Genomic DNA, 70,824 nt, shown 5'->3' with positions numbered 1-70,824 from the left:
CAGCACTGTACACCTGCATGAATATGACTGGACCATAGACTATAAAAAATAATGGACATAGCTACAATGACGTCACCCATTGGTTTTTGGACTCCCATTTTGAAGCCTTGAGTTTGTATTTTGACTGTCGCCAACTTGGATTTTTGGAGCCAGAACCATATTTGGACGAGAGGGTGGAGCTGACCCTAACACTAGCTGCTAGCTTGGTTAGCATGGTGCATTTATAGTCTATGGTTAACTATGATAATGCTAATGCTAATGCTATTTTTGCTAGCAAAAAACTGGCTTAAAACCATTAAAACAATATGTACTTAACAGAAAAAATTGAACATCTGACTCCTTAGAGGGTCTTTTAGTACAACCAAACACTGAACAAGATTTTTTTAGGTGACCAAAATGTTACAATTAACTGTCATGAACTGAAAACTCACTGAAATAGCAACGGCTACAGCTACACCTATACTCTGAATCTGGGGTTACGCCATGGTTACGTTACCTAACATTGTCGCTGTGGTAGCAACTTCCCTGTGATGGCATTCACCTGTCAGTCAAAGAGGTCACGCCCTTAATTATGCATAACTTTAAGATTTAATAAAATATAAACAAGTGGATAAGTTGAGCCATCTTGGCATAAACTGACCAACTGACTTTTTAAGACCATTGAACAATCAAAAACGACTATATGTCGCCTTCTCCTCCGCCACCTAACTGCACTTCCCTCGATGGACTATGTCACCCAACATTAGCCTCAGCTCTCCATGTGGACCCAACCAGAGCACCGAGCCCCAGTTTGTTATTCATGTTAAAGTGGGAAGTAGCAGCGGGTCTGACGGGCAGCTGAGTGAAGTGGAGCCTGCGGAGGAAACACCGGGACTGTCAGGGTGATACAGTCCGTCGAGGAGCTGCTATGTTCGGCTGCACAGATAGGAAACACTTCGGCTGACAGGATGTACCACTCTGTGCAAAAAAAACAAACAAAACAAAACAAAAAACTTCTTCTTTTTGGTTTATAACAGCAGTTGGCAACCAGCGTATTAGGTGCATTACTGCCACCTTCTGCTCCAGAGTGTGGACCAGAGATTAAATCCTCCACATTAATCCTGTCTGTCTAATAAAGTCAAAGAAAACTCTACTGCTCCACTCACTTGGTAGGTTCATTAAAGTTTTAATGCTGAGCCCCTGAACTCCAGTCTTCCTAAGTTCTTCCTTCATATATATTGTATTTCTTAATCATACTTAGTACAATCTAAGCTTGCATGCATAATAGTCTCCTCAGCCAGCTGGAAAAAAATATGCGCATATATCGGTGTCGGCATCGGCAATCGGCCACAGTGAGTTGGAAATATCAGCATATCAGATATCGGCAAAAAATCCAACATCGTGCATCCCTACACATGACAAAACACGTGTACCGTTGTCTAGATACGGGGGGTGGGTCAACTTACCCACTGACTTACCCCACTTTCCCCTACTCAGACCCTCAGACCATCATCAACATGGACAAAACTGAGTCTTTTTTCTGTTATTTCTCTCTCTAGCTCATTTGGTGACACAAAGTTACTCAGCTAGCAGAAAGATGGCGAGCTCTTTCACACGTCTGATGTCTGGCCGCAACACGGCTGTGCTGCTGGCCAGCTTGGGTGCAGGAACGGTGGCGACTGGCTTCATGTTGAGTGAAAACAACTCTCTGGCAGCCGAGATGAAAAAGAAGCTTTATCCTCCCAGGTAAGACAGGACAACACCAACACTGCAGATATGAGGGACATATGCTGAGGCAAAATACACTGATCAGGTCATTTCAGGTCAAGAATCAGACAGAGTTGAGATGAGTGCAGAAAAGTTCACACAGTGTTTATTAGAAGTGCAGTGGACGGATGACCTTGATGACTCAGTAAATAGTCCGAGCTCTATATTTAATTGCCTTGACGACACAGAAACTGACTACGTGCTTCACATCACTTGCACATTGCAGAAGAATGACTCATTGCTTTGTGTTTCCACAACAGAAAGGTGACATCAACAGAGATACTCGGACTGTTTGTGAACTCATTTGGGTGTTTAAAAGTGTCCTAACAAATGGGTGCAGCTTCAATAAACACATTTTGAGGATCAGTGTGACCGTGTGGATTGTGTCAGCACGCTGCGAGTGAACATTAGAGAGTATGAAAGAGGTCACAGCAGCAACACTGGCGCTATCCTACAGTATCACTGACGCTCTCAGGTTTCAGCTGCGCCACCTTTGACTTACTCTCCCTCTCTCTCGCACACAAACTCTCTCACACACACTTCTCCTTCCAACCTGTCTCACCCACCTCTCTCTCTCTTTATATATATACAAAGACATGACTGATAATCACTGGGAATACTAGATTTTATTAAAGTGGCATTTTGAGAATGTCGTACTTTCTTATTCTGATATATTTCTTATTGAAATTGGAGGCTGGGCTGTAAAATGACCGATGGGATATCAGTTAGATATGAAAGGACAGTTTATTATTTGTGGGAATTTAGCATAATTAGCATAAGTCTCAAGCTATAGACTTAAGACTTAGGTTTTGGTCAGACTTAAAGTTGCTGTTATGAGTATTTTTATATTGAAGGGGACATTATTATGATGTTGGATGTCCATATTAAAAAAGGTCAAAGTTCCAAAACTTGAGGTGAACGTAGGCAAAATGCTCACCACAAGTCAAAAGCCAGGGCTTCAACCTGCTCTGAACGCTTTGTTTGCAAAGTTACCTCTACTTCTTCTTCCTGATGACGTCAGATTGTTTGCACATGCCCACAAACGGCCGTCCATTCTGTAGTCTTTGTTGCTAAGATCGTTGTTAAGGTTGTTACGTGGTGTTGTACACTCGAGCATTGGACTCATTGTCCATTTGGGATCTGATTCAGGCTCAAACGTGTACAGATGTATTTAAAAGTTTCCATTTCTAGTAAAGACGGAGAAAAAGAAGTGAAATCCTACTACTATAGTTTGTTTACGTAGCCTCCGGACCTGGAGTAAGTCTGTCAAGGGGCAATTTCCTGAAGTTGGCCAATCAGAACAGAGTGGGCTCATCAGGACGGGGGCCTTAAAGAGACAGGAGCTAAAACGGCCTGTTTCAGACAGAGGCTGAACTGAGGGGCTGCATAAAGGGCCAGTTTAAGATAAACAAGGAGTTTTTAACTGTAAATCATGCAAAGATATTCCAGTAGAGCCCCGGAATATAAATATAGACCTGGAAATGTGCGTGATACATCCCTTTTACTAATGGATCGAATGACTGTTTGATGTGATGATGTTTGTAAAGATAAACCCACAGGACATGTGATTTTAAGAATTTCTATCTAGGTAATTGAACTTTTTTGTGAAAAAAACATATCAGATACTAATTGTTTTCCAAAGCGAAATATTTTTATATGACTTAAAACATGCCTCGAATTTTAAGAGTAACTCCACACAAGATTTTGGAAAGTGGAAAAACACAGTAACTGCACTGACCTCTATTGTTTAAATACAGAAGTCTTCAACATCCTGTGGTCGGGTGTGGTCTGTTGTACTTGAGGGCACAGGATGTAAAAAAAGCATGTTGTTGCCACTACTTTTTCAGCTAAAACTCTCTCCACCCCTCCCTTTATGCAGCTCTGACTTCCCCGACCTGAGGAAACACAACAACTGCATGGCCTCGGCTCTGACCCCGGCCATTTATGCCAAACTGAGGGACAAGCTCACCCCCAACAACTGGACCCTGGACCAGTGCATCCAAACCGGAGTCGACAACCCCGGACACCCTTTCATCAAGACAGTGGGCTGTGTGGCTGGTGATGAGGAGAGCTACGAGGTAAGAGATGTCAAACGTCATAGTTTGTGTCTATATGTTTCAAAACTTCCATCTTCCTGTGTCCTAAATTAAATAAATGGTTTGCAATACTGTTCCCTCCAGGTGTTTGCTGACCTCTTTGACCCCGTCATCAAAGACAGGCACAATGGCTACGACCCCAAAACCATGAAACACCCCACTGACCTTGACGCCTCCAAGGTGTTTACACCATAACACCCCGTCACTCCATGACCCCTCCATATATCTGCTATATTCCTGCATATATAAAACAATATTTTCTCTACTTCTTACGCCATCTTCCCCCTCCTCCACCTCCAGATTACCAATGGCATGTTTGACGAGCATTACGTTCTGTCCTCCCGTGTCCGGACTGGCCGCAGTATCCGTGGGCTGAGCCTCCCCCCAGCCTGTTCTAGGGCTGAGCGTCGTGAGGTGGAACGGGTGGTTGTCACCGCCCTGGCCGGCCTGAAGGGAGACCTGGCTGGACGCTACTACAGCCTGGGAGATATGACAGAGAAGGAGCAGCAGCAGCTCATTGATGTGAGTTAATGACAACCTGGAAATACAATAAGCTTAGAAACTTAATCCAGGCGGCATTACATTTCCCTCACAACATTAAATATGCTATTGGAAATCAGTTGTTTACAAATGTAATTTCTAGGAGACAGGGTTGGAATTGTAGGATCCAGCATTTTTTGGAGTTTTAGCTACACTAGTGACTAAAGGTCAGGATATCTCAGCCTTTTGTCTCTTCTTTTTAAATCTGATTCTCCTCCAATTTAAAGGAACTGCAATATGAAACCACTATAGTGTCCCTCTAAGGACAAATTTAGGTAGCCAACTACTGTACACGCACATACCCCACATGTTATATATAAATTAGCCCCAATTATTTCCATAAGATAGATAATGTAAGTTCTCTTTTATTGACCTCTCTGCTCTGACTCATTCACATTGCGGCACATCAGGATCACTTCCTGTTTGACAAGCCTGTGTCTCCATTACTCACCTCGGCCTTCATGGCCCGAGACTGGCCTGATTCCAGGGGGATCTGGTAAGGCCAACACAGTCCAGTGAAATCCCATACCGCGGATAGGAAATACAAATATTTTTCCATATACTGGACCCACACCCTATCCTATTCTTGTGTCTTGAAATCCTCCCTAAACTGTCCCTCTATTGTTCTCCTATTCCACCATAGCAATATAGTGTCTTCACTAAATTATAGAAAAGTCCTTCTGCTCCTCTTTGACATCCTCCCACCTCTGTTTTCTTCTTCAACCTGTCTCTACCCCCCTTTACCCCTCCCCACCTGTAGGACCACTTCCTGTTTGACAAGCCTGTTTCTCCACTGTTGACATGTGCCTTTATGGCCAGAGACTGGCCAGACGCCAGAGGCATCTGGTAGGGTCTACTCAGCTCTCCTGCATGTCTGCTGTGTGACCATTTAGATTCGTAACTTCCACACCTGATCCATGTCATTCTATATTTCATCTTTAAAGGACCAGTGTGTAGGATTTAGTGGCATTTAGTGGTGAGGTTGCAGATTGCAACAAACTGAATAATACCCCCTCCTCCTCTCCTTCCAAGCATGTGGAAGAACCTACGGTGGCCGCAAAACTCGCAAAAAACGCGAAAAGCCCTCTCTAGAGCCAGTGTTTGTTTTGTCCGCTCTGGGCTACTTTAGAAACATGGCGGTACAATATGGCGGCCTCTGTGGAAGAGGACCCTCTCCCTATGTAGATATAAAGGACTCATTCTAAGGTAACAAGAACACAACAATTCTTATTTTCAGGTGATTATACACTAATGAAAACATACTTTTATTCAATTTCTGCCAATAGATCACCCTAAATCTTACACACTGGTCCTTTAAATATCTTTCTACATCCTGTGAAGCCCAACAGAAGCATTCAGTTATTACATGTGTGCTCTGCTTTTGACGTAAGTTGGTGGAAAAAATACTTTTAGAGAGATATATACATATATTTTTTCCTTTTTGTCCATGTGGCCTTTTGAGAATGCATGTGTCCCTCACAACACGGTCGCACAAATTAATTCTGCACAGACAAGCAGCATGAAAATCAAAAATCAGATCCTTCATGACCATGAGTCATCTCCAGTAATGAAAGCAATGTTTTGTTTTTTTTACCTTGAGAGCTCTTTATTTAGTTCCTTTAGCTTGCTCTCCTCAGGCACAACAATGAGAAGACCTTCCTGATCTGGGTGAATGAGGAGGACCACACCAGAGTCATCTCTATGGAGAAGGGAGGCAACATGAAGAGAGTGTTTGAGAGATTCTGCAGAGGACTCAAACAGGTACAGTGAAGTCATTCAAATTTGCACAAACACAACACAAAAACATATTAGTCTGATTATTTATGGAGCCAATTACAATGTTTGAGCCACACTAAGGATAGCAATGTCGATCTGTCAGTCACTCCACCACCGAAACATCTTGACAACTACTGGACAAATTGCCATGAAAAAATTGTGCAGACATTCTGGTCTCCCTGATGATGAATTGTAATAATTTTGGTGATTCCTTGACTTTTCACGTGGTGCCAAGATCAGGTCAAAATTTAAATTTTCTAACACTTTTCCATCAGTTTAAGTTGTACTTTGTGTTTAGTGCAACTTAGCAAATGTTAGCATGTTAGCATGTTAAACTACTGGCTCTGTAAATCATCAAACGAAGATGGTACATATGGTAAACATTACACCTGCTTAACATCTGCATGTTATCATTGTCATTGTGAGCATATTAGCAAGCTGACGTTAGCTTTTAGCTCAAAGCACTTCTGCATTTAAGTACAGCCTCACAGAGCTGCTAGCATGGTGCAGACACAATGAATCCTTTGATGGATGTCAAGTCAACGGATCCCATTCATTTTCTATAGAGAGCAGGAGATCCAGCTGTGATACGGTGATGTGATATATGATGGATACAGCACAAGTTAACAGACCAACCGTTGTATCTGAATTTGCATAATCATGACTAAACCTCAACTTTATGCAAATGAGGTCCATTCAGCGCAACACAGCCGGCTCACGAAACTCAGATCAATCTATTTCTCGCCTCAAATGTTTTCAGAAACATACTTTAGTGTACTGTTTAGCTGTAAAATGAGATCATTCATGACGCGGCTGCCATGTTGAAAACGGCAGAGCAAAAAACCAAACACCAGCCACCTCACAGTACATCACCTTTCTACTTTCAACTGTATGAAAAACGGTCTACCAAACCTTTATTTTCACTCTGTCCATGAAGCCAAATCTGTAAAGTAACCAGATAATATTTAATCAAAGAGGAAAGATCAATTAAAAACAGTATTCATGCTGTTTTTGGCATTTTCTTTTTGCTGAAATGTATGAAAATCAGCACTGGCATCTTGCTTCAAAGCCCTGCATGTGTCAACCCCCTTAACATAAATATACAGTATATAACATATATGTGACTCTGGTACTCTTGTCATGTCCCACAGGTGGAGCATCTGATCCAGGAGAGAGGCTGGGAATTCATGTGGAATGAGCGTCTGGGCTACGTCCTCACATGTCCCTCCAACCTGGGCACTGGCCTCAGGGCGGGTGTGCACGTACGCCTGCCAAAACTCAGCAAGGTAACACACACACGTTCAGATGGACACACACACACACACACACACACACACACACACACACACACACACACACACACACACACACACACACTCTGTTCCTATCATTAACAATATAACAGTTACAACTCAAGAGGAACACACACACAGATACAGCTGTAACCCAGGGTGGCAAAAACAATCTCACCACAAGGTCAGTCTGGTTGCTGTTCTGGAGCTGGAGTCTAGTATTAATCTATAGTTTTGTTTTGTTGTTTTTGTCCCGTGAAAAGACCAAAACCAACAATAAATTGATTCTACAAGTATTGTGTGTGTATTCGGTGTCTGATATATCTTAATCCCCTGTGCCGTAGACCTCCATTGTTGTCCAAAAACACGTCAATAAGCCACACCGCTGCATTGGGTGACATGTTCCTTCATCACCATGAACACACACACCGTCCTGCTGCCAGAAATACTCACTAGAGCACCAAATGTGGATTCATCCGCTGCTGCAAATAGTCCCCAACAAACGCACGCATCTCCTAACGTATGAGTAACGTTTGTTAAAAACCACAGTGACCAGCTGTTTTAGGAAAATATTGGGCCTTTTAAAAGAAAAAGTATATATTCATGCAGCTTTGATGGAGCAGAAAACCACAGACAGAACTTGTTGGTTTTGGTCTTTTCATGGGATTTGTTGACAATGACAAAATATTGATTAGCGCTAGCCTTAACCTTTCAACTCCAACTGTTGAGGAAGATTGTGTGGTATGATTGAAAGCTACAGCACAACTATTGAATGGACCTTACATTGATGTGTCCAAGGTGAAGAATGAGCACCATTTCCTCACACAATAACGTATAACTAAAGTCAAATCACCTTGAACTTTTAAAAACTTTCTCTTTTTGGAAATAAATGCCATTTAGTTGCATTTACTAAATGACTGAAATGATCTTGCAGGATTCACGTTTCCCCAAAATCCTCGACAACCTGAGGCTGCAGAAAAGAGGCACAGGAGGAGTGGACACAGCTGCTACTGGAGACACCTTTGACATTTCCAACAACGACCGTCTGGGCAAATCTGAGGTGAAGATCTAATCAATTTCACTGAAAAGGCCAAGAAACAGTGTTGTAGGTGCAAAAGTGAACTTAATGTTTTGTGTGTGTGTGTGTTTTCAGGTGGAGTTGGTCCAGCTGTTGGTCGACGGAGTCAACTACCTGATCGATTGTGAGAAGAAGCTGGAGAAGGGCTACGACATCAAAGTCCCAGCTCCCATCGCCCAGTTCAAGAAATGAAAGCTTCACTCGTCATCCCATCAGTGTTAGCAGGAGGGCGGCTCTCTGCTCGGTGCTTCCTTCCTAAACTGAAATGTTGTCTGTCCACTGCTACAGAGGAGGTTGTTTCTTTATGTCTAAGGATCGCAAATCTTTAGAGTAGTCTAAAAATATTGTACTTAGACATTATCTGCAGTTAGGGGGAGAATTCTACCTCAAGTTAAGGTCTTCACTGTAACCCTGACTTCAATAAAACCAACACTATTAAACATTGAACTGTGTTTTCTTTTCCTTTTTTGTCTCTAATTTATGTTATTTTGCTCCTTTTCACAAATTCCACTTTATTCTCATGACCCGACATTCTTTTGCTACTCTTGTGTTTGATGTTTACAGCCTACTGCTGTTTTAGATTTTTCATTAAATTGCATCATACTGTGGACCAAAGCGAACAAAGGCCAAAACTAATTTGAAAGATTTAGAAGGATACGTCTTACCAAGTAAAATATAAACACAGTTGCAGCATCATATGACTGATAATTAAATTAAAATGAAATGAAACATGCTATTGTCCAGACTGGCTGTCATAAGATCTGATTTAGATCATTTGCTTGACCAGAATTCATTCCTTTACCAGTTGTATATTATTATATGTTAACAAGAAGGTTTTTACAAGAAATGATGACTAACAAGACTAATATTGTACAGCCACGCTAGGGACCAAAGTTCTCAGGAATCATAATGTGGGAACCATGAAGGTTTAGTGCCGATCCATCAAGTAGATGTTTAGATATTTCACCGGATTTAAGAAAATATTTGGTCTTCTGGTTGGTGCTTGATAAAAAAATTCAGGAGATCAGCAAGTTTTTAAGATTCATCCTCTGAGCACAAGGGATGTTTGTACAAAATATTATGGCAAGTTGAGATATTTCAGTCTGGACCAAAACACAGACAGACCGACATCGTCATCTCCTGACTCACATCGCTTGCATGGCTAAAAATACACAATTAATAGACAAATGATAGGAAAACTACACAAAGAGTCATATTTAAGATGTTGGGCAACCATGAGCCTCCAGAAGATCTTCAGTGCTTCTTGTCTGTGGAAGTCTAGCGGAAAAATATTCCCTCATTTGTTGTTTTTATGATGGTGGTGGAGAGTGTTGTCTAACTGTAGATCTATAGTCTGTCACTGCAAGATAAAGTAGTTAGGGTGGCGGGTTGTGTTGACACCAAGTTCCATGAAGTACATAACGATGGCCGAAGAGCAAAACCTCCTATCTGAAAAATGCACTTGTTTTCTTGCAGAATGCTATTTGTTAAGGATAACCAATACATAATACACTGTTTTTGGACTATATTATTATATTATATGTTAACAATACCGACTAGGTATTAATGCCTCGCAAAGTGCAGATAGGAGCTTTTGCACCTGGTGCAAGTTGGAAGAGGTTCTACAAAACGATGCTCTAAATTAAGTTAATAATTAAAATTAATTAAAAATAAAATTAAGTTTGTTTTCAGGTAAAAAGATGTAGTAAATGTAATAGTTACTACATTGTAGTATACTAGGGTCAGAATTCCTTAAATTCAGTGTATTTGCTTCCTCGTCCACTGGAAGTGAATGTTCAGTGATTGTGTAACTCGTGCTGTAGCCTCTCCACACACCCAGGGACTCTGCGTTGTGTTTTTGTTTAGTTGTGTGACTTTTCTGTCACAGCTAAGGGCGGGATTATCTTGCAGACAGACTGAATATGAGCAGCCTTGCACGTTCTCATCATCCAAAGTGAAATCTGCCAATCAGAAAATTTTGCAGATAGGAGGTTTTGCGCTTTGGCCATCGATATTTATTAATTGCAAAAGCATCATTAGTGTTGTTATGTATAGTGTTATATACCAGGCTTGTAAAAATTTCCACACTGATCAACAGAAAAAGTCCCTAAATTTCCAAGTGCAAACAGGTCATTACAATGTGATCTAAATTAATTAAAATATTCCATAACATTCAATCTTGCAGGAAATCCTGGGTTGCAGGCCGAGCCTTCGCAGTCCACAGTCCTGTTGGCGTCCTTCCCCACTATTGCTATTGCTACTGTTATTGTTATTGTTATTCTGCCCCCCCTCCCCCTCTTTCTCTCTCTCTCTCAACCCAACCGGTCATGGCAGATGGCCGCCCACCAAGAGCCGGGTTCTGCTTGAGGTTTCTACCCGTTAAAGGGGAGTTTTTCTTTACCGCTGTCGCCAAGTGCTGCTCATTGTTGGGTCTCTGTAAATTAAAGAGTACAATCTAGACCTGCTCTATGTGAAAAGTGCCCTGAGATGACTTTTTGTTGTGATTTGGCGCTATATAAATAAAATTGAATTGAATTGAACTGAATTAAATACCTAATCTCGTCTTTACATCTGATAACTAGCTAGTAACCATAACTGTAAAATAAATGTAGTGGAGTAGAAAGTACAATATTTACCACTGAAACGTAGTGAAGTGGAAGTATAAATTAGCATAAATACTCAAGTAAAGTACAAGTAATTCAGTAAATGTACTTAGTTTTATTCCACCTTGTAACATCTTCTCATGAGTCCTCGTCACTGGTTGCATTTTGTCTACAAGCTTCACAATTTGTATGTGATTTTTTATATTTACTTCTCTGGATGTTTGATTTGGGAGTAATTTTATTGATAAAGATATAAGTATTAATTGCATAGATTTGAAATAAGACTGAAAACTTTATTGCTTCATCCTCTACATTTTCGTAGTTAAGTGATCATTTATTGGTGTATTTAGATATGTTTTTGACTTGTTTAATACCCATTTGGTGCTCCATAATTTAAAGTCCTCCTTCTAATAATGTGACACCTTTAATCTTCCGTATGTGTTCAGCTGGGTTGAGATCCGGTGACTGTGAAGGACATATGATTTACGTCATTTACGTCATTTTAATACACAAGGTTTTTCCCCTTTAGTCACGTTATGAAATTGATATTTTAAGACTCCGACGGGTATAAAAACAAACAGGCAGCAAAGAGGATAATAAACGCGATACACATTCGATTAAGCATCCTTCACAGATTTTTATTAATTAAGCAGCTCCTGTCCTCTGCCTTATACGTGTCTGCTGGTGAGCTATGATACCTCAGACTATGTTAGCATTGAGTTTACTGATAAGGAAAAGCTAATTAGAGCCGTTTAAATACTGTTCAGGGTCATATTGGCAATGTGTGCTTCGTTTACCACCTTCTGAGTGTGAAAATATTAATATTCTGATGAATAAATGAACAAGTATTGGTAAAAATCAAAGTGAGAGTAGAGGGGAGAGTACCTCCGCATGTTATCATATTTTATTACTTTTGCAGAACTGGACAACTCTGTGTGAACATCGTGTGCTTGAACGGGGGTCAGAAGAGATAAATGAACAAAGTGCCTTGTAGAACTGTGTCTGACATCCAGACATGCAGGAGTTCAATAAGAAAAAACACATCAGATTTCCCACTTGTGTGGCAAATAATAATAATAATAATAATAAAAATAATAATAATGCTCACTGACAGTATGCACTTTCCTGGGAGGCCAACAGAGGTGGAAGGATTTTAATTATAAGGGACTACTTGTTCCAACATGTCAAATACAAAAACATTTCAAAGGAAACATGACTGTTGTTGCATTTAATACATTTCTTTGTTTGCCAGTTTTTTTTTTACATCTGGATTCTGCATCAGTAACAAACTTAAAATTTTTCCTTGGACTGCAACAGGTGACTTCACAGAGTACAGTGTATCATAAGAGAAAAAAAAACAAACAAACAAAAAAAAAAGGAAAATTAAAAGGAGAGAGACAACCAGATATATACAACAGCATTAAATGCTGAGCATGTTTGTTAACTTTTGAAAACAAAGCTTTATAATCTGTAAACAGGTCTGCATAAGCGAATGATTAATCTGAGATAACATTCAACATTTAAGTAGGCAGAACAGCACTTCTTTTTTTTTTCTTTTTAAATATGTTTCCAGGATGCCACCTCTGACAATTTTCTTATTTTTTTCTAAAAAGAAATCAGTAGAAAGAAGTCATTAACAACCAAAAGGTGACACCTAGAGGCCAGAGCCTGCCTATTCACCAAAAAGTCCTGCTTTTTTTTTGGCAAAGTGAAACAGAAACAACAAGCCTCTATTAAGGAGTGGTAGGAGAGTGCTAAAACAATGCAGGTGCGTAAGAACGGGGCGTCTCTGTATAGTCGGGGGGGGGGATAAGAACAGAGATGTCGGGGAGGGGGGGTGGGGGGGGTAGGCTCGTCGAACAGGAAACAGAAAGGAGGCCAACAGCCGTGAGTGTCAGTTGTTGTGTTGTCAGTCCACAGGCCGCTTTTCACTGTGTTTCTTTGTGAACTCCTCGGCGTTCTTCATGAATTTCGCGCGGTCTTTGGTGTATTCCTCTGCCAGGTCTGCCCTCAGCGGATGCTCGGGCTGAGGGATGTTCACCAGAGCGATGAGACACTGAATCACTGCAGGGAAACAGGAAACGGTAATATAAGTCGTTGATGCACAGAAGTCTCTGTTATCGTATGTATAAACACATGTGGGAGTTTCTAACAATTAAAAAAAGACAACTTCAGCTCAGGAAACATGGCAGTGAGGAAACATTCTTTGCATTTTGTCAACCTTCATAGTTAAAATCCTTCAGATTACAGTCAAAATTGAATAATCCTGCAAAACCTGAGTGCATGATGAGAAACAGAAACTTTATGTTTTGATTTTATTAGTGTTTTTTGTACTGTGGAGCTCGACTTTATTCATTCTTTGCAATTGTGAAACGACACTAAACTTGTTTTGCACTTCTGGTAACAAGTGAGACTAGACTTCTGTTCGGCCTGTTCGGGATGCTTAGTTAACATATTTATTCATATTGTTGCAACAGTTGGTTTCACTTTTACTGTTAAATGAGAACTAACTTACGTTTACAGTAAATGTGATACTATTTTAGGCTGGAGGGTCAACTTCCCCAAATCCAATACAAGAGCACAACAGAGTCCCTAACATTACTATAAAGTCTTACAGCTTCCCGCACAATTGGAAAATGTTACAAAACAGAGGATGTGTTATTGTGAATGTGACTTTTTGAACATAACCTCTAACACCACAAAACTCAGGTTGGTCTTAGTGGTAATGCTGGGTCACGTTACTGATGTAAAGATTTGGCTCTTGCATGTTCTGGTTTTGGAGAGACTGAGTTATGATTATTAAGCTGCATGACTGCAGAATCTCTGTTCAGGTGAGCCTCAAATACATTTAGTAGATATTGCTGAACATTTGACAGCTATAAATGGCATCAAAATGGGGTTTTGATATAATCAGTTGCTTATTTCCACATCCAGCAGTTACGGAGCAACATTATCATTCATGTGGAGTTGTGTTTCTGTCCACCTGGTGAATGTAAATCCAATATTCACTCTCTTTTAGCTTCTGTTTTTGCTCTCTACCAACTCCTGAGGGAAATATCTGGCTCTTTAGCTGCTAAATGCTCCACTATGTTCACCAGCTAGTCTACAGCTACCTGTGTCTGTTTGCTGTTTGGTGCTGAGCAGGTAGTGTACAGTGGTTTTTTAGAGCTTTTTCTCTGAAAACGACGCTATGAGAGCGCTGAGAGTGAACTGAAACAGTAAAGTTGCAGTCGGACAGATAAACAATGAGCTGAAACTCACTATAGAGCTCCGTAAAGCCGAGAGGAGCTGCAGAATCACTGACCAACACAATACACACTGACAGCTCAGACTGTGGTGTTATGAAATATACAAGGCGAGATTAATGAGCTTCTTTTAAACTCTATAACGAAGCACAACTCGTCCTCACCTTGGCAAGTTCTCGTCGCTGGCTTCCAGTTCTCCACACTTATGATGGGCAGGCAGACCTGACCCTTCTCGTCGATGTTGGGATGGTAGATTTTTGTCTTGAAAGTGATCTTAGGTGGCTTGAAGGGATACTCCGCCGGGAAGATGATCTCAATCCTAAACGCTCCTTTGTCATATGGAGCACAATCCTTCATGGAAAGACAAACAGTAGAAGAAGAGGTTGTCTTGTCAATAAAGTTTTTTATGAACCTTTCATTATGTTTTATTTTAGCAGCAGTTGGTTCAGTACTTACAGGAACAATGAGCCCTTGCCAGTTCAAAATATTTGCTTCATCCACTTGAATGTTGCGGAAATGCTTCATTCCAGATTTGCGGATGTCATCGAGCTCCTGCCAAAAAACAAACAAACAAACAGTTGATTTAAAATGGATAAAATCAGAGACACTGTGACTCATAGAGAATAAACTTCTACATATAATAATAGTGATGCTTTAATCAACCAGCAGGGGGAATAAAATCTAGCATGTAATACGGCCCTGATGGAGCGACTCCATTCAGACAGTAAACAGTTACATCAGACTCATATCCGCTCCCCGCTGCTCAGTCACTGCTTACATACTTCACTGTCCTTCCATAGTTTTACCATCAATACTGCAATATAGTCCGGATATTATATGTTGGAATTAGTGGCTAATAATATAGCACAGTGTTGTCTTGTTTACATATTTCTACAATAGAGTTTTGTGTGCTTCAGAGTCTTGTATGATGTCTTTACTAACATTAATATTCTGTTATTATAACTGCTTGAAATATGCTTTAAAGTCCCTGAAAACACGGTGTAAAATCTTAAGTATTACTCAGTAAATTTTCATTGTTAAAAAAAGTGCAATAATCAAAGTTAAAGTTAGTTATAGTTGTTATTTATGGAGAGTTTATCAGGACTGTGTGGATGTGATTTGATCAGGTTTGATTGACGGTGGACTAAATATTGTTGAATCCTGATTGGTTTACAAATATACACAATACATGTGATCTAGTGTAGCTTAGACTGTGCTGCCTGCTACATGGATAAATGTAAATGTGATATAATCATCCTTTACTGTTTAAGAGCTGATTGATAAGCTGGTTTTTGGAGTCTTTATTTTCCATCGTCGACATTTTCCTCATTTTGGTGTATTAAATTTTACAAAATAGTAAAATATGACAGTCACAATTTCTCCACAGTTGTTTGAAAAATGGCTTAAATAATTATTAGTTGGCCTTTTTTTGGTCAATCAACAAATTTCCGATTTTTCTCAATCATTTGACCATAAAATATCAGCAAATACTGATAAAAGTATATTCAGTTCACTATCAGCTCTGTCACATTTGAGAATGTTTTGGCACTTTTTGTACAAAAGTGTTTTTGTCTGAAAATATAAAATAATATAAAATAATACTGTATATTTAGTAAAATATTAGTGTTAGTAGGATTACTTTAAATAATTTCTTTTCTATCCTGAAACAGACCAAATGTTTTTTGATGCAGATGTTTAGGAGAGTTTTTGAGGATTCTGGAAAACCTTCAGAACAGCTATGAGTTAGTTTTGCCTAAAAAAGCTAATAATAATAATAATAATAATAATAATAATAATAATAATAATAATAATAATAATAATAATCCCTTTTATCAAGCTGTAGTGATGTTTCCTGGTTACACTGGCCAATAGCTGAAGTCATTGTACTTAAGTTTCATAAACTGCAGAAGAGAAAGTTAGTAAGTTTTATTGTTTTCTGACAGCAGAGAGTAAAACTATTTTCACTTCCTGTCACTAACATTTACCTGCCTTGTAAAACTGGAATATCAGGAAGTCACTCAGTGAAACTTATCACTGATGTCATCAGTCACATGAGAAATTCCAGCAGTGAAAGAAGTATTCAGATCCTTTACTGCAGTAAAAATACCAATACATCAATGTAAAAATACTCCATTACAAGTAAAAAAAAAAATCCTACTACAGTAAAAGTACATAAGTATTATGAGCTTGATGTAGTTAAAGTATTGCAGTAAAAGTAGTGGTTTGGTCCCTCTGACTGATATATTATTATATATGACATCATTAGATTATTAATAGTGAAGCATCAGTGTTAGAGCAGCATGTTACTGTTGTAGCTGCTGGAGGTGGAGCTAGTTTACACTACTTTATATACAGTTAGCTAGTTTAGTCCAGTGGTTCCCAACCTAGGGGTCGGGCCCCTCCAAAGGGTCAGCAGATAAATCTGAGGGGTCGTGAGATGATTAATGGGAGAGGAAAGAAGAAAAAACAAAGTTCTGATACACAAATCTGTTTTCAGTTTCTGGACTTTTTCTCTAAAGTCCTAAACAGGTGTCACCTGTTTAGGATTGTATCTGAGGGCTGATGTTTTTCAGTACTTCTTTCTGATAAGCTAAAGGTTTGTAAGTATTAATTAATGGCTTTATTAGTGGTTAACTAATAATTTACCAATGCTGGAGTAAGAAGAAGAAGCAAAGTTCTGATACACAAACTCTAATCTTTGATTTTTGGTGAAATATTGGATCATTTGAACACTTATTGAAATGAAAGCATGTGAGAAGTTTAGAGGGAAAAATCACTATTTGGTGGAGCTGTTAACAACTCATAGACATGTGAAATGTGACCCCGACTACACACTGCTTTTTGTAAGACGTCAAAAGCCAAAAAGGTTGGAAACCACTGGTTTCATCTTTAACAATGTGTTGTATTTTAAAAGCTTGTTATATTATCCATTGTGTCAAATCTTCATCTGAAAAGCAACTAAAGCTGTTAAATAAATATAGTTCAATTCAATTCAAACTTTATTTTGGACTCATAAGAGGGTCCATAACATGTATGTGGTATAAAAAAGATAAAACCACAACAATTCATCACTCAATCTAAGAAACAGTGTTTTCTGAGCCTGGATGAATACTGAGAGCAGTTCTTCCTCAGGCTGGTTAAAACCTCTATGATTCTGTTCTCTGACTCATCCGAGCAACACATGAAATTGTACAGCAGATGTCTTAGAAGTGCTTCACATGTAGGAACACCGGAGAACACAGACGGCTGACTGACTGATGGCACCGTGCCATCTGGGAACCTGAAGCAGCAACCTCAAAGAGTCATTGTAAGCCTCCGCATGCTACTCTTCCTGTAGCAAACACCGAAGATCAACACAGAGATGTGCAGAACGCTCGAAATAACAAACGCTTTACATCGACAGACTAAACCAAGCTTTTAGTTCACAACACGGTCGATAAATATCTGCCATCATTCAAATCATCAGTGAGAAAACAGCCAAGGTATTTTTATTTCCTTGCATGTCATGAGAAGAATATCACACAGGTGAAACACAGGAAAAACTCATTTCCTATCCTCTCTACTTCTGACTATCAGGACATTATTATTTCTGGCATTAAATTTAATGTCATAATCTTTGCCGTGCTGCGAGCACACCTTCAGTAGCCCGCCGCTCTATGGACTAAATGTTACCAAGTCAACAGTATACACAAGATGACTGATAACAGAGTTTCCAACAAGAAACTACAAGTTACACCCATTCAATTGTTTCGATAGGTCATTCATACACAAAATTCCAACTTGGTGAATTATTTACATACAACAGGGCAGATACAGCATTGCCCCATTTAAGTATATAGCCTACTTTATTGAGACACCTCTAGCAAGCAATTTCAGAAATAATTATTCATGATTTATTCTGTTAAAGGCCTTGGGTGCATCAACAAAACTAGGGCTGAAAGACGTTTTTTAAAAAAATAAATCTAATTTTAATTATTTTAACTGATATTGCGATATGATTTGTGATATTAGAGGGAGTGAAAAACATATTAAACTGATTATGGTGTGATTTTTATTGGGATCTGTATCAAACAAAGATGTTTTCTTACATCTATACAATATGACGTGTAAGCAAGGACACATATTTTAACAAATATTGCGCCTCCTGCGATTTGAAAACTGCAGTTGCGAGATAAAATTTGATAAAAACACATAGTGGGATTTTGGCTTCCATATTTAGCAGCTATTTCCTAACATAAATCAGTGACGTGTTTTTTTCTTTTAAAGCCAAAACTGAATATCAGTGGTGAGAATAAACATTTCCAACTTGGGTTAACAGGATTCTTTCCGGAACTTTGGAGAGAATACCAGCTGGGGCAATGGGTCTATAATTAACTATGCTATTTAGTTTAACAGCCTCGTCCTTAATAACGGGCACTAACAGGACAGAGGTGATAGATTCAGGAAGGACACTGTGAACTATGACACCAGTAAAACACATGACAAACACAGGACAGAGTTCATGACTGGCATGGATAGAAAGTATAATATTTCATTCTGAAATGCAGTGGAGTGGAAGTATAAAGTAGCATAAACTCGAGTACAAGTACCTCAAAACTGTACTTAAGTACAGCACTTGAGTAAATATACTTAATTGCTCTCCAACTAGTGGGGGAAATTTCTGTCACAGATTGTTTGTTGAATACGACACACACGGAGAAAACAAAACCAAATCTTAAAAGTGAGTCATACAGAAACTGAAGGACTGAGCAGCCACACAATCACTTTCCCTTTTCAGCCCCCCGAGTGAAACGAGTTTACAACGCGATATTGAAGCACTTACCATGACTATTAGTGACTATATTTGGTCATATTTCACAATATGATGATTTACCGTGTGATATATCGCCCAGCTGAGGGCTGACGTCACGTCCCAACCCCAAAGTCTCCATGTTTTAGCCTTCAGACGGTGACAGCGCGTTAAAAACCAGCGGGCTGTAGTTTCCACCGAGAAAAGGTGTTTTTAAACGCTCTCCTCTCCCTCCCCCTCCCACTGCTCGGATTAAAACCTGTTGTAACGACTTTGTGTTGTCTCTTGACGGCTCTCTGTGAGTGCTGAATCACGTCTCAAAAACTAGCGGTTAACTCGTTACCTTCTCTACCGTTTGTCGGACGTCATTATCCTTTCATTTTGTCGGGACAGATGGACGCCAAACACTCGGCTTCACGGCGTTTTCTCTTGGACGATGTGTGTGTAGCCGAACGCATGCGGCCGACACGAGTAGTTTAAACCCTCTTAAAGTGAAATAAAGCCGGTAATTTGAACATTTTCTTACCTTGCCTAGTCTCCTGGTCGAAGTCATTGTGGTACCGATTTGGTCGTCTTCTTCTTCCTGTTTCTTTCCGTTCCTCGTCGACTTCTTTTGGGTGTGATGTGAGCTGGTTGACACGCGGCGTCATTCCGCGATACCGCCACCTGCCGGTCCGGAGGGCGCTGTTTATTTCCAGGGTTAACAAAGTTATATGGTACGTTTGGAGTCCCAAAAGGTGGTATTTTTTTATCTTGTGCGCACAACTTAATATCTTGTGGGAACACGTTATTATCTTGTGTGCACAACATACAAAAATACCACCTTTTGAGACTTTAGGGGTTCTGTAAAAAAACATAGCAAAAACGCCGCCATGTTTCTAACATACTTACTACCATACATCAACAAACTATTAAAAGCTATAAACGCAACTGACCCCCGTGGTCTTCAAAGCGTAGGCCTAACATGCCTTTACTGTACAGATATTAACTTGTTCACTCAAGATAATTATCTTGTACACACAAGATAATAACTTGTGTGCACAAGATAAAAAAACAACACCTTTTTGGACTTAAGGGGGTCCGTAATATGGAGCCCTAAAGCAGCGGTTCTCATCCAGGTTCCAGAGGTTCCCCAGAAAAATGGGGAATATTTTATTTATATTATTTAATTGGCTAGACGTTAGCCCAATGAGAGAATGTATAAGAATGAATATTCTGTTCATAGGTGTCACAGTCTTCACTGTTAATCTGCCAATCTACAGTATAGACAGTTATAAAATAACTAAATCTTATCATACGATGACTACTTCTTATCAAATATGGGTCCACGGCTGGATATGTGTCAATTTGGGGGTCCTTGACACCCATAAGGTTGCCCTAAAGTGTTCAGAAACAGAACCAGGTTTATTGCCAATTACGTTTGCACATACAAGGAATTTGTCTTGGTGTTGTGGTGCATAACAGTCAAAAATATACAGAAAAATTAAAGTCCCCCTTCACTCAAAAATGTGTTTTTCATCTTGTTCCTACAGTTGGATGTTTGAGCTTCTCTGTGTAGAATGATGTATGTGCAGAGTTTGTTTTCACATTCATCTGCAGAAAGTGGAAAGTTTCTCTAAGGAGGCCTACGAGATGGATTTATATCATCACAAACCGTCTGGAAGATAATCCTGGTCCAGTATGAAACTTACACAAGTGTGATGTGGAAACTTGAAGCCTTCAGTGCACAAACACTGAGAATGAACTTTACAGTGAAGGAGGAGACATCTTGTGTTCAGCTGTTAAACTTAAAATAATATTTGCATATTTATAGATTTCTTGATTTTTAATGAAGGAAGGAGTATATGTAATTTGCACAAGTGAGGTATTAATGCATTTGGTCTCTAACTTCCTGCATTTGCTGGATCTTTAACTTAAAGCCAGTCTTTCTCTCAGTCCATGTGAATACTTCTGTAATCTCCTGCTGTTTCTTTCTTTCATAAATAGATCTCAGCCACATCAAAATACACTTAAAATATACTTCTAATGTTCTCTAAGATTAGAAACTGTAGTAAAATTTACTGTGGAAATATTCAGCAAGTTATTTTTTATTTAATTTGTTATTTGATTCCAGCAGTTTTTTTTAATGTTTTTTTTGGATTGGATTTAAACAGCTGTTGTATTATGAAAATGCATAAAATTAAAGGCATAGCAATAGTAGAGGGCAAAGCTGGTGCAGAGGTAGACAGCACAGGACGGGACACTGCTGCCATCTAATGGTTATAAACTGTAACTACATAGTGATGTCAAATTATCTTATTAATGCTTTACACGGTTTTACTTCCTTTAGAAGATACAGTTGAATATCTTCCATTGAGGGGATATCACAAAACATTTTAAGCATCTTATGTTGACTTTTCTGCTATACAATCAGTGGAACATTAGCAGATTAATCTCAACTCTTTTAAGGGGTAAGTGGTAAAGGGTTTGGGGTTGGAAGTTGGGTGGTAGGTTAGATTTGAGGAGGGTGGCACAGGTAGTCAGAGCAAGGTGCTATTTCTCAAAAACCAACATCCACCTACTGCACTTCAACATATTGTGTTTGCAGCCACCATCATACAGCATCTTCTTTTTTATTTTTACTACTAGGCTGCAGTTTTTATGTCTAACAAATGGCAAATTAAAAAAGTGGAGAGGAAATCTCTGTCCATCCATCCATTATCTATACCCACTTATCCTTTGCATGGTCACATGCAGGGTCACATGCTCTGTCCATATCTTGTTAAAAAAGTTCCAACACTACCTCCAGAGACTCCTGACTCTGGTAACTTCCCACAACATCTATTAGAAGCTAAATCACTTAACATCTGTGCTCTGATTTGAGTAATAAAAAGTCGAACAGAAACAGACCCAAAACTCTAAAATCCTCTTATAAAAAGTAGTTCTAGACCTGTGACACTGAGCATGAAGCAGTACTGAACACTTCAGAAACTGACATTATCTTAGAAAAACTTACTGCTTGCTAGTTTGACACCTCTGGACATCAACCTGAGACCATAGATTAGCTTGATTTTGAAAATAGTGACGCAAAAGTCACAAGAAACATATTCTGATAGTGAATGTTACAACAACACAAGGATGCAATCTTAATTACTAGTGATTATACCCAGAAGTCACACAGTACATGTATGCCTATAAGTGAGACAACAGAGGACAAAGCAATTAATTTGTAACCTTAGAATAGTTGTGTTAGATGTTTCAAACGATGGGATGCTGCTATTTCAATGTTTGAAATACATAAGAAAATATGTAAAAATACAAATAAGAAGCACTTATGTCTGACATGTTGAATTACAGCAGCCCCAAGTTACAACTAGCCAATCTCAACTGTATCATCTTATTACAATTCAGACTTGTTGTCAATAATAGTTGGATTCAAATGCAGAAGTAAACACTGCAGATATGGTTATAGGCAGTTTACTTAGAAGGATGGGAAAGTTTACAGTTTGAAGAAGGGAAGGAGATCAGGTTACCAGGTAGAGGCAGGTTGTAGGTAAACAGGACATTTATTTTTTTATGAAGGTAACAAGAGACACAAGTAACACTGACAACACACAAAGGTATGTGTAGACTCTCAGTCAGTAATTGGTGATAAGAGGACTTTGTTGAATCTACTCGCTGACCCTAGTGCTGATAGTGACAGTTTCATACATTTTACATTACTAAGTAAGGGCTGCAAATTGTAACTTAAACATCTCAAGAATATTTAGGTCAATACGATATCAGAATTATTTTTTTTTTTTAAAGTCAGTGGGCTGATACACTGTAATGTGTGTTTTCATTAAAAATGAGCAGCTGCCTAAAAAAAGAAAGAAAAAGCTGTAACATTTTAGTATTTTTATATGCACTTCCAGGTATTTTATATTCACTGGCATTTTATCTGCTTTTCATGAGCTTATTTCTTTTATTTGCATCTTGCATCAGTCATTTTAACCACAATCTAGACTCTAGAGAGAAAGTCTGTATGATTTGAGAGGAATTTGCATGTTCAAAAAACAGTTGAGGACTAACGTAAAAAGTCTTTGTATTTCAGTCTAAGGTGTGAATTTATGGAACAGCTGTAATGAGGAACTGAAAACATGCAGAACACTTAGTAAGTTTAAAAAACAACAACTGAACAAATATAAAAATGTATAATCAGAAAGAAACATAATAGGAGGACAGGACAGGATGTGTAAGTTGTTTTTGTTTTGTATTGTTTTGCTTTTGTTGTCCTGATGTTACCTCTTGAGGTCAAATAGGACGTGTTGTTAACAGTGTCAACATTATAAGCTGTAGCTACAGCCCACACCTTTCTGCAGAAATCTAAGTTGTGTCATTGTGTTGTTTTCAACTGTAGTGTTTGAGTATCTGCCTCTTCTCTTATGTGTTTATGTATGTATGTGTATATATGAATGCATACATAGGACATATACATCTTTATTTAAACATATGACCTAATTATTTCTGTATATGATTGCAATTAAATGTCCGTTTCATTTTGGAATAATTGCAGTGTTAATGTGCAGTGTAATTAGACGGTGGGCTGGCTTCCAACACTGAGGCTGAGCGGATCCTGTGACCTCCCGACAGTCTGTTCAAGATGGCCGCTTGAGTGGAGCATTTACACATCTTCAATAAAACTCATCCAACAGCGACCGCTTCGCAAACAACTTTGACGGGTCTTATCACAGGATGAAACGACCATACCGGCGACGGTTGTTCCTTTGTCGACACGGAAGATGAGCGTTACCGTTGAGGACGACGTCGGAGTTATGGAATAAACCAGGTTAGCTAGCCACTTTAGCCAGCTAACGTCTCCAATAACTAACTAACAGGCTAATGTTAACTTTAGCTACACCTGCTTTAATCACCACCAGGTGACAAACAACAGGTTGTGTATCGGTGGCTGACTGTTTCAGGGGTATAAACGGTTAGTTAGCTGCTAACAGCCACATAATTAACGTTGATGCTAAGTGTCAATGTGTTTGTTATGGTGATATGTTAAGAGTTGCTAATGTTACCTGCTAACGTCAGCGGTTTAAACGGTCCAGACAACCGTCCGACTTCATCCTGAAAAATGTCACCCAAGCTGCCTTTTTGTGGTTTGTGGAGACTTGACAAGTGTGATGTTTTTAGAGTGAAGCTATAAATCAGAGGTGGAAAGTACATTCACTCAAGTATTGTACTTCAATACATTTTTAGGTACTTGTATTTCCATTTGATGCTACTTTATTTCCACTCCACTACATTTCAGAGAGAAATATGACTTTCTACTCCACTATATTTATTTTACAGCTTTAGTTACTATTCAAAAGAAGATTTGACACAATGGATAATATAACAAGCTTTTAAAGGTGCTATAAGTAGGAATCAGAAATTTATTCTCATTAGTGACACCAGTGGTTGTTAAATGAACTGCAGTCAACAGCTCACTTAACAGCATGTAGACTATTGCAGGTGATGTCTTTTTCCTCACTTACACTTCTCAAATTAACATAAAAGATCTCTAATGTTGTGTTTTGCACCGTGTTTCAGCAAAGCATTTCTCACACCCAGTCAGCCCCCTCCACCCCCGTGTTTGTTTTTGTTTGTGTGTGTTTGTTCGCACACTCACACACAAACACACATAGAGGCTCACGCTGTGGCTGCTGGCTGGTGAGAGGCAATCCGCACCATCCAAAATATGTGTTAATCAACCACCTGAACCTGACCCGACCCACAAACCACCAACTTTCTTTTACCAATCGTGTTTACCAAATACCGGTGGGCTCAGCGAGCTGTGGCCTGGGATCAATGTGCTGTGTCACTCATTGGCAATAAAAAAATGATTGAAAATGTAGATTGTGTCATAATTCTCACAAATAGAACCTTTAAAATACAACACCTTGTTAAAGATTAAATCAGTGGTTTCTAATCTATTTGGCTTCTGATGTCTTACAAAAAGCAGTGTGTAGTCGGGATCACAGGGTCTAGATGTAATTTTACAAATTTGCAACTAAGTAATTGAACTTTATTTGTGGAAAAATCACATCAGACAAATTATTATTCTACGCAGAGTATTTTTTTTGTCTTAACATGTCTTGACATGATCTTTAAAGTTGAAAAAATGTTTGTATTTATGATTACTCATAGTCAGAAAAATAGACTGACAAATGGTTACTGTGGAAAAAGTTGGAAGTGCATTTTTAACTGTGATGATAAACAGCAAGACATGTATTTAGTAAGACTGACTTCCTCATTCCCATCCATATATAGCTTACATTGGTAAACAATTATTGTGTGACACAACAGTACGGAGAGGTTTATTGGTGGATGAGAGAGGAATAAAGTTGTTTGCTAAATTTAACCACTTAGACACATGTTGGTCTGTGGAAAGAGGAGGCTGCACCAGCGGTTTAGAGCTCCTCAGTGTCCTTGGATGTTGTGAGTCTTCTACAACCTAATGCTTCTTTATTGATACAGTTGTTGAAGTTGTTAATCTGTTAAAGTCTACAGTGCTTTTCTACACAGACGTGAGGACGAATTAACACAAAGATGTATGGAGAAATCTGTTATCTGATTTATAAGTCTCAGACACCTCAAAAGTAATCTGTTTTATGCCATTTTTGGCCTGATTCCTCATAGCAGGAGCATCTCTATAACTTAATTTAACTATTAACTACTAAATTATCTGGACTATCTTTGGCTATACTTCAACTATGTAAAGTATGGATTCAAGGTTTTAAAGGAAACTGCTTCTCATTTTGAACATTCAGTCTGCTCTTTATCAAGGGACTGATTTTTAGAAGTATTTGATGTTTGCCTTCTCTTTTAAGTGAGTTATTTTTAACTATGCTTGATATTTGCTTTCCTATAAATTGACCTATTTTTATTCCCAGTATTATTAACCCATTTCTGACATTCCATGAATCGGGTTTAAAAGGAAGGGCAATTTGGCTTTTCTCCTCTGCATGTCTTAGCATGAAGTGATCAGTATCAAGTATGATTTGGCCTGGAGATTCTTATGTTTATTATTGATTTTACAATTGAAGTTGAACTGTGTAGGAGTGACAATGTTATGGATCTGCACATCCAGACACTTGAAGCTCCATGGGTGATGGCGCTGTGAGCTATTGCAGGCACTGAACTGCCAGACAGTGCATCAGGGAGAGTCCTACCGTGCCACAAAAGCACATTATTATACACTTTTCTTCCTGATGCTCGTTATTCGTGCATGTTTCTTCCTTATGTTGTAACGCAGACATTGAGAGTGTTTGTGGCTTATGTTTGTGTTTCTTTCTTTAGGCGAGAAGAAGTCAAATCAATTGTATTTATATAGCGCCAAATCACAAAAGAAGTTGTCTCAGGGCACTTTTCATATAGAGCAGGTCTAGATTGTACTCTTTATTTTACAGAGACTCAACATTCCCCCATGAGCAAGCACTTGGCGACAGCAGCAAGGAAAAACTCCCCTTTAACAGGAGGAAACCTCGAGCAGAACTGGGCTCTAGGTGGGCGGCCATCTGCCATGACCGGATGGGTTGAAAGCGAAATAGGGAGGGAGGGAGGAAAGAGAGAGACAGAGAAGCACAGCAAGAACAATAATTACAATAAGTGCAAGTGCAACAAGCGCAACCACAGATCCATAGGTAACTGTGAGACGAGAAAGCACAAAATTACGGGGAAGATGCTAAGTTAGTAACATGAATTAATGGTACATGAATGTGTACAGATGGAGAGGATGAAAGAGGAACTCAGTATATCAATGGAAGTCCCCTGGCAGTCTAGGCCTATAGCAGCATAACTAAAGGCTGGTCCAAGGCAAGCCTTGGCCGGCCCTAACTATAAGCTTTATCAAAAAGGAAAGTTTTAAGCCGACTTTTAAACTTAGAGAGGGTGTCTGTCTCCCAGACCCAAACTGGAAGATAGTTCCACAGGAAAGGAGCCTGATAGTTGGAGGCTCTGCCTCCCCTTCTACTTTTGGAGACTCTAGGAACAACAACTAAGCCTGCATTCTGGGAGCGCAGTGTTGCAATATTATGTAGGTCAAAAAAGGTAGTCCTTGAAATTTGATTTATGTGGGAGTTAAAGGACATATCCTTATCAAAGATAACTCCCAGATTCCTTACGGTGGAGCTGGAGGCCAAGGTAATGCCATCCAGAGTAGCTATATTATTAGATAAAGTGTTTCTAAGGTGTTTAGAACCAAGCACAATAACTTCAGTTTTGTCTGAGTTTAGTAGCAGAAAATTGCAGTTCATCCAGGTCTTATGTCCTTAAGGCATGCCTGGAGTTTAGTTAACTGAATGGTTTCAACTTGCTTCATTGATGAATATAATTGGGTGAATAGTATTGGTCCAAGAACAGTACCTAGTGGAACTCCGTGCCTAAGTGTTGCGTGCATGGAAGATTCATTGTTAAGGTGTATAAACCGAAATAGATCTGATGAATAGGACTTAAACCAGCTTAATGCAGTTCCTTTAATGCCAGTTGAAAACATAAATATTAATATTTCCCTCTGGACAAAAGTTGATTCTCGGTCATGCTGTGCTTTCTGTAGCTTGCTCAGCTGAAAAAGCTGCAGGCGGTCTAAAAGTAGACAGTGTAACTCCTGTGCAACATAGAAAAGGAAAGTCATGATATTACCCTCAGGTGGAAAAAATCTCAATCTATAGAAATTGTATTGTAGATAATACTGAATTAAATGACTGTGCCCTTGACAAGTTGAGAAGTACCACATTTTAATAATCTTGTATAAACCACTTTCCTACACAGCAGAAGACAGTTGATTCATTTCTGTCAGCAAAAATGACAAATACATATGGTCGCTGGTTATTACATTAGAAAAAAATCACATGATGCAACACAGTCTGTTTGCTGTGAAACTCACAGTCTGTGTGAAGCTAATGGAGACAATTCTTCATTCCTGTGCAGTTTGTACACTGTACCTGTAACCAGAGGGGTGATTATCAAAATATACTGTGCGTTAATTTAGAATTACAAATTAGATGTAGGGTGTTGTAAAGACAAGTCCATATTCAAGGATGTCCTGCAAAATATGAATGACATCAAACTAACAGGAGTGTAATACAATATTGTGGTGTAGTTTAAAAGTTGTTTTTTCTCAGCCTTAAAGGCTGTTTCACAGTTAAGTGATACTATTTTCTGCACTTGTACTGTTCCAGCTGGGTGACATGAAAGCCTCAAATTCACATTACCGTTGACTGTAAACAGAGTGTTGTTACACATAAACATCCTCTGAAAGCTCCAACAACCAAGCCCCAAATATGTACACATGTGATGATGGACTTTGTCGCCAAAGCTAGAGTAACTTCTATATGCCTCTGTGTCATCTTAAGTCCGTTGCTATGTCTTAGTAATTATTTACACAGATTTTAGGTGTGGTTGGTACTTGCCGGTTATCAGATTATGAAGCCTGATTATGTCAGCATGAACCCGTCTGCCCTGCCTAAAATTATATGTATGAAAGCCCTTCTTTAGTAGCTAAGGGTGAGTAATTAGTGTCAACTTATTAAGTTTTCACATGCATATGCACATTTTTTTCTTTTTCAGTACTTTCCCTTATGTTTAATTTTCTAAATAGGTGTTGCCAAAAGGATGAATTCTCCGCTGCATAAGGAATGAATAAACAAGAATGTCAAATGGGGTTAATGTGTCGAGAACTGACCTAGATTCTTGCTCCTTCAGGATGTTTTTTTTTTTTAAATCAAAAGACCAAAGAGACTGAAAAATCATACGTTCTCTTCTCAGAATTACAACATGTCTTTTTCGTTTATTTTTAGGAATTGGAGGGGATCAAGGGCCCTTTGTTTTAGCCCAGTATGGACAGCTTCTTCAAGGCAGCAGTATGTGATCTGGATAAACTGCTGGATGACTTTGAGCTCAATACTGGTGAGATTATTCACAAAACACATGTACAGTTACATCTGATCCATAATTTTGAATGTGTGTGTTGTTGCAAAGCCATTAAAACAACGACAAAAAAGAAACTGAGTCTCTTTCACCTCTCTAAATGATCATTTTAAAGTTTTATCTGAACTTGTTTTGATCTTTTTCTTTATCACAGAGGAGCATGAATGCAAATCGGTTTTCCTGAAGCCTTCAGCGTACCCCTTCTCCTCTCTGGGCCCTCAGTGTTTGTCTTCCGAGGCGTCCACTGTCCCACCGAACCTCCCTGACCTTAATTCTCTTCATTATGGTTCTGCCACCAGCTGTCCCGACAGCTCCACCAGTCACAACCGCAGCACTGATGACAGAGAGGTCAAAGGTCAGCCTCTCACCGGAGTGGACCTTCTCTCCTCTGTGGATCGCAGGCCCGCTAAAAGCTCTGCGCCTCCCTGCCCCGATCGGGCTCTGAAGCCGGTGTGTGACCTTGTGAATGACACAAGCTCAGCCATCCTGGTCCGGGCCAACAGCCACGATGCTTTCAGCGAGCTGGACATGGTGGAAAAGCAAATGGAGGAGGAGGAGACGCTGCTTGTGGACTTCAGCAGCCCTGTGGTGAGTGTACGTGGAGAGGAGCAAGGGGGGCTTAGCCAAAGCGCCGGCTGTAGAGACACCACGCAAGAGCAAGCCTCTGCAGGGAAAGACGAACTGTTGGGTCTAGAATCACAGGAGCAGGTCGGTGGATACTCTGCCTCACTCTGCCTGCTGGACGTTATTCTTCCTGCTGCTGTGGAGACGAGCTGCGAGTCCACAGATGAGTCACTGTCACTTAAGACCACAGAGTCAGCTGACAGAGAGGAGAAGGATTGTGAGGAGGTGGCTTGCATAAACCAAGTAGTGGATGCCTCCTTAGACCACTGTAAACAAGAGGGCAACCTGCCTGTTGAAAGCAGTAAAGAAGTTACAACAACCTCAGAGAATAAAGAGGATGAGTCAAAAGAAACTTTGGAGAAATGTGAGGGAGAGTCTATAAATGCAGCAGCCTCAGAGAGTGAACCAGTGGGTTTGTCATGCCTGCCCATAGCTGTATCCATGTGTGGAGCTCTGGTGAGCCAAAAGACCACAGAAGATGAGTCGGGGGAAGCTACAGAGCAGTGTGAAGAGGCAGACGCATCTGAGAGCACAGAGGCAGACTCCCTGTCAGCCTTGGAAGCCAGGGAGAACAGGTCCTGTTTAGAGGAACCTGCTGACTCGGGAGTCTCTGTGTCCCAGCAGCTCGCAGGGGGCCGGCTGTCACCAGAGGGGCAGCAGCATCTCTCTCCTGAACCCGCTGCTGTCGCCCCCCCTGCGGACCTTCCCTCCTCTGATCGCTCAGAACCCAGCCCAGTCGACCCTCCCGAGTTTGGCTTCGAGTATCTGCCGGAGAGCGACCAGGCCGAGATGCTGGTCACAGACGAGGAGTTGGATGCGTTCCTGCAGGCGCACACGGAGGCAGAGCAGGATAGAGGCGTCTCTTGTTGCAGCAGCTCTGGTGATTTTACTCAACCCGAGAGTCTCTCAGAATCCAACGGGGATCTGGAGGACAGGCTCGCAGAAGAGGAACTGAGGATCTGTAGTCGGGCGAGACGAGAGGAACTAGAGGGCCTGGCTTCCCCAGAAAGTGACAGAACAATATGTGTTTCTGTAGAGGGAAGTTTAAACCCTGATGCTCCGTCACTATCGCAGGACTCGTGTCAAGAAGAGCCAGAACTCTCCTCTGGGGGAAGCCATTCTTTGACCAGCAACACTTTCCAGTCCCAGTACAGCAGTAGCTCTGATCAACAGCCCTCCTATGGAGGTGCCAGACCTAAACAGCTACACTGCCAAACTGCAAGATCTCAACCAGCAGGGGAAGAAGAGGAGCAGGCTCAGGTGCTCAGCGGTGGAGCCGGCACAGTAGAGGCTGAAGAGAGTTCACCCACAAGCCCCGGTCTCATAGAAGAGCATTCCAACATTAGCCCGATATACGCAGCTCATGAGCATCAGGATTACAGCGTGGGGTACGACGAACTCTCAGAGCCCCCGCCTTACCCCGGGGAGCCCCCCTCAGAAGGTGCCAGGTCGGTGAACTGGAAGAGAGAGGGAGCGGAGGAGCTGGGGTGCAGGCAGCCTGCTTGGGTGCCGGACTCTGAAGCTCCCAACTGTATGAACTGCTACCAGAGGTTCACGTTTACCAAGAGGCGGCATCACTGTCGAGCCTGCGGGAAGGTACGTCAGTCAGCTTATAGGCAGACATTTATCTGAATTCATTGTATTTTATAGCAGGAATGTTGTATGTGGAAACTCTCTGGTGAGATATAAATATAAGTAGAAAGCACAAAGGCTCAGTGTAAATCAAGAACATGATTTTGAGAGTAAAGTGTCTTTATAGCTGCAACAGTCAGGTGATTAGTCGATCAGGAAAAAAAATAAGACACTATTCTGATAATTGATTAATTGTTTCAGTCACTTTTCAAGCAAAAAAGCTAAACGTGATAGTTTTAGCTTGTTAAATGTGAGGAGTTGCTGCTTTTCTTTGTCATATAGGACAGTAACTGTTGGTCAGAAAAAAACAAGCCTTGGACTTTTATAGACTAAACGATTAATCAAGAAGATGATCTGCAGATTAATAAATAATGAAAATAATAGTTGCAGCCCTAAGTATCTTAACTTCTTGACCCCAAGCACACTGCGTAGTTGCAAACTATGATCCACACTTCACTCCACATGTTCTACACTTTGAATGAAATATGGCGCCTGTGTAGTTAGTTGAATTAACAGAAAAACACGAGGAAGCTATTAGAAAACAAAGAAAACACTACATGATACTTGTATTACAGTATTTTGACGGGCAGGTAGACATCCAGTCTTTTAGTATTTTCCTCAGGACCAAAATATAAACCAGCTTTTTTGCAATAATTGTCTTCAAAGCTGTTATTTTGCTGACAGAACCATGCAGTGCTTGTGGGTGTGTTTGTGTGTGTGTGTGTGTGTGTGTGTGTGTGTGTGTGTGTGTGTGTGTGTGTGTGTGTGTGAGAGAACTCGAGGAATGCTTCAGATTGAATTAATTGAAATCCTCTGAGACATAAGATTTGCACCTGGTGTTAAGAGCCTTCTCGTCTATAAATATGACTTAACTAAATTTACCAAAATATAGAAAATCAGCTTCAGTTATGTGCTTGTTTTACATGATTATTTATTTTTTCTGCTATTTGTTTAATTGGAGATATAAAATGAGAAGTGACGTGCCTTTTTTTTTTTTAACACTATCTGAAGTCAAAGTCTTATGAAGGTGGCGTGTTTTAGAAATAAAACAGATTATGTCCCAGCTCCAAATATAGCACAGTGGATTCATGTAAAAGGAGAGCATGAGTCAGCAGTTCCTTCCGCAGCCCTCCTATAGATCTGTACCGAGCCATGTGTCCTAAAGCTGGAGTTAAGTCCTTTAAGGCCAGCGATTAAAACAGCATTAGAGAGGACTGTTTAAGATGTGTTATTGTTCACAGCACGACTCACTCGCCGCTTAAGGGACTATATACACACAAAGATGTGTAGACACACTGTAAACAACTGTACTCTTTCTTTATTTATGTGGATTTACTGTCCGTGCAAGCTGCTCCGTAGCACGTTTTTCATCTCGTCATTGTCGTCCTCTCTCCTCTGTGGCAGGTCTACTGTGCCGTGTGCTGCAACAGGAAGTGTAAGCTGAAGTACCTGGAGAAAGAGGCTCGCGTGTGCGTCATCTGCTTCGATAGTATACACAGAGGTAAGCCCCCCGGGATCGGTCTGATTGGAGATCTGGCACAACCACAAAAGTTTCACTTCAACGTTTTTCTACAGAAACGTGTTTCCAAGCTAATCCAGATGTGTGTGAATATGGTTTCAGTATTCTATAAGGGGAAATACCGCACTATCACAGTCTGTCAGGAGTCGTTTGATTGCTGAGAATCACTTCATAAGACAAGAGATGCTTTAATCTTTTCACCGGAGCTTTGATCAGTTGTAAATTATTGATAAATCTGTTGTGTATGCTCAACTTCATTATATATGCATTTCATGGAGGAAGATACAGTGCTAGAAGCCTGTGATTTTTTTTTTTGAAGGACCTTTTTAAACAGCTTTTTCAATTATGATGAATTTAATTATATTTTTTTATGCTAGAGTGCACAGAATTTCCAATTAGCATTCATTTGTTTTCCTCCGTTGTGGACAAAAGAGCAGACATCCTCCTGCTCCTCCTCCTCTATAAATGATAATTAGCATTCGCTCTTCTGCTGTTCCTTTTTATGAAGTGCTTGCTTGCTTACGGAGGATTAACTGAGTGTGTAAACAGAAGTGTATGGATATAGATTCTTAAGAGGACGATCGGTTGGTTATATACTGAAATTTGAGTTGTAACTAGAAGTTTTTTTAACCCACCAAATGCACATGTGCTGAATCAATGTACACAACACTTTAAAGCTGCACTGATCAATATACATGTCTGCCCGTCACTGACTGACTCACTGTGTGTTGGAGTCCCCCGTTAATTAAATCCTCAGGGGGTGTTTACGTCATGATTGCAAGATTGTCAGAGGAGCATGTGGAGAGGTTGTTGTTGTTGTTGTTGTTGTTGTTGTTGTTGTTGTTGTTGTTGTTGACCCGGTGCGTGAGGGCCGCGGCCTCGGTGCCGTCGGGGAGCGTCATGTCGCTCCTCGGGATGATGTCGGCGGCTCACCCGGCGGCAGCAAGCCTGGGATTGCTGCACATGAGGAAACTCCAACGTTTGTTTGTGTGGCTTCGGACGAACAGTCAATCAATCACAAAATACTCAATACGGAGTGAGTCTTAGAGAAATGAGAGACATCCGCAGATAGAAACAGATGAAAGAGCAGGGGGCGCTAACAGATAACTAGAATAGTTCTTACAACTGCATTTTTAACCTTTTTTTGACTCAAACCATGTCATGTGATGCTACTTCAGTACACTTTAACAGTAAATATTACTGAGACCACTACAGAAAATTGCAGATGAACACGTAATATCCAGGAATTCACATTACAGACGCTACCACTGACGATCCTTGTAACAAACCGGCCACAGTTTCTCACATTGATCATAAACAGTCCAGCCATATACTAGGTTTTGACTTAATCTTGTTATATTAGCAGTGGATCAAATAGCAGGGGGTCACTCTGATTCAGTCTCACTGCGATATCTCACCACAGCAAACAGACACAGTTAGCTGTAGACTAGCTGGTGAACATAGCGGAGCGTTTGGCAGCTTACGAGCCAAATATTTCCCCTCAGGAGTTTGTGGAGATGAAAAAAGCTTAAAAGAGAGTAAATATCAGACTTACAGTCATCAGCGACTCCAAATGAATGATAATGCTGCTCTGAAGCTGCTTGATGTGTAAATAAGCAACTGTTTGCCTCATGAGCTTGTTCACCTTATCAGCTTTAGAGGATGATGTTATGTCAGTGTTGTGTTTACAGATTTTTCCCCAAATGACTAAAAAAACCAAATAAAACTGGTTTAATATCTGACGGTTGTCAACAAACCGCCCTGTTTCCCCCCCAGGAGATTTTACTGCATCTGTATGGTCTTTTTTTCTCTAAACCCACGAGTTATCTTTAAAACTTTAAAAATAGACCGAACTCACTAAGTTGTCATTAAAACTTAATAACATCACATTTACATTTTCATTATGCAGTTTATGAATATTTAAGACACGAAACACAAAAACTGTCCTGTACAAAGTAGCTCAGGGGTTTTTCTCCTCATGTCCCTCTGAACATTTATTAAACATTTAAAAACCCTCGTTTTTAGGAATTTTATCTTTTCACTATTCTTTCACTACAGCTTATTGGCTTCTTTTTATTTTGCACATTGTGAAAAAAAATTAAAAATCAGATGTATTTTGTTTCCGTTTCTGTGGTTTATGTGTCTGCTTTAATGATTAAAGGCACCTTTTTACACTTAAAAGACTGCAGCAGAGATATAAAGAGAGAGAGACGGGAGGGGGAAGATGGATGGAGACGGCTGGAGAGAGAGGGAGGAGAGTTATAGCAGGACATTGGCATTTGTCCTTGATTTTGTGTGTGTGTGTATATGTGTGTGTGTGTGTGTGGTACAGTACTCGCCTAACGCAGTAGACATGTGATGCTCACACACACTGTCTAAATTAAGAAGAAGGAGGTGATCCACTTTCTGTAGCCGGTGGTCGCTGGAGCGGCGTGCGATGCGATCCCTCTCTCCTCTCCGTCACCTCTCTCTCCTCTCTCTCTCTCTCTCTCTCTCTCTCTCTCTCTCTCTCTCTGCTCTCCATCTCTCTCATCCGTTGGGCGAGCTGCATGTGAGACTTACCGCACACACACACACCCCAGCCTAAAGCTAACATGCTATTAAGGCTAACAACAGACGTAGACTCACGGAAATTGAGCGAGGAGCAGCTTCAGGGAGTCTTAAGTGATAACGGCGTCTAAAGTCAGACTGAGGAACAGACTTGTGATGAAGTGGACCAGTTGAGTTTTAGCAGAGAGGATGATGAGGATGAGGTAAGACGTGTCTGATTTATTGATAAATATACTGTTGTTGTTGTTTTTGTGTTGCGATAGAGAACAGTGTTTGTTTGTTGTTGTGTTTATAGTCTATGTAGATGAAGTGAATGCTCATTTCTAGTTGATTTTTAAAAAGGAATATTTATGTTTGTTCATGTTACACTTAAAATAAGATCACCAGTGTATTTTTTGCTTGTACTTGAAGTCGTTTATGAAATGCCCTGGATGACTTTTTTTTGTGCCTTGTCATCCCTTCTTTTCAGAACAAGGTGAAACATCTCTCAAGGGACAAAAGACCTTTTTTTTTTTTTCATTAACAAGGGGTCTGAATAACTGTAACGTCTTTGCGACGTACTTCCCTCCGATGTGTTTCCTGCGCTTTTGTAAACCACACTGTAGTTGTTGTCAGTTTACACCGGATCGATAAGGATCTATGATGCTTAATCAATGTAATGTAGACGAGTGCAACATCAGCATTTCTGGGAGTGCAACCGGAAAGGCATTGAGTAGCCTTCTCAGTCATAACCGGCTTTCCTGGAAGTAACAACTCATGTCTGTCCTGTTTGCAATAAACCTTTTATTCATCAGTTCTGTGTAATGAGCCGTGGGGTGAAGCTGAGTCGTCCACTATTCGATTCTTCTTCTTCTTCTTCTTCTTGAAAGCTTTATTTGATTCAAATGTGACTAATTAACTGGCTTCATCTACGAATCTGTGACTGAACTCATGGTGTATTGAAAACAAGGAAATGCAGTCACAAGAATCCACTGCAGTATCGTACTGTGTTACAGACAGAACACTGTAGCCGCTCAGTGATAAACACAAATGACTTATTACAGTAATCACACATCTGTCACACTGTGCCTGCAGCGGTCCGCTGTTTTTTGCTGTCAAGCTTATGTCCTCTGAGCTCACGCTACAGTTCTTGATCTGATCTGATACCTGACCGCTTGGCACAAAAATATAATCTTCAGCGACAGTCGCTTCAGGCAACATCTTCGTTCTCTCTGTCATCGGAAACCTCCGATATCGAAGAAAGCTCGTAAACAAACCTCGTCGTCCTTGTGTCTGTGATGATTTATAATATAAGTGACAGGAAATGTCACTCTAAATCTTTTGGAAAATGACAGCAAAAAATATTGATACTTCAACACCAGAGGATTGTTAAAGAAAGTTCTTCAGTTGATGTGTTTACATAAAAATATTAGATCAAGAAACTGACCTGAAGCTCTAACTCATCGAGCTATTCTGACCGCTAGAGGGAAGAAAATAAATTTCGAAACAACCTCACAGCAGCAATTAGTTAAAAACAGCAACGTGCATCAGTTTTAGCCATTAGTTTAGTTAAGCTCTCCATCATTCTGCACAGGGCGCTGAATGTACAATCAGTCTCTCTGAAGCTGAGAGTAGCTGCCAGCGGTTTTAGAGCAGTCAGTGAGAGCGGAGGAACTTACACAGCAAACTCAAATCTGATGAATCAAACGGCACTGTGGTAGATAGCGTCCAGAGGGTTAAGGGTAGTGGCAGCAGCAGTGGCCATACGAGACATGGTGAAGGAGAAACAAGCTTTTTGAGTAAAATCTGATGTGAAATTTGTGCTAAAATAAACACACCTCTTTGACTTTTTTTCCTCCATGTAGCCCAGGCCCTAGAGCGGATGATGAGTCCAACGGGTCCCAGCCCGAACCCCAACGTCCCATCTGAGTACTGCAGCACCATCCCCCCTTTGCAGCAGGCCCGTGCCGCCGGCACTCTCAACTCTCCTCCGCCTACCGTCATGGTTCCCGTGTCCGTTCTCAAACAGCCAAGCAACGACAGTATGATTCCTCTTGTATACTTGTACACCGTCTATAGTTTGCTGCTATAGTTTGTTTTTTTCCTGAGCGGCGTCCTTGAAAAGACTTCCGTTATCCTCGTATCATCAGGTTGTCCTCGTGAACAGAAGCGCGTGTGGTTCGCTGATGGCATCCTGCCCAACGGAGAAGTGGCAGACACAACCAAGCTGTCGGTGACGAGCCGCAGGAGCTCACAGGAATTTGGCGTCGCACCAGACCAAACAACAGTAAGACGACGATACATCATCCACACAGCCTAGCTACAGGGAAACAACACATGCTTAGTTTTCAGGACGTTTTTATCAAAAGCCACAATAGTTGCTCTAAGAAATTATTCTCAGTGGATAAAATGTGGCTAATAGACAATTTCTCTGCTTCACTGAGCTTTCTACAGATATATAACTATTAAAAATGACTGAATTCATTTTAGTATAACTGGAATGGTACCAAAGTAATCGACTGTCTCATTTCAGCCTGGCTCAGCGGGGTCAGAGGTCGGAGTCGGTAACTCGTTGAGCCCCGAGGCTTCCGGGGTGGTAGAGGTGGTTCGGCCTCCGGTGTCCGGACCCTGGGACTACGCCCTGCTCTCTGGAATCGGTTCTTCAGTGAAGAGGATTCCCAGTCTGCTGACGGATAACGAGGATGAGCTCCCTCCTCTGCTCATCACCACCGGAGAAGATGAAGCTGGAGGTGATTGTTTATTTCAGTGTGTTTGCATAGTTTCAATCTATTCATAGCCCCCTTTCAGACATACACCTCTTTATGTACCATTCAGCTGTATGTTATTAGTCTTTGGAGCCGTTTCTAAACCACAACCATTGTCTTTATGGTGAAGGAACATGTCACCCAGTGCAGCAGTGAGGCTCCTTGATGTGTTTTTAATAGTTTTTGGACAACAACGGAGGTCTACGGCACAAAGGAATAAGATATATCAGGCTTTGAGACACACACATTACCTGTCAGTAGATCAGTTCATTGTTGGTTTGGCTCCAAACAATAATAAAAATATAGAAAATCTCCAGTCTTATCCTTCAAGGCATCACTTTGCATTGTATGCATGAAGCTCAACATGCTCTGCTTTGTTTCTTTTAGATGTTTTAGTTGAGGAAAGTCCTGCCCCGTGTCAGATCCTGCACTTATTAGAGGAAGGAGGACCTCGTCCTTTGACGTTCGTCCTGAACGCCAACCTGCTAGTCAACGTCAAACTGGTCACATGTGAGTAAAACACATCTTGAATCCTCATATCTTGGGTTATATTTGGATGCTTTTCACATACGTACTGCATGTTTCAGATAAGGTTGAGGACCATGGATGTCTTTAGATGTCCTCCCACAGATCTGGACCCTGTTAACTGTGTTTGTTTGAATCGTCAGACTCCAGTCGGCAGTGCTGGTGTTTTGGCTCTAACGGGCTTCAGGCTCTGGGACAGAGAGAGCTGGTGTTTCTGGTGGAGTGTTTGCCCGAAGAAAAAACTCTGCCAAGAGACCTCTTTACACTCTATCTCAACATTTACCAAGATGCCCAAAAAGGTAGACGGCACGTACATGACCTTTGTTGGCTTTTAGAATCTGAAATACAGTTTTTGTACCCTGGAAAAACATCGACTGCAGACTCATTATCTTCTGTTACAGGCAAGTTTTTGGAGGAGCTGGATAACGTGACGTTCACCAGCAGTTTCCTGGGCAGTAAGGATCATGCCGGGGTGCTGTTCTTCTCTCCCACCTGTCAGCCTCTAGAAGGCCTCACTCTCCCCTCGCAGCCCTTCCTGTTCGGCCTGCTTATCCAGAAACTGGAAGTGCCCTGGGCCAAAGTCTTTCCACTCAGACTGCTCCTACGGCTCGGAGCTGAATACAGCGGTGTGTGTGGCCCTCCGTGGTTTATTGTTGTTTTTGTCTTCAAACACAAGACAGATTCATGTTGAGTTCACATCAGTTCAACAGGCATTTAACACTGTTACACACATTTTTGCTATCTGTTTTTTCAAAAATTATTAGAACTGAGACAATTAGTTTGTTAATCTGCAATTATTTTGGTCGTCAATTCATTGTTATTTTACAAGCAAAATTGCAAATTTCTCTCCATATTTTCAATTTTTGAAGTTTTGCTGCTTTTCTTCATCTTGTGTGATAGTAAATTGTATTTCATTGCATTTTGGAGTCTTTTTTTGACAAAACAAACAATTTTAAGATGTCACATGGGGCTTTAGGAAATTTTGATTGTAAAAAAATGATTTTTTTTTTTTTTGGTATTTTCTGACATTTTATAGATGTATATAGAAATTATTAAACTGATTAATTGAGAAAATATGTGAAAATAAGTGAAAATAATTGTTAGTTGCAGCCCTAAAAACTATTTTGACCAAAATTATCCCTCAATGCAAAAATAAAATAATTTTATGATACTTTTATTTTATGGACTACGCCTTTAAAACAAACATAGATTTTTATACTTTGCAGATAAAGACAGATAAATAATAAATTATAGTAATAACAAACTTAATTTTCCTCTTTTCTCTTTTTCAGTGTATCCCACTACATTGGTTAGTGTTCGTTTTCGGGACTCTGTGTATCGAGAGACGGGACACACCATTATGAATTTACTGGCTGTAAGTATCATAACACAAGCAGACATCTGTGTTGTCATCATTCAGATGCAGAACTGAAGCTCTGTGCTCTTGATCTCACTGACGCCACATTTTAACATAATTTGTAATTAAGTAGCTGAGGAGCTCCCGTCTACTGTTAATCATTCTCTACAATGAGGTTATTTCCCAGTTGCACTGAACACTGTTTTGTTAAAGTCTAGTTAAAGAAAATTAATTTAGATCATCACTCGGTAATTGTAGATCATTGCTGAAGCTTCCTTTCTTAATGAAGACTGTAAACACTCAGATATTTTTAAGTTTGGATCGAGAGGCAGCTTTCAGACAGACGTTAGTTGCCCACTGAGACCAGAATGAAGCTTCCACTCCGTTGCAGCTCGATCTGCGAATATCTGACGCAGTTAGTTGATCACACGATACTTCTAAAATAAGATAAACATGTCGGCCTCGGGCAGTGTGTCAGCTGGCTCGACTCCTACCTAACAGGAAGAGAGCGGTTGTGGTTTTGGATGAAAGCTCATCTCGAGTGGTGTGACATTTCCTTTGGTTCGCCTCAGGGATCAGTTTTGAGTCGCTTTTGCTTTTTTAACATTTCAACTCCAAAACTTTTTAAATACCAACAGTCATGATAGCAGATGCACATTGTCGGCCTTTGTGGCACCCTTTTATATACAAACATGTAAAATGTTTTTATATTATAAATATTTTGCAGACATGATTCATAACTTCTAAACTGTTTGACCACAGGACCTGAGGAACTACCAGTACAGTCTGGCGGTCGTGGAGGGCCTGAGGATCCACATGGAGATGGGCCACAGCTACATCGACATTCCCAAAAGTAGCTTCAATGAGGTAAAAGAGCTTTACAGTAAACAAAAAACCCCCAGTACACACAGCAGTGCAGCACAGGAGGCTGTTTTACAGATCATAAATGATTGCTGCTTGAAAACTGTTGCATTTGTACCAAAGACCTGTCTGGATGTCTGCAGGAACGCCCACATGTCAGTCACGGATCCAGTCATTAAAGTTGTAACAGAAAGTCTGTTTGTTTTTAGACTGGAGTGCTGCTCTGCAGAGTCGAGTCCAGTGCGCCCACTGGTGGTCAGAAAGTATACTGCAGCAATACTAGTGATTAAAATGAAAGTCTCATTTCTACATCTTACATTCTGCTGACTGAATCAGGGGTTGAGATTTCCTGCCTCACAGTGACGGTAGGACTAGTTGTTTAGGGCAGATTGTAGGGAAGGAGACGGCTCTTCTGTAGGCGAGCATTAGTGACTTTACCTTGATGTGAGCAGCAACAGAGAGCCAGTGGAGAGTAATGAAAAGTGCAGTGACATGAGCAGTTTTGGGCTGGTTGAAGAGCAGACGCGCTGCTGCATTTTTGACCATTTGCAGAGGTTTTACTGTTCATTCTGGCAGCCCTACAGGAAGCACTTTACAGCAGTCAAGACGAGAGACGTAGTCATTCAGATGAGGCCTGATGTTTCCTGATGTTTATATAGTGTGAAGCAGTGAGAGATGCAGCAGATTTCTAGCAGACTTAGTTGGAGAGAGCAAGGTGGAACTGAGCAGATTTTACATGGTTTATATTGATTTTTTCTGTCTGAATTTCTTGTTAATTTATGGCTGTGTGACGTCATTTTTTGCCAGCTTATAGGCTGCTGAAAAGATTGTCTACAATCCAGTCACTTCTTATTTTCAACAGTCTTCCTGTCACATATTTCATGAGCAAATCTGTAACTGAAGTGTTGAGGTTTTGTGACACTGTAATATGTAGCTTATCGGATTAGTGCAAGCATGATTCACAATAATATCTTTATTTATATAGCACCTTTTTAAAAACAGAGTTTACAAAGCGATTTGACAGACAAACCAAAGGCAGCACAATACAAAAGCAAAGACACATGACACAGAAAGCAATAAGACGATAGAAAGACAACATCACATAAAAGCAGGTCTGTAGAAATGGGTTTTTAGAAGTGATTTAAAAGACGTTACTGATTCTGCTGACCTTATCTCATTAGGCAGGTCGTTCCAAAGCCGAGGGGCCCTCATGGCAAAAGCACGGTCACCTTTAGTTTGAAGCCTTGACTTTGGAACAGCCAGAAGGGCCCCAGCTGAGGATCTAAGGCCGCAGGCCGGCTCATACGGGGTCAACATATCTGTTATGTAGCTTGGACCCAGATGTGCTTTAAAAGTGATCAGTAAAATCTTAAAATCAATTCTAAAACCACACACAAGTATGGTGTTTGTTTTTAATTATAGTGAACTGTGTCACAATGAGCGAGAATAAAAGGATCTCATGTTGCTAATGTGGTGATACTGGCTCCAGGTTGATTGAGGACAACACGTCTTCTGGTGTTTTACAGATGCAGAAGGTGGTAAATTCATCCAACGAGCACGTCATCAGTATCGGAGCGAGTTTCAGCTCTGAGGCCGACTCTCACCTGGTGTGTTTCCAGAATGAGGACGGAAACTATCAGACGCAGGCCAACAGCATGCCTGGAAAGACCCGCACAGGTGAGAGACATCAGTGTCAGAATAAAGAAGACAGGGACAAGTAAGCAAAATAACATCACAAATATTGAAATTATGTAATGGTTATTGTTGTCTCTTGACTCTGTTTTATATAAATAGTTTATTCTGTGGTGATGTGTGTTGTTACAGTGACTGGAGCCAGTTTTGTGGTGTTCAATGGAGCGCTGAAAGCCTCCTCAGGCTTTATTGCCAAGTCCAGCATTGTTGAAGGTGACGTGACTGATTTGTTGACTCTTATTCCATCTGATCGAGTCTGTGAGTTAAAGGATTGGTCTTAAAACAACAGTCAGGTTCCCAAATGAACAATGAAAGAGGTTTTGCTCGCTGTAAGCATTCCTTCTGTTCATAATGACCATTTAAAAAAAAAACAACAAAAAAACCCCTCCAAACACAATGTAAGGGATGGGAGCCAAAATCCACAGTCCTCGGTTTGTGCAAAAATGTATTTAAAAGTTTATCTGAAGATAATATGAAGCCTCAGCTGTCTGAGTTAGTCCAATAAAGTGGATGTTTTTCACAGTTTTTAGCATCAAATTTCCTCTTTTTATCTCTTTTTAAAGAAGGAAATTGGAACTGAAATGACTAACTTTGATAGATATCCACCTGACTAGTTTGCATGACTGAAGCCTCATATTGGCTTCAAATACACTTTTTAATAAATTTTTTCAGAGAAGGACAACTGTGATTTTGTTCCCAATCACTTACATTGTAGAAAAGAAGAAAAATAAAAGTAAAAAAACAGCTTCAGTGTTCATTTGGGCTGTTACGGCCCTGGACAAGCCCCCAAAATTATGTAACGGCCCTCTAAACCAGCTTGCCCACAGAAGGGCCCCGACATAAATGAGAGTCAGGATTTACCACAATAATTAAACAAATTTATTAATGAAAACAACCACCAAATAACAGAAGCTGGTGAGCTGGCCAAAAAGAACAAAAAGAAGAGGAGACACCCAGACCAGCCCACAAAGGGCCGTAGGATCTGGGCTCTCCTCTCTAACCTAAATCCACATAACTAAACCTAACGGGAGAGAGCACAAACAAAGGGTCAGTAATAAGGCTGTACATATCCCATCCAGCAGGGGGGGAGTATGTCACATGGGCACCTGACTATTGTTTTATGACAAACTGTGAACCCGTCCTTTAAGATAGAACATGATAGTTTGCCTCATATTGTAAAATGTTTGTTGTCGGACCAGCCTAACTGGAATCTTGTCTTTGTACGTCAGACGGGTTGATGGTGCAAATCCCTCCGGAGACCATGGAGTCCCTGCGCACCGCGCTGAGGGAGCAGACAGACTTCCACATACCCTGCGGCAGGAATGATGGAGGGGAGGTCAGAGAGAACGTCACCGTCCGCTGGGTCAACTGGAGTTCGCCTGTCAACACAGGGTAACGGCACCTCACCCAGTTCACACATCCAAACACAGAGCTGTTTACACACTGTTGTGAAACCTGTTCACCGCTGCACTTCTATCAGGCCGTAATCTCTCTCTAATCAGCTGTTCATGCAGAGAGAAACTCTTTGTGCTGCAGAGTTTCCACAAGTAATATCACGTTTCTACTACTTTATTGTTTTTGAGTTTATGTAGCCACAGAGAAGTAGCTAATAAGGTCAATTAATCGATTAGTCGAGCAAAAAAAACACCAAAGATTGTCGGTCGGACAGAACAAGATATTTGAAGATGTTATTATGGCTTCTGGGAAATTAAAGGACAGTTTTTCATTACTTCTTGACATTTTATTGACTAAAAGGTTAATTATCATTGTTAGTTGCGTTAATTGAAAAGTACAAATAAAGAAAGTAGTAAAGGAACCTCAGCATTTCAGAGATGTTCATTCTTGTAGTCTTGGAAATTAAAAAAATATGTTTGTCAAGTCTGTCTTAAAACAATATTCAGATGCTGGAACTGTATGTACATTGACATTTTTTGCTCGCTGTCATCATTCTTCCTGTTCATACTATTCATGCTATTAAGAGAATCTCTTCAAAATCCAGTCCTCACATGCCAAAATGTATTCAAAAGTTTATTCAAAGCTAATTTGAGGCTTTAACAGTCTTGAGTTAGTCAAATCAAGTTATTGTCATCCAAAGTTACAGTTTTAATTGTACAAAATTCACTCTTCTGGTTTCCCTGCACTGTGTTTCTTTGCTGAGCTGCATCGGAGGAGTAAAACAAAGGACGACTGTAGATTTCGTCGCCATCTTTTACACTGAAACTTCATCAGGAAGATCTTTTAATGGCCTGTATGAACATGAGGAATGATTACAGCAAGAAAAACCTGATTCAGTGGCCATATGGGCTCCTGGCTAGAGCTAAAACTAATCAGCAATTATTTTGATTGTGGATTAATTATTTTATTTTCATACAAAAATGCCAAACATTCTCCAGGTTTCCAGCTTCTCAAATGTTCTTCTTTGTCATATACAGTTATGTCAATGCATCACGTTTGGCTGTCAGAAATTATAACTGGCATTTTTCACTATTTTCTGACATTTTATTGACTAAACAATTAATCAAGAAAGTGTTAACCAGATTAATCAATAATGACAGTCATCATCAGTTGCAGCTCTACACGTCATTAGTGTTTTGAGACGGACGTAACAAAGTGACCATATCCTTTAAAGTTCAAATAAAAAACAGAAGAGCTGAGACTGATTTTGCTGAACTTCGTCAGGTCCAGTTTTCGTTCACAAATGAATGAATGAGTGTTTGTGTTGTCAGGAAACTGCAGATTTGTTAATACTGTAGTTTGTAGCAGTCGAAAATTCAATCATGGTCAGATTTTTTAAAGACAAAAACTTTATTGACTGCACATACATCGCTGGAGTTTCCCTGGTCACCGAACTCTGAAGGGAATGAATGGATTTGTTGTTGGTGTTGCTCGCAATTATTTTTATGAGCCACGTTTTTTCACTCAAACACATTAGTGGTCAATTTATCTGCAATGTGATTTTTCTGCAGCATAAGTAGCGCGGTTGATGGAAAACCTCTGGACGGAGTCCGCAGTGTGAGGATGCAGCAGGACGCCGAGTTCGAGGTGGACGGACGCACCATCCAGTGCACTGAGGTGAGTTATTTACACTCATTTCACACACTCAGCTCTATTTTGACCATCTGGTTAGAATACGTGTCAGATTTCAGTGAACACACATGACGAGGCTTTACCGTAAATGTGTTGACAGTCCAGGTGTGTGTGTGTGTGATCTAACCTTAACATCCCTCCAGGTGTTCTACCAGCTGAAGACTCCAGACTGCAGCCTGGCGTCGGTGCTGCAGTCCTGCAGCGTGTTTCAGAAGGAGATCGCTTTGGCCGCGTGCAGCGCTCTGACACCTCATCTCGCCGTTCTCACCTGCAGCGGCATCAACTCGCTCTCCCTTCGCATCTCCACACAGGCCGACATGGTAATAATGATGATGATGTAGTTGAAGGTGGACATGTTATGGTTTTTGTTATTTTCTGTTATTTTTATAGTTATAATGTAGGATGTTAAACATGGTCAAAGCTCCAAAAGTAGTAACTTCTGCTTCCTCCTCATGATGACATCACATTGTTTGCACATGCCCACAAACAGCCGTCCACTCCGTAGCCGTTGTTGCTAAGGTTGTTCCATCCAGGGGTTGTTCACGTTGTTCACTCTCATATTTCACATCAGATTTGGGCTCCAATGTGTATAAAAGTGTTTGAGAAGTTGACATTTGGAGTAAAGAAGTGAAATCCTGCTACTATACTTTGTTTACGTAGCCTCCGGAGCCGGAGGAAGCTTCCTGAAGCGGACCAATCAGAACAGAGTGGGCTCATTGGGAGGGGGGCCTTAAAGCCTCTGGAAATGTGGCTTGAAATCATAGAAATGCATAAATGATATCAAAGTTGAGTGTCTCATTAAGCATCCACAAAAATCTGAATGAAAGTAAACATTCATATCTATTAGACTTAGCTAAACTTAACTCAAAAACAGCTCTTCCATTCACTTACATGAAACGGTTAGCATTAGCATTGCTATACTACATTTGAGCTACTTATCCCCTCCGTGATTAATACAGATTTGGATGGTGTACCCAAGTCTGCTAGTTAGCTTAACACAATAACTTTCAAACCATGTCAGGCTAATTTGAATTCTCAATCCAGCTAAAAGCAAAGAAAAGGGCACTGCATTGTTTTCTCATGGGGGAGACGAGAGTAAGTATTGTGAAGTCAGCTTGGCCGGATAGCCACGTCAATGATATTTCTCCCAAATATGACCGGGCAGGTATTTATTATGTAATAAATTCCCTTGCTTTGCCCCTTCTAACTGCTAACCTCCTAATTACTTTTTAGGTGTTTACTATATGCACATTAGATCTCAAATTACATAATTAATAGCCAATCATGAATTTGCCTTTCCAGTGGCTTTAAAGCGACAGGAGCTAAAACGGCCTGTTTCAGACAGAGGCTGAACTGAGGGGCATAAAGGACCAGTATAAGATAAATAAGGAGTTTTTAACTGTAAATCATGCAAAGATATTCCAGTAGAGCCTCAGAATATAAATATAGATGATGTGTCCCCTTTAAGTACACATGGCTGTAACAGGTGATGTAGAAAATACTCTTGTGGTTAAAGATATATTTGTGTGTGTTTGCTCACAGGTGGAGTACCAGGCTGGTTCCGGAGGCAGGCTCCTCCCTCAGCGCTACATGAACGAGCTGGACGGCGCTCTGATCCCCGTCATCCACGGAGGTAGCGCTAGCGTCCCACAGACTGCCATGGACATGGAGTTCATCTTCTACATCACAAACACCATCTAATGCACACGCAGACCATGACACACTCAAACTATGAAGAGAGAGAGAGAAAAAAAAATCCACTTAACAAAAAAAATAAAAGGTGGTCGAGCACAGAAGGAGAAGCTGTCGGTTGTAGCGGGACGTGCTAATGCTGCAGCTAATTGTGCACAGGTGGACACGCAGCCAATCAGAGAGGACAAGTAGCTGCCGGTAAAACATTCCCACTCCGGGAGGGAATGTCGTAACCTTTTTTTGTTGGATTTCGGAAGGATATAAACTGATGCGATGTTGGAACCATTGTATGTTTGTGCGTTTCGTGCTCACCAAAGCTGCTTTAATACAAGAAGCCAAACACTAAACAAGGAATACGACAACACGACCAAATACAACCAAACTATTCAAACCGTTTTTTCTTTCTTCTGCTCTGCCTTCCAGGCTCCCCGCTGGCCTCCCGTCAGCTCGGACGCACCTCGATGAATGTCTCCCCACAGACACTCTTTATCGAAATGTCTCTCATTTGGGTGTATTTATTATCTTTCAACATGGGCGTATTGAATGAAAAATAGTGAAATTGGGGGCAGGGGACATTACTGACCGCAGTATTCAGGACTTTCAGAGGTGTGATGCATATATGATCAGGTGCTACTATATAGCCGCTTCGCATACGTAGCTGGCCTGTTTTTAAAACACCGCAGGGATGAAAAGATCATCATCATCTCATTTCCTCTCAAGGTACTATGCTCTCATTTCACACGCTGGTTTTTGATGAGACTGCAACATCGGGCCTCATGCGAGAACATTTTTATATTCTTCTCCTTAACTTTAGCTCTGTGAGGTTTGCTCGTACGAGTGATCCAAATCTGATTCACCAACTCTTGGCGTAAATGGCTCATTTCATTGTGATGAATGTCAGCGGTTTGTGAGATTTGATCATTAGTATAATTGATGCCCGCATTGCTACAGATTTAATTAGCAAAAAGAGCTGCCGACAGCTGCCAACAACATAAACAAGACAGAAAATAAAGAAGGAATGATCTGAAATGAAGTAAAATGCAAAAAACAAATGTCTCGCTAAAGCAAAGCGCTACGTGATTTAGATGAAAGGTCGTAAAAGGGACGAGACAGTTATGGAGACGGATGAGAGAGTATTAAACAGATGAGATGAGAGATGCTTGTATGGACAGAGAGACCCTGAGGAAGCTGAAGGAACAACTGCAGAACTCTAATGACCTGCCAAAGTTAATTTTAATCGATTTCAGTAACATTTAAAAAGTAAAATCGTTCGGATTAAAGTTTTATTTCATTCTAAAATTACTGTGGAGAAAATCTGAACTTGACTCGTTCAGCACGTCTGGACCACTTGTGAATTTTGTTTCTACCAAAGAGAAAATAAGTGAAGGCGACAGATTCTCTTCAGTTATCTGTTAATACGAGTTTTTGCATGAGGCCTGATGTGTGTGTGTGTGTGTGTGTGTGTGGATCCGTCATGGTTCCAGCTGCTCGCTACATGAGGATAAATGTGGCCGACAGGTTTGTTTCGCCACTAAGAGACGTAATCATCCATTCAGAGCTTCCTCTTCATACACAAATCATTTTGCTAAGAATTGAATGTGGCTGGTAAATTTTCAGTCATCATGAGGGTTGAAGTTAACATCCTGTCCTGGATGAAACTTTAATTTAATTTAAAACTTAAAGCAAAACTTTTTGCTGTCATTGTTATTTTTGCCAGGATGCATCTGCTATATTTTCATTGTTGAAAACATCTTTTACTGTTTGAAGGAGCAGCTGTTCACCAGCTTCAGCTCAAATACCAATGATTTTTTTTTCTCTTCTGATGTTTTAAGTCTTCTTCGATGTTTCAGTCTCAGTTAAATTGTCAGATTTTTGCACAGGTGATGAGATCTTAACATCACATCGAATATCATTTCACACCTTTTTATTTTCACTCTGAAGATTTATGAATTGTGTACAGGCTTTTTGAAAACTTTTTAAGGAGTAGTTTGACATTTTGGGGAAATGTGCTTATTCGCTTTCTTTACTAAGTGTTAGATATGAGACTGACGTCAATCTTCTCATCTGTGGGTTGAATATGAAGCTACAGCCAGGAGGCAGTTAGCTTAGCTTAGCTCAAAGACAGGAAGCGGGGGGGGGGGGCAGTTAGCCTGGCTCTGTCAAAGGTAACAAAATCCAACTGCCTGCATCTCTAAAACTCACCAATCAAAAAATTGTGTTTTAAGGAAATAACACAACAAAAGTCACCGTCAAATCACAACTTTTTGTTTTTACTGGTTTTTGTACTGATTAAACCCAGTGATGTGTGCTTTAAACCTTAATCAGGGGTCTATCTGTATGGGTCAGAGGCTGCCCGGCTTTTATGACCTGGTGTCGCTACCAGGAACGGAAATAAATTCAATGATACAAACGTTTAAAAGTCATTTAACCAACTCGCTGATAAAAGTGAAGGTGAGAGAAAGAGAGAAAATGGAGAGCACGTACCTTGTCGAGCAAGAAAAAAGGAGAGCGTTCATATGGAGGAAGTGAAAGTTAACTTTTATCTGCTAATTATTGGATGTAATTAAGTGTTATTCTCAGGTTTATCAGTGAAATGTATGAACTAAACAGCAGACTGGAGTTTCTGCTGACAGTGAAGAGAAGCAGGGCGACAGCTGCCTCATCAATTAGTCCAAACGTCTGCTGACTGAAAGAAGTATAAATTAGCGAGTCTTGTTTGTTTAATCCAGACACAAATCAAAGTGTAAAAACAACAAGTTGGGGATTTGCAGTCATTTTTGTGCTGAGCTTTTTCCTTAAAACACAGTTTGTTGTTTATTGAGCTTTAGAGGTGCAGGCAGGTTTATTGTTACCTTCAAACAGAGCCATGCTAGCTGTTTCTAGCTAGCTGCTTCCAGTCTTTATGCTAAGCTAAGCTAACCGTCTCCTGGCTGTAGCTCCTTCATTACCTTACAGACATGAGAGTGGTATCAAACATCTCATCTTAATCTCAGATAGAAAGCGAATAATCATATTTTTCCAAGATGTCGAGCTCTTCTTTTTAAAAAAACAAACATGTTTTTGATGCCCTGAGCTCAGCAGTCGTCCTCTCAGGTGCTGATCGGAGAAGGAACAGTCTACTCTCAGAAGTATTTAACCATCAGAGCGGTTTTGTTTTAAATTTATTTAATGTATCTTCACAGCAGCTTTAAGGCACTTTAGAACCATTAAAACAGAAAACAGCTCTGAGGTTTTTTCTGTGTAGGTCTACAGTTAAGTGTCATGTAGGTTTTTTTTTTTTTTTGTTTAACCAGGTGAATCATCTTGTTCTCACCAGCTTCTCATCTCATCTCTCCTGAAAATTTAAAAGCGAGAGAGCAGAACTGCCAATTTCCTCGTTACAAAAATGCTGTAAAGGAAGGTCTCGTGGTTGACGAACTCTCTCTCTCTTTTTTAAAGTCACATCATAAGAGCGCAGAGAGGTCCCATCCCTGTGAAAATGCAGCCAGGTTTAGCATGTACTGTTTTGAAGTAAGATATGTGCAATCCCCGTCGTCCGAGGTCAGGTATCCGTTTTCTCCAATTTTAGGGGCAAAGTGCAGTGTTTCACATCTCATCCCTGCGTCTCGGTTTTCAGTCTGCTTTGTCCAAATGTACAGAAGATAAACTGTATGCATAGAGATTGTATCAAACATTTTCTTTTGTTTGTTTGTTTTTTTTTAATATTGAAGAGTTATTTTTGGAATCATTGGTATAAAAGTTTTAACAAAACTGATTAAGAGTTCATATTTTTGATAGGAAGTAGGCTACATTAATTTTGCAGTTTGTGTAGCAAGTTCCTTGAGCACTGAAAGGAAAAAAAAAACAAAAACACTAGCCTATTAATTCCAGAAATAAACAAATCTAATATATTATTTTGTCATAAGGTGGAAAATATCTTAACCCCTAAAATGCATAAAGTGCTTTAGTTTGAGATGAATGTTTAGCTAAAAGATGTAAAAAATCTGAAGACGATTAAACCATTTAAACCAGCCAACCAACCTCATGTCATTTTAACTTTTATTACCGATAGTTTGCAGGTTGTGTAATTATTATTTTGTCAGTAATAAATCAAAACATTATCGTTTCATCTTCCAAAACAAGTGAAGGTGACTGCAGGAGAAGCTGTTTTTGTGACTTATAAACTTCCACATGTAGTTGTCGAACAGCTGATTCAGTCATGTCGTTAGGAATATGTTAATTACGTCGAGTACTTGTACAGTATTATGCTCATCAGCAGCGATCAGAGGCAAAGATCGCTCTGTATTATCAGCAGGTAGAAGGTTAACTTATGTTGGTTCAATGCAAGTTTTTATTTTTTCCAAAGATGAAGAGAAAAAAACAGAAAATTGTTGTTTAATTTTTCCTTTTTTTAGAGTTTTTCCTTGCTGATGATTTTAAGCCAGGTGAATTACTTCCACACATAAGATGTGTTTAGTGAAAACAAGAAAGACCAACTGCCAAAATTCAGTCGTTCAGACTTGAATCAGACTGGTTGGTACGATTTGTTTTGGCAGATCTGAACACATCAATCATACTCAGACCAAAACTACCACACAAAGACCCTTTAGAGGAAGTGGAATTTTGCAGCGGTTCATTTGTGAACTGGGAACGTGATCCAACCTCCATCTGACTGACAACAAGGCTGCAAGTTTGAGTTAAATGGCTCCTTGTAGGCCAGGTTTGCTTTATCGCCACACTCCCAGTGGCCGCTTGTGGTATTGCAGAGATTAAAAATGCTCCCAAAAAGTATTTAAAGGCTCATTAGCCATGCGAGCAGTTTTCGTCCAAGTGAATAGGCGCCATCTTTGGGTCTGATATCCAGTTCTTATAATACATCCATGAGCTAGCTGGAGAATGAATGGAGGTTGGATGTTGTACGTGACCTTCTTCCTGTGTTTATGTTCTCATTCGCACCCCAGACACATCTGACCAATGAGACGTGTTCTCACCTGGCTTTTTTGGTTCGATTGATGTGAAAAGACACTGAACTAAGAAAATAAAAAAAGTTTATTATCTCATCTACTGATCTAGTTTTGTTGGAGATCTTAGTCCTCTGAAAATCTGTTTATATCATCCAGTGTTTCGACTGAGAGGTGTTTCATGAAGGAGTCTCAGAAAAACAGGGCTTATCGTGAAAAGTCCGTCTTTTTTTGAAGAAGAAGAATTGAAGATGATTCTGTTTCATAAAACCAATCCAGAGCTAATCTGAGCAGACGAAGTCGAGTCTGGTTTGAGAACTGTTAGTTGGTTCATGATTTAAAACACAAACCTGAGAGCACAGATCGCATCAATTCACGATAAAGTAAAACAAACATGAAGAGACAAAACTGATGCTAACAGCCACAGAGCAGCATTTATTAAACACATAATATGGAAGGTAAAATATTACAGCAAAACTGAACAAAATCACTGCAATAAACAAAGCGAAAGAGAACTCCGACACGAGTAGATGAACTTAATCCCACTGAACCTTTCCATTAGCTCAGTGTGTTGCAGCGCTATGATTAAAATCTGGTCATTTTGGGTTCAAATCCTGCGTGAGTCTTTGTATCATAACTGCTGAAAATGAATGTACAAAATGTGTAAGATTCAATGTGTCAAGCCAAGCTAATGAATACGTTTCAGAGTAAACTTAAGTCAGGCTTATTTAAACCTCTTTAATCCTGATGTACTGAAGTAAACTTGGCTTAACGGGTAATGTTGCTTTATGAAACACCCCTCAGGTATGTGGAAAACACGGCTACTTGAAAGCATTTCCGTTCATTTAAAGGCGCCCTGTGGAGTTTTCTTGTAAACAAATGAAGGTAAAGTTATGTTTACATTCAGTTTTACTCTCCTTGAAGTCTAACAAATGTGTTCAATGTATTTCCTTCCTCATTAAAGGCGTCTTCTTCTCTGCCTTTGCTGGTGTATTGTTGGAATAGTGGGAAACCATTCGCAGGAGCATGTTGGGGAGTCACTGGCATTTTGGGGACCCACTTTGCTCCATTGTGCTTCTAGAGGTCAGACTCCGCAGGGTAACTTTAATATGCATTTTCAACTATTGCTACCTTCGCTTTAAAGGTACCTTGCTGAATTTTCTGATGACTGGTCGCTCTGTGGAGCCTGTTTTTACGAGCAGGTCCCTGTTTTATTTGTTGCGATGGACCAACAAAGGCAGGGAAGAAGAATACTACTTTTAAGCAAACACTGATGTAAAACTGCAGGATTTAAAATACTTTAAAGTGGCTATTATGAATATTTTCATAATATCAATGTATGATCTGTTGTGGTTCGTAGTGATGAACCTACAGAGAATTATCAGCGACTCTGCAGCTCCTCTCGGCTTTACGGAGCTTTATAGTGAGTTTCAGCTCATTGTTTATCTGTCCGGCTGCAACTTAACTGTTTCGCTTCACTCTCAGCGCTCTCATAGCGTCGTTTTCAGCGCCAAACGGCAAACACAGTTAGCTGTAGACTAGCTGATGAACATAGTGGAGCATTTAGCAGCTAAAGAGCCAGATATTTCCCTCAGGAGTTGGTAGAGAGCAAAAACAGAAGCTAAAAGAGAGCGAATATTGGACTTACATTCACCAGGTGGACAGAAACACGACTCCACATGAATGATAATGTTGCTCTGTAACTGCTGGATGTGGAAATAAGCAACTGTTTGCTAACAAGTTCAACATATCAACTTAAAAGATGATGATATGTCTTGTCTCTGCTGCCCCCAAGTGGACAAAAATCAGTTACTGCAGTTTTAGAAATTAGTTTTGCAAATGTTTTATGAGGAAGGAAAATGCATTTTAACATGTTTTTTTGGGATATACATGATACATTCACTGAATGTAAACAGAAACTTGAAGAAAACTCCACAGAGAACCTTTAATAAACCGAGAGCACAGTTTCTGTATATCTGGTGGTGCTGGGATAAATGATTTCTGATTTATTTACTAATTTTCTGATTTAGTTTTTTTTTTTTTTTTAGCAGTTTGAAGTAGAGTTGCGACAATTAGTTCATTAGTTGATTGACAAAAAATTAATCTGTTAAACTATTTTGATTATTAAATAACCATTTTTAGTCATTTTTTCAAAGCAAAAATGCCAAATATTTGCTGGTTAAAGCTTCTCTAATATGAGAATTTTATGGTTTTCTTCGTCTTCTGTGATGGTAAATTAAATGTTTTTGAGTTTTTCACGGTTGGTCAGACAAAATAAGACATTTAAGGACATCAATTCTTACTATTTTCTGACATTAATTGAAAAAAAAAATTCATCAAATTAATCGATAATTAAAATAATCGTTAGTTACATCCTTAGTTTGAAGGAAGAACTCTTGAGTTTTGATCTCAACATAAAACAAACAGTGGGAAGTCAAGTCTTGTGCAAATAGCTTCAACTCTGCAGGCAATAGTGTCAGCTGATTGATTCAGACAAAGTACACAACACATTGTTTATCATTATTTGAACTTTGAATCAACAATGATTAAGTTTTAGAAAATGTTTTTCCTGTAGAGTCTTTATTCTCTATCAGGGCAGTAAAAGTTTGGGAGTTAAATTATTCTTCTTCTTTTTTCTTTCTCGGATGATTAAAACAAACTTTCCACTATGTCAAAAATGAGAACTTTTATGCTTCATGATTGTTTTTGATGTGTTGTTTTGTGTAAATCATCTATTTATTCATAAGCACCAGCTTTATTTGGTGAACCTGGTATCTGGGTCCTAATCAGTTTCTGAATAGCTTGTGTATTTAAAGAATAAAACAAGTTTTATGAAAAACTGTTGTCTGTAATCTTTCTGCCCCAAAAATCCATATTTCACTACAGGATGAGACTGAAGATTTTCTATATATTTTTTATCGTCAACAAATCTCATGTTTGGAGCCAAACCAACGATGAACTGATCTACTAACAAGTATTATGTTTTCAGTCTCTGGAGAGTAGTTCTGTGTAAGGCAGACACCACTGAGCATGTGCAGGAACACTTCACTAGCTCAGTGGCGTCTGCCTTAGGCTGCATTCAGACCAAATCAGGCGGTGTGGCGTTCAGCCGCAGGGTCCAGCGGAGGTGTGTGTGTGTGTGTGTGTGTGTGTGTGTGTGTGTGTGTTGGGGGGGGGGGGGTTGGTTGTGGGCGTGTTTATTTGTGCTCTACCACAGCTGCTCTCTCTCTCTCTCTCTCGTCTTTTTTAAAAGGAAGCTGACAGCAAAGTCTAACTTAACTAACGTTATCAAGCGAAGAGAAATGTCCTCCCCTCGTCCTAGTAACATCTTTGTCCTCCCTCATGGCAGAGTTTACAGCTCTTGTCAGTCTGATCTCCCGCTGTGATTGGTCACCGCAGCCTTCAGCCGCAGTGACGTCGGGTTGCGTTTCTCCAAAAGTTGACTGTGGCTCAACTTTCCAGCCGCACCGCCTGATTTGGTGTGAATGCAGCCTTACACAGAACTACTCTCCAGAGACTGAAAACGTGATGCTGTTATTAGTCTTTGGAGCCGTTTCTAAACAAACTAACGTGACCAAACTCTTCATGATGAGGGAACATGTCACCCAGTGCAGCGGTGAAACTCCTTGATGTGTTTTTAATAGTTTTTGGACAACAACTTAGGAATAATATATATCAGGCTTTAGATACGCACACAATACTTGTTAGTAGGGATTCACTGATCAGACTTTTTCATTCTCGATCCTGATACCCGGGCTTTGGGTATCAGCCTACTTTGAGTACTGATCTGATACCAGTGTTTAATTGATAAGCTGTATGTCTCACTGTGTGGAAGAGACTGGCATCATTCTTTTATGTGTAAAGCAACATCAGGCTTGACTTAAACATTGCTTTCCTAACTTTAAAAAAACAAAATGTAACAAATAAACACATAGATATACATTTACTGAATTGTTATTTATTAAAATAATGGTATTTGATACCCGATCCAGTCAGTATCGGTGCATCTCCACTTGTTAGTGGATCAATTCATTGTTGGTCAACTCATTGTTCTCTGCACATGAGATTTGTTGCCAGAATTATCCTTTAATTTCATTTATCTTAAAGTTTCTACTTTTCTATCTTTAAACCAGTACAGATACCCCCACCTGTCCTCTTCAAACATGATGTGTGGGGAGTGTGGGTGTCGCAATAAACAGCCTCCAGCTAAAGGAGTAAAGTCTGCGTGTGTGTGTGTGTGTGTGTGTGTGTGTGTGTGTGTGTGTGTGTGTGTGTGTGTGTGTGTGTGTGTGTGTGTAAGGGGGGGGGCGTGGTGTTTACTACTCTAACCTCCTTCTCCCTGCAGTCTGGTTCATTCACAGACAACCTCTGACAGTTACAGCAACACAAAGACACCGCAGACATGAGCGGACGAGTTGGAGACTTGAGCTCGAAGCAGAATGAAATCTTAACTGAGGTAAGAAATGAAATCGAAAGTTATATAAAGTGACAGATGGTCTCTAATACTGAAGTTGAACTTTAGGTTGTTTGTTTCTGTTACTGGTTGCTTTTGTTGTGGTTTCACTAACATCGATTCTATGGTAACTTCAACTGTCTCTTGTGAGTTTATAGTGATGTTGTCTTATTATTCTACTTTATACTTCTACTCTAACATTTTCATCTAAAACATGATGATGATCTTATAAAATATAATTCGTTCAACAGTACACAAAGTGGTTAAAACTAACTCAAACACCTACGACATTAAAATGCTTCTCATAAAGTAATATGTGGTAATAATCCGGTAATACAGATTATACTGTATAATCTGTAAGATCCTTCAGCATAAGAAGTATTTTTACTTTTGATACTTTTAGGTACATTTCGTTAATAATACTTCTGTACTTTAAACTAAAAATTTGAATGCAAGACTGAAGAATTCTATATTGTACACTGTGTTTTGTATTTGTACTTTTATTTAAATAAAGGATTTAAATATTTGGTATCTGTAAGGACAATATTACTAAAATATTCACATTAAAAATTAAAATATTATTATAGCATTACACTAAAGCTGTAGGTTTGGTCACAGTAATAAAACGTTAGGTCGACTTGTTAACTTGTGGATAATGTGCACAAACAAAAGGGCTGAAACTAAAGATTTTCATCATTTGTTGATTAATCTTTCAATTGTATTGTCTAAAAAATGTCAGAAATGTGTGAAAAATGCCTGTCACAACTTCCTAAACCCCGAGGCGATGTCATAAAACAGCTTTTGTCAACAAAAATATTTAATTTACTATCATGTGAGACGAAGAAAAGCAGCAAATTCTCACAAATTACCAGCTTGAACTGGAGAAAGTTTGACATTTTTGCTAGAAAAAGTGACTTTAATGATTCATTGATTATCAAAATAGTTACAACTAACTGATTAACTGACAGTTTCAGCTCTTGCTCAATCCTTTATGATAAAATGTGATAAAAATCTGCTTTCTTTTGTTAAACTATTGTTATATTATATTGATTTTAAATCCCTTCTCTGATTCTCTGGCTCCAGTTTCGGGGGAGGATCCAGGACATCCTTCCCAACCTGCCGGCACAGCACGACCACTACCTCCTCCGCTGGCTCAGAGGTGAGACTGAAACCGGGACAGGCTGCACCCATTTAACATTTTCACTGTGCGGGGATACGATGCTGGCAAAACAGCAAACATGCACTCACCCAAATCCAAAATAAGAACAGAAGGAAAAGGACGATCGGGGCTTCAGCCAAAGATAGAACGATTAGATAGTGTAAAGAGAAATGGAAGAAAACACCAGAGGGAGCCTGTAATATGAGGAAATTATCACTTGTTTCTGTTTTTGAGCACTTGATCTCTTATATTACCTTTAACTCCGTCTTTGATTTGTGTTGTGCAAATACGATTATTTGCACAACACTTAGGATGTAATGGAAAAAAAAACTTTTCGGGAGACATAAATACATTTTAAATAGGTTTCCCAATGATGTACTTATACAGTAATTCACCAGCGTTGGGAAGTAACAGTGTATTTACTCAAGTACTGTACTTAAGTACAAGTTTTGGGTACTTGTATTTTACTTGAGTATTTCCGTTTAATGCTACTTTATACTTCCACTCCACTACATTTCAGAGGGAAATATTGTACTTTCTACTGCACTACATTTATTTAACAACTATAGACTCTGTTCAGATGAAGATTTTTACACAAGTACAAGATATTGTTAAAGATTAATCCAGTGTTTCCCAACATTTTTTGGCTTGTGACCCCTTTCAGAGAGGCAGAGAGAGAAAATTATCCCACATTCCCTCTAAAAAGCAAGAGTTTTCTCTAATTTTTTCATTTTTTTGTTGTGATATTTTATGTATTTTTTCAGCCTATTTGCGTGTATTTGTTTATTTAATTTTATTTATCTATTTTATTTTAATTGGTGCAGTATAACAGGGTAGAGAGAGGGCTGTGACGTGCAACAAAAGTCAGCAGTTATTGTTATATGGTTTGCGTATAACAAGTAGGATACTGGGGCTCCCTTTTCTTGTTAATTATCAAACAAATTGATCTATTAAAGGACAGGTTCACAGTTTTTCAAATCTGTCTTAAAACAACAGTCAGGAGCACAAATGAACATTGAAACATGTTTTTCTTTCTGTAATCATTCCTCCTGTTCATTAGAGACCATTAGAAGATCCCTTCATAATGCACTTATAATGTAAGCGATGGGAGACAAAATGGACAAAAATGTATTTAAAAGTTTATCTGAAGCTAATATGAAGCTTCAGCGTCCCAATGAGTCAAGTCAAGTAGATATCTTTCAACGTTACAGTCTTTTTAGTGCCAAAGTTCCTCTTTTTGTTACTATACTTCCACCGCAGCTCAACAGGGAAACACTGTCCGAGGAAACACAAAGAGGGAATTTGATGCTAAAAAGACTGTAAATGTGTCAGATATCCACTTGATATGACTAACTCAGACTGCTGAAGCCTCATATAAGCTTCACATCAACTTTTAAATGACTGTGTGGACACACTGTGGATTTCGGTTCCCATTACTTACATTGAAAGCACATTTGAAGGATCTTTTAATATCCAGTATGAACAGGAGGAATGATTACAGCGAGACACCTGTACCTCATACGGACACCTGACTGTTGTTTTAAGACCTATCCTTTAATACCTCTAACAATAATTCAAATAATACACAAAAAACTCAATCAGTCTTTGGTTTAATTGTTCAAAACTGAAACTGAACATACTGTATAAACGGTGGTGAGGGGTCATGAGTGCACAGAGCTTTGTCACAGGTTAAAAACGATGGGAAACACTAGACGACGAAGTCAAACAATTACAAAATGAGTCTCCAACATAACTTACTCTGACAGGTACCGATACCAAAGCCTCCAGCTCTGGTATTTCCTCCCAGTCCCCCACTGAAACTGGCAGTGTGGGTTAGTGTTGTGTAAAAACACGGAAACTGGTTTGTCTGTGACGATCCAGGCTCGACATCAGAGAGCAGAGAGAGAGAGAATGAGCGTAGCCTCAGGCGTCGATTCCAACAGGCATCTGAAACATTTTAAATGGTGACAGTTGATAAACGCTCATTACTTTGTTTGTTTCAAAGGAAAGTTAACTATCGTGTTGTCACTGTCTCATTAAGTTTCTCAGCGAGTTTCTCTCAGGACAGTCAGGAGCGATGTTCTCATGAGGATCAGTACTGGCAGTGGTGGAAGAAGTATAAACATTCTTTCATTAACTAAAAGTATCAATAAAATGATGTAAATATTACAAGAAAAAGTTCTGCATGAAAAATCCCACTACAGTAAAAGCACATAAGTATTATGAGCTTGATGTAGTTAAAGTATTGCAGTAAAAGTAGTGGTTTGGACCCTCTGACTGATATATTATTATATATGACATCATTAGATTATTAATAGTGAAGCATCAGTGTTAGAGCAGCATGTTACTGTTGTAGCTGCTGGAGATGGAGCTAGTTTCAACTACTTTATATACAGTTAGCTAGTTTAGTCCACTGGTTCCCAACCAAGGGGTCGGGGCCCCTCCAAAGGGTCAGCAGATAAATCTGAGGGGGGTGGTGAGATGATTAATGGGAGAGGAAAGAAGAAAAAACAAAGTTCTGATACACAAATCTGTTTTCAGTTTCTGGATTTTTTTTTTTTGATATTTTCACCTCTTTTGGCCTCGAACATCACAAGAGTCTCCAACTAAATATAGAATCTGTTTTTTAAAGAAGCCAAAATGGTTGAGAACCACTGATTTAATCTTTAAGTTTATCATTTGTTTTTTAAGTAAAATATTTATGTGAAAAGTAGCCAGGAATTGCAATATAGTTGTAAAATACAGAAAAAATACACAATTTTCTTCTCATGTAATGCAGTATAAAACAGCATAAAATGGAAATACTTCAAACTTGTACTTAAGCACAGTACCTGAGTAAATGTATTTTGTGTATTTTCTAGAACTGAGTTCCAGCTGTTGGTCTGTTGCTTTCCAAAGAAAATTGTTTAGAGCAACTAGTGCATCACCACCTGTCCTGTTTGTTCATAAATAATAGATAATGATACAGTTTATTTATATAGCAAGTATTAAAGCCCTTGATTACAAAGTGCTTTACAAACATAAGACAATAAAAAACAATAAGAACAAGTAGCAACAGTGAAATTTAAGTCAAAAAGAAGGAACAAAATGAGGAAAAATATCGCTATACATATATAAATTCACACAAATATACAGATAAACACACACACATGCTAGCAACTTACAATTAAATTATTTTTGATAAAAGTAGCAATTTTAAAGGATTTTGCACATTCATCAGGTGTAACTCAAAGCCAAACTTAGCTGCATTATAAATCACATACTTGTTTTAGTAAATTACCTTCAATTTTTGCAATTCTTTAAACATTTCTGCTTTGATGAACTAAAGTTGTTAAAATGCCACAAAACATCCACATCTGTTTGTATATCAGCTAAAATGATCTGCTGTTGTCAACTCGTGTTATCAAAACACGTCATTACTGTCTCAACGGAAATGGTCTCATCTTTCATCAGCTTTGTTGTCCCTCCCATGATGCACTGAGCCTTAATCACTTGAGGTTTTATACGAAACTGATACTTGAAATGTCAAACTGTAAAGAGAGCTGGGCGTGTCTGTCAGGTCTCTATTAAAACCAGTCTAAGTGATTCAGAAGGTGCTAATAGTCCAGTTAAAGCAGCATTGTATTTAATTACAGAGAACCACTTACATCATTTACTGCTTTCTTACCTTATTTACAGTTAAATACACTCACTGAGCACTTTATTAGGAACAATGGAATTGCAATGCAACAACTCTGCCGTAAAATATACTTTAACTAAGCTTATACATTTTCAGTTTCGTCAGAAAGGTGATAATTCTACTTTATGTTTGTTATTGAGGTCGTAGTGGGTGTTCCTAATATTTTGTCCACTCCATTAAAATACAGGAAGAGGGGCAAAATATTAGGAGCACTTTTGGTCAGACATCAAAACCTGATTCAGAAAATACACATGTTTTTGATAACAGAATTATTTTGTATAAGTGAAGATTAATGTAGGTGAGATTAACTGGCATCTTTTCTATTTATGTATCTATTTATTTGATTTTTTGATATAGTGATATGTTACTTACTTTCCCTATTTTACTATATATATTGAATTGTAGCATTTTTTGCACAGATACAGATTTATATTGTGGATTTTTTCCTATTGAATGAATTGAATGTAAGATGGTTTCTATTTTGACTTTTGTCCTGTTATTCTGGTTTTTACTGGTTGATTTATTTATTCATGTTGACTTGTGTTTGACTTCTCCATGTTTTCTAGTCTTTATGCTAAGCTAAGCTAACGTAGCCGTGGTTTCATGTTTAACAGATAAATATTAGAGCGGGTCTTCTCATCTAAATCTCAGAAAGCTTACTACCTCTTTAAGGTTGTTTGATCACATATGTGATGGAATCTGTAGGCGTCTGATGGTTAATCAGTAATTTTTTTCCCTCCTGACCATGTGGCCATGAAAGCACGTAATATTTACTCAGCCAGAAAGGTTTGAACTACCTAGTAACTCGACTCAGTATCCTGCAGTAAATATTTGTTTTCCAAAACGAAGACTCTTGTAAATGTGCAGATATTTATATTGATTTGCTTTTTCCATCATTTAAACAGAGGCATACACACGATGTGGGATGAAATACAGTATGTTCATGTTGATGTCAGTATAAATATTATTTTTGTGTTTTGAGGGTGTGTTTAGTGGTTGTTGGTATATTTATCTTTGTGCTTTTTATTATTTTTATGACTTGGATGCCTCAGGAAACTTGCTTTACATGAATTATTGTTAAGGGGAGTGATATTACATATTTTTCTTTTTAATTATTATTATTATTAGTGCATGTTTGTAAGTGTGTGAGTGTGTTTGCTGTTCTTGTGTGTGTATTTTTTTCAAGGTTTTTTATGTTTTGAGGACTAAAACTTGCAGCTGTCCATTCTTTCTCTTTTTTAAATTGTTCATTTTTGTGTACAGTTACAAACCTAAAACATTAACATATAAAAGTGCTCTACATGCTATAACGTAAGAAGCAGGTTTTAATACAATTTAAACTGATATTCCAGACAAAAAGAAACATTTGTGCACATGATCATAATCAATTAGTTCATAATCATGCGACTAATTGGCCCAGCTGACCTCTGTGTGTTTTTCAAGTATTACTGATCATATGTTATTGTAATTGTTACACACACACACATATACACATATAACAACATATAACATATACAACTAATTATACATTATTATTATAATTATTATTATTATTATTTTATTTTGTTATATTTCCTCTGTTCCTCTGAATATACATATTATGGTATAAGTTGGGTTTTTTTCTCGTCCATTTCTGTGTATTTTTCAGTATGTATCTACCTTTATTTGTCATAATGTACTGTCGATCAACACTAATAAAAAAAACCAAATAAATAAAAAAACAAACATTTCTGTAAGAAAAAAGAGACGAGAAATATTAAGAAAAACGTTAAGAAAGACACAAAATGAGGAAGATAAAAGAAAGAAACTAAACTAAATGTTGAGTCGAGGGAACAGGATCGATTTGTTTGGGTGGTTTATCTGAAAAAAATGAAGAAAAATTGTGAAAATAATGGATCAATATCCTTGTGTAATGTATTATCATAGATTGTACAATCCAAAAGCAAACCTGTTGTTGTTTGGTGAAAGAAATTACATGTCAGCTCTTGAGTTTTTACGTAACATGTTGAATTAGAGCAAAGTGTCTCTGCTGCTGTTGTTGAGCTGATCTTTACCGCAGGACATCGTGTCCGTTGACTCTTCAGCTCGGTGGGTCGTAGTTCAGGAAAACAATTCGATCGATCGGGAACTCTGTGATTGTGGTTCAATATTTGCATTTGCAGTTAACCTTGAAAAGCTTTCATCTCAAAACAGGCCAGAAGTATTGATCCGTATCTGGTTGCCTGTTATACAATTATCCAAAATGTTAGTGTAAAACCAGTGCAGCTTTTACAAATGATGAAAGAGGAAGATGATGCTTTATATTCTTCATATGTCTTCATTGCATGTAACATTTTGCAAATATCAGTTTATTTGTTTTAAAGAAATACAGCATGTTAAACCACTGTTATAATTACATGTCTATTAAAAGTGATTTAATACATCTACTGTATGTTCACTGTACCTCCGGGGGTCTAATATGGGATTTTTTTCTCTTTTTCAGCCAGAAGCTTCAATGTTCAGAAAGCTGAAACCATGATCAGGAAGGTACGCTCTTTGTTTGTTTTCTATTGTTTGGGTGATGAAAGCCTGTTTGTCTTCCAGGGGTGGAAAATAACTGAGAATATTTATTCAAGTACTGTCATTTAAGCTTGAGGTACTTGAGTATTTTCATTTTATGCTACATTTACTCCACTATATTTATCTGGTAGCTAAGATTTTACAATAATGAAAAGATGTCATAAGCTTCTAAATTACAATGTCTTGTTAAAAATTAAACCAGTGGTTCCCAACCATTTTTTGCTTGATAACTTCAATATCTAAGAAGTTATGTTTGAAGCTCAAAGTATTCAAATTATACAACATTTCACCCAAATAAGAAAAGATGACAGAAAAGTCCAAAATATAAATACAGATTTGTGTATCAGAACTTTGTTTTTTCTTCTTTCCTCTCCCATTAATCATCTCACGACCCCTCAGATTTATCTGCTGACCCTTTGGAGGGGCCCCGACCCCTAGGTTGGGAACCAGTGAACTAAACTAGCTAACTGTATATAAAGTAGTGTAAACTAGCTCCACCTCCAGCAGCTACAACAGTAACATGCTGCTCTAACACTGATGCTTCACTATTAATAATCTAATGATGTCATATATAATAATATATCAGTCAGAGGGACCAAACCACTACTTTTACTGCAATACTTTAACTACATCAAGCTCATAATACTTAAGTACTTTTACTGCAATACTTTAACTACATCAAGCTCATAATACTTATGTACTTTTACTGCAATACTTTAACTACATCAAGCTCATAATACTTATGTACTTTTACTGCAATACTTTAATGACATTTAATACCTCTGTATTTTTACTTTAGTAAGATTTTGAATGCAGAACTTTTGCTTGTAATGGAGTATTTTTACATGAAATTATTATGTTATTATAAATACTTTTACTTTATCTTTTTTTCTATATAATAACAGTGTATGAGTGTTGTTTTGGGCCGTAGCAGGCAGCTGTTTTCAGAGAAAAATCTCTAAAAAGCCACTGTACACTACCTGCTCAGCACCAAACAGCAAACAGACACAGTTAGCTGTAGACTAGCTGGTGAACATAGTGGAGCATTTAGCGGCTAAAGAGCCAGATATTTCCCTCAGGAGTTGGTAAAAGAGAGTGAACATTGGACTTATATTCACCAGGTGGACAGAAACACGACTCCACATGAATGATAATGTTGCTCCATAACTACTGGATGTGGAAATAAGCAACTGTTTGCTAACAAGTTCAACATATCAACTTAAAAGGTGACGATATGTCAGTGTTGTGTTCACAGCTTGTTTCTGCTGAAAACAAGTGGACAAAACATGAGTTATTGCAGGTCTGAGCACCTCTTCCATCATCAAAACACCAAATGAGGGAAAATGTTTTGGAAAAATCCACAAGAAGAAGCACTGAAGCTGCTCTGGAGGCTCGTCGTGGAAACACCTTTATGTTGGTTTTTCCTTTAATTTGTCACCTGTCTGTTTGCACTCCTGTTAGTCACACTTCCCTGGTGTCTACATCAAGAGGCTGGTCGATCATCGTGTGTGTAAACAGCCTTAAACTCCCTCTAACACCTGCCTCTCTCTCTCTGTCTCTGCAGCATGTGGAGTTCAGGAGGCAGATGAAAGTAGACACCATCATATCCGACTGGAAACCTCCAGAGGTACACAAGTCTCACATTAAACAGCACATATGTCATGTTATATATCAGTTATATCACTTTTATTCTGCTTTATGTGTCCGTCAGGTGATCGAGAAGTACGTGTCAGGAGGGATGTGCGGTTACGACAGAGAGGGGAGTCCCATCTGGTATGATGTCATCGGCCCTCTGGATCCTAAAGGTCTGTTGCTGTCGGCGACCAAACAGGACTTCATGAAGACGAAGATCAGAGACACAGAGATGCTGCAGAGGGAGTGTCGGAGGCAGTCAGAGAAGGTCGGGAGGACGTTTTAGTCTCCTCTCCTGCCCTCTTGTTTCCTCCTCTTTTCTCCTCTCCTCCCATCTAGCTTCCTCTCCTCCTCTGCTGTTTCCTTTCCTCTTGTCTCCTCGTCTCCTCTCATTTCCTCTCTCCTCTTTTTTCATCTCCTCTCTTTTCTTCATCTCCTCTCCTCTCTTTTCTTTATCTCCTCTCCTCTTCTCTCCTTTCTTCATCTCCTCTTCTCTTCTCTTCTCTCCTTTCTTTATCTCCTCTCATCTTCTCTCCTTTCTTTATCTCCTCTCCTCTTGCTTCCTCTCTTCTCTTCTGGTTTCCTTTCCTAGCCTCCTTTCTTCAGCTCCTCTCATTTCTTCGATTTTCCTCCTCTCTTGTTTCCTCCTCTCCTCTCCTCTGAAGGCTGTATCTGAAATCCTTCCCTAATAATAGACACTCAATAGTTTTCTCAGCAGTGAGCAGTAAATTGAGATTTTGATCGAATTTTGTCATTTTGCATCGTCACTGTCAACTACTTTTAATTTTCCTCCTCCTCTTCATCTCTCTCTCAGCTGGGGAAGAACATTGAAGCCATCTCTCTGATCTACGACTGTGAAGGTTTGGGACTGAAACACATATGGAAACCTGCCGTCGAGGCCTACGGAGAGGTTCGTCATCTTCTCCACAGCGCAGTCACCGTGTCACATCTGTCCGCCGATACGCATTAAATCACTTCATCTCATTGTCACTCTGCTGCTCTCGTTTAGATCCTCACCATGTTCGAAGAGAACTATCCGGAGGGGCTGAAGAGGGTGTTTCTTATCAAAGGTACCTGCATGTTTGTGACAGTTTGTTCAGGTTTATCATCTTGGGTTTAATCTACAATGATTTCCTGTCGTTGCTGCAGCGCCTAAAATGTTCCCGATGGCGTACAACCTCATCAAACACTTCCTGTGTGAGGAAACGCGACGCAAGATCATCATTTTAGGAAGTAAGACGACTTTTCTTTTTATCCCAGAGAACAAAAAAAACACAATTTATCACCTAAATCATACATTATATTCCTCTGTTTGTAGGTAACTGGCAAGAGGTGTTACGTAAACATATCGACCCCGAGCAGCTTCCTGAGGTGTACGGAGGAACTCTGACCGATCCTGATGGAGACCCTCACTGCAGAACCATGGTGAGAGCGAAGAGAAAAGATGACGTGACGTCTGTCTGAACGATCAGGACAGAAGTGACGGATGTTTTTTGTGTGTGTGTGGCGGTTTCAGATAAAGTACGGCGGTACGGTGCCCAAGTCCTACTACGTTCAGGACTCGGTGAAGGTTCAGTACGACAGCAGCGTGACCATCAGCCGCGGCTCCGTCTTCCAGCTGGAGTATGACGTCACTGCAGCCAGCAGCCTGCTGAGGTACAGTTCAACCAGTTAGCTGAACATTTTTGGTGGAAAACAACATGTAAGACACAATTTATTAGGAATTTTACATATTGTAAAACATGTCTGGAGGGGATTTCTACACGTTTCACTAATTATTGTAGCTTCCTAATTCAAAGTCCTACAGGCTCATGCATGGGTCGCAAATATGCCTTTTGTTTTTAATTCATAAAAAGTGTCAAATGAAGCAGAAGAAATGATTTGGTAAGTTCGGTGGAGCGATCACAGAGCCGGAGCCAAGATGTCAAGTCATGTAGCTCACCCAGACACCAAAAATAACATCTTTAAAATTTAATTTTTTCATATTTTATTCAATTTTTCATATTTCCCACATTCATTTAACTGCTGAGTTATTGTTTTGTAAATGTAATTTCCCAACATGATGCTCTAAATGCTGTTTCAAAGCTCTGTAAGGAATAAAATTCTGGTGGAGAACAACTGAATCCTTTATTTATTTATCTTTATTGCCCCGAAAGTCATCAGATTTGAAACTGGAATCAGCATTTTAGTTGACACTTGATAGTGTCAATTAGAGCGTTCTTTAAGTGTGAATAAACACGTGTGAATCCTGATAAAACGTGCAGTCTGTCACAGATAAGATTTTATCAAAGTTCTGCCTCTGTTCGTTCCCAGGTGGCAGTTTGCCAGTGAAGGAGCAGATATCGGGTTCGGAGTTTACTGGCGGACCAAAGATGGCGGCGCTAAGAAGCTGTCTGACATGCAGCAGGTTCTGCCCAGCGAACGTTACAACGCACACCTGGTCCCAGAGGACAGCTCGCTCACCTGCTCCGAGCCTGGAGTCTGTGAGTGACCACACGCTGCTGCAGTTAAAGGAACAGTTAGACATTTTTGGGAAATATGCCTATTAGTTGTCTTGAGGAGAGTTAGATGAGGAGATTGATACCACTCATTTTATTTCTTTATACAGTAGTTTTCGTTGTTAGTAGTGGAGTTTGCCATGGATGCAGGAGATTAACAGGAAACGATGTAGCATGTAATCCAGCGTTCCTGTTTGTAATTTTGTCTCTCTGTGTTATTGCTAAGCTAAGCTAATTTCATGTTCACCGCACAGACATAAGAGTGGTAATCCTGCAGGATGCTAGCTGCTAACAGCTAACTAACTAACTCTGTGCTTCCTTTTCGTGCAGACGTGCTGTGTTTTGACAACAGCTACAGCATCCTTCAGTCCAAGAAGGTGAGCTACAAAGTGGAGGTTGTTCCTAATCCAGATGGACAGATGCAGAGTCCACGCAGCAGAGGAGACAGGAGGCTGCAGTGAGGACGTCCAACACTGGAAACACACATTCCCTGATAGCTAATCAGTGCTTTTACATTAGAGGCCAAGGGGGGGACAAAATTAACTGTGGGCACCTTTTGACCCCCCAACATTCCTCCCACTCTGTGCATTGTGTGTATGTTACTTTTTAATTAGTAATAGTAAAGTGGTAACTTAACAGCAGATTGAGAAGCAGTGTTTCAGAGTTATAAGTGTTGTTAGCTTTGGTCAGAAGTGCCTGTAACCACACCCACCAGTGATGTCACAGTGTACCGACACACCCTGCAGTACACTTCTACATCACTGCAGCAAGGTGAGACATTAAAGTCTCCCTTCAGTCAAACTCAACTAGTTTGGAGCCAATCGTGGTCCAGTATGAGATCTTCAGGTCTTAAAATAAAAGATATACGCCTCATATAAGATGTTAATGCAGAAGGAACGTTTTCTAAAGCTTTAGCATGTTTCTTTAATTGAACCTGTACCGTCCCCTCAGGTCAGACTCAGATGAGGTTTTATCAGCTGGAGTTCAGCAGAAACAAAAGCCTGCTGCTCTGTTGAATACTGGGATTATTGGTTTCTGAGCAGGAACGTTAACTTGACTCATGTTTTTGTGTTTGACTGGTGTTCCTGATAGCGGTTTAAGTACCAGGGACAAAACATGCAGGGTCAACAAAGGGAGCGAAGTTCTGGATCAGATTGACACGTGTTTGTTAATTGTACATAAAGCTGCAATGATTAATCGATTGACAGGAGATTAATCTGCATTCCTGTTGATAATATATTATTTTAGTCTTTTCATTTAAGCAAAAATGCCAAAAAATTACATGTTCCAGCTGCTTTTCTTTGTCATGTACGACAATAAAATGAATATATTTGGGTTTTGTATTGTTGGACAGACAAAAGACATTTTATAATGTAATTTTTCACTATTTTCTGACAATTCAGGGAAAAAAATTATGGTCAAATAAATCAAAAATGAAAATAACTGTTAATTGCAGCCCTAATTGTAAATGTTGTCATGTGACTTGGCTTTATTATTACAGTCTGAAAATGACTGATGTACTATAATTTGTCGAAATGAAGGATGTTGATAATGATCTTCTATGTGCTGCTGTATCTAAACACCTTGTATAAAGTCATTATAATGTCAGGATTTACACAATCATGTAAACAAAATGATTTATTTTTTAATTTATGAAACATCGTTATGTAGTTTTGTTACTTGTAATAAAGGCAGAAATTGTGCATTGAAAAGAAACCGATCGTTGTTATTGATTGTTAATATTTCCTTTCTTTCCTAAAGAATTAAGTTTTTTTTTTCATTTGTATCATCAGAGCCAAGAATTTAATTCTATTAACTCCCTCAATATTTTTATTGCATCACACTCAGTGTTCAAAATTACAATATCACAATATCAGACATTATAGGTAATAATTGATCTCATATACAGTAATGATCTGTAATGATGGCAGGGTTTAGATTTACTGCGTTTGTTTTGTAGTTGTACCTAATAAACTAGAAAGTGAGTGTACAAATTTAATCTGTAACACTGCATCATATTTTATTAATTCAGTAAAGGTTTTGTATATAGATTTTTATTCCATAAAAAAAACAAAAGCTGTCAGATAAGTGTAGCAGAGTAAAATATTACTCTCCCTTTATTACGGCAGTGAAGTATAAAGAAGCATGAAATGGAAATACTCAAGTTAAGTACAAGTAGCTAAAAATTGTCAAAAAACAGATGAATGTAGTGCTGCTTGGGGGTAGAAAGGTTTCCCTCTGGTGCTCTTCAGTTAAGAGATCCTACTAATTTAGATCTATGGCACTCGAGAGGGTAATAAATGTAAAAAGCCTTTAATATTTCATGGCTACTCAGTCATAATTAAAAACATGCTTCATGTTTTAGCCCTCCAGAGTGCCTCAGATCTTTTCAATTCCTAAAAATTTTATTTAGGTTCAGTAGTTTGAGTAAATGTACTTTGTTACACTGCACCGCTGCAATTTTGGGATAACTACAATGTTTTCTTTATTTTATTGGGTTTCCAAACAAATAACAGACAACAA

The 70,824-nt window shown here is 39.4% G+C and overlaps 4 protein-coding genes across 9 annotated transcripts in view; 3 read left to right on the top strand and 1 right to left on the bottom strand.

Annotated features, from left to right (window-relative positions):
- ckmt2a (creatine kinase, mitochondrial 2a (sarcomeric)) overlaps positions 1-8,975 on the top strand; it is a 12,105-nt gene extending 3,130 nt beyond the window's left edge. The window contains exons 2-10 of one of the 2 annotated variants that reach the window (XM_042394793.1): positions 1,539-1,725; positions 3,626-3,824; positions 3,927-4,022; positions 4,143-4,364; positions 5,143-5,228; positions 6,020-6,143; positions 7,310-7,444; positions 8,385-8,510; positions 8,604-8,975. In XM_042394793.1, the coding sequence (XP_042250727.1) occupies positions 1,577-1,725; positions 3,626-3,824; positions 3,927-4,022; positions 4,143-4,364; positions 5,143-5,228; positions 6,020-6,143; positions 7,310-7,444; positions 8,385-8,510; positions 8,604-8,720 (1,254 nt within the window). In that variant the 5' untranslated portion in view covers positions 1,539-1,576 and the 3' untranslated portion in view covers positions 8,721-8,975. Of the gene's footprint in view, positions 1-1,500; positions 1,726-3,625; positions 3,825-3,926; positions 4,023-4,142; positions 4,365-5,142; positions 5,229-6,019; positions 6,144-7,309; positions 7,445-8,384; positions 8,511-8,603 lie in introns of those variants that run through there. The other variant, XM_042394792.1, reaches the window with a different exon arrangement.
- Positions 8,976-11,995: 3,020 nt separating this feature from the next.
- Positions 11,996-19,831, bottom strand: ube2l3a (ubiquitin-conjugating enzyme E2L 3a). The gene is made up of 4 exons (XM_042394817.1): positions 19,692-19,831; positions 14,833-14,928; positions 14,541-14,727; positions 11,996-13,195 (listed from the first exon to the last, which is right to left on the bottom strand). Exons 1-4 carry the CDS (start codon positions 19,716-19,718, stop codon positions 13,041-13,043), a joined length of 465 nt encoding a protein of 154 aa, XP_042250751.1. The 5' UTR covers positions 19,719-19,831; the 3' UTR covers positions 11,996-13,040.
- A 2,880-nt stretch (positions 19,832-22,711) lies between these two features.
- Positions 22,712-48,772, top strand: zfyve16 (zinc finger, FYVE domain containing 16). 3 transcript variants are annotated; one of them, XM_042394754.1, is made up of 19 exons: positions 22,712-22,764; positions 23,700-23,972; positions 28,969-29,077; positions 29,253-31,318; positions 32,759-32,855; positions 37,268-37,444; positions 37,553-37,689; positions 37,936-38,152; positions 38,555-38,677; positions 38,836-38,991; positions 39,094-39,318; positions 39,985-40,067; positions 40,812-40,916; positions 42,437-42,587; positions 42,735-42,815; positions 43,832-43,994; positions 45,569-45,674; positions 45,833-46,009; positions 47,232-48,772. In XM_042394754.1, exons 3-19 carry the CDS (start codon positions 29,008-29,010, stop codon positions 47,388-47,390), a joined length of 4,293 nt encoding a protein of 1,430 aa, XP_042250688.1. In that variant the 5' UTR covers positions 22,712-22,764; positions 23,700-23,972; positions 28,969-29,007; the 3' UTR covers positions 47,391-48,772. The 3 variants fall into 3 exon arrangements, with proteins under 3 accessions (XP_042250688.1, XP_042250687.1, XP_042250689.1); XM_042394753.1 differs by lacking the exon at positions 22,712-22,764 and adding an exon at positions 23,298-23,378; XM_042394755.1 differs by lacking the exon at positions 22,712-22,764 and adding an exon at positions 23,304-23,378 and having other exon boundaries at positions 23,713-23,972.
- Positions 48,773-56,637: 7,865 nt separating this feature from the next.
- Positions 56,638-69,594, top strand: sec14l7 (SEC14-like lipid binding 7). Of its 3 annotated transcripts, XM_042394795.1 has the most exons (12): positions 56,638-56,777; positions 57,858-57,933; positions 64,095-64,138; positions 65,736-65,798; positions 65,883-66,071; positions 66,618-66,713; positions 66,813-66,873; positions 66,953-67,036; positions 67,122-67,228; positions 67,320-67,459; positions 68,117-68,286; positions 68,632-69,594. In XM_042394795.1, exons 1-12 carry the CDS (start codon positions 56,724-56,726, stop codon positions 68,760-68,762), a joined length of 1,215 nt encoding a protein of 404 aa, XP_042250729.1. In that variant the 5' UTR covers positions 56,638-56,723; the 3' UTR covers positions 68,763-69,594. The 3 variants fall into 3 exon arrangements, with proteins under 3 accessions (XP_042250729.1, XP_042250730.1, XP_042250731.1); XM_042394796.1 differs by lacking the exon at positions 56,638-56,777 and having other exon boundaries at positions 57,884-57,933; positions 64,099-64,138; XM_042394797.1 differs by lacking the exons at positions 56,638-56,777; positions 57,858-57,933; positions 64,095-64,138 and adding an exon at positions 65,547-65,584.
- Positions 69,595-70,824: the final 1,230 nt, after the last annotated feature.

Source organism: Thunnus maccoyii, chromosome 19, assembly GCF_910596095.1.
Source record: "Thunnus maccoyii chromosome 19, fThuMac1.1, whole genome shotgun sequence".
Lineage (NCBI taxonomy): Eukaryota > Metazoa > Chordata > Actinopteri > Scombriformes > Scombridae > Thunnus > Thunnus maccoyii.
The sequence above is the reverse complement of the archived record's forward strand: the minus strand, read 5'-3'. Positions and strand labels throughout refer to the sequence as shown.

Bases quoted from the DNA above. Each gene is read 5' to 3' on its own strand.
- ube2l3a (XM_042394817.1), bottom strand. From the start codon at position 19,718: ATGACTTCGACCAGGAGACTAGGCAAG. The intron at 14,929-19,691 runs GTAAGAAAATGT...GTTTTTTGGCAG, and splicing joins CGACCAGGAGACTAGGCAAG to GAGCTCGATGACATCCGCAA. The intron at 14,728-14,832 runs GTAAGTACTGAA...CTTTCCATGAAG, and splicing joins GGCAAGGGCTCATTGTTCCT to GATTGTGCTCCATATGACAA.
- sec14l7 (XM_042394795.1), top strand. From the start codon at position 56,724: ATGAGCGGACGAGTTGGAGACTTGAGCTCGAAGCAGAATGAAATCTTA. The intron at 66,072-66,617 runs GTCGGGAGGACG...TCTCTCTCTCAG, and splicing joins GTCGGAGGCAGTCAGAGAAG to CTGGGGAAGAACATTGAAGC. The intron at 66,714-66,812 runs GTTCGTCATCTT...GCTCTCGTTTAG, and splicing joins CCGTCGAGGCCTACGGAGAG to ATCCTCACCATGTTCGAAGA.
- zfyve16 (XM_042394754.1), top strand. From the start codon at position 29,008: ATGGACAGCTTCTTCAAGGCAGCAGTATGTGATCTGGATAAACTGCTG. The intron at 38,678-38,835 runs GTGAGTAAAACA...TTGAATCGTCAG, and splicing joins CAACGTCAAACTGGTCACAT to ACTCCAGTCGGCAGTGCTGG. The intron at 39,319-39,984 runs GTGTGTGTGGCC...TCTCTTTTTCAG, and splicing joins GCTCGGAGCTGAATACAGCG to TGTATCCCACTACATTGGTT.